This window comes from Callospermophilus lateralis, chromosome 10 (genome assembly GCF_048772815.1).
Source record: "Callospermophilus lateralis isolate mCalLat2 chromosome 10, mCalLat2.hap1, whole genome shotgun sequence".
NCBI classification, from domain to species: domain Eukaryota; kingdom Metazoa; phylum Chordata; class Mammalia; order Rodentia; family Sciuridae; genus Callospermophilus; species Callospermophilus lateralis.
In genome coordinates, this window is record NC_135314.1 from 78,613,914 (window position 1) to 78,682,670 (window position 68,757).

Here is a 68,757-nt window from a genome sequence, read left to right on the forward strand (position 1 = left end):
TAGATGGTTTTTCTACATTTCTTTGGCATCTGCATATATTCATTTTTGAAATGTTTATTGAAATCATTACCCTGTTTTGTATTTTTTTGTGTGTTTGTTTACATGTGTTTATGTTGCAAAAGATTAAACTCAGGACCTCATACATACTAGAGAAATGCTCTACCACTGAGGTAATCCCAGACCCACTTCCTATATTCTTATTAAATAATTAGAGTTATAATTACTGATTTGGAGATTTTCCCCTATACTATACATATGAATATCAGATAAATTATTTGTGAATTCTGTTTTAGGTATATTCTCATACTAAAATTTCCGAAGACTTCTACCCAGTGACATTTCTAATGATCCATCGATAAAGTACATATCAAGATATTCCTTCAAAAGTGAAGCATAAGTTGCTACATCTGACCATTCAGAAAACCAAAATATTTCCAAAATCTAATAGACATTTTGGATTTGGAGACCATTTACTCTGTTTTGTGGGTCTAATACTCTAAGCCATTTACCAAGTAACCTAAAGAGCTGCTTCTATTGAGAGTAATAATTCAAAAAGGAGTAGGCTGTGCATTTCACTTTGTTTATTCAATTAACTTCTATACTACTCTCCTCCCTCCCTTATTATGAGTTAGAGTCTACATATCAGAGAGAACATTTGGCCTTTGGTTTTGGGAGACTGGCTTATTTCACTTAGCATGATAGTCTCTCATATCCATCCATTCACTGGAAAATGTCATAAAGTCATTCTTCTTTATGGCTGGGTAATACTTCATTGTGTATATATACCACATTTTCTTTATCCATTCCTCTGTTGAAGGGCACCTAGGTTGACTCCATAGCTTAACTATAATGAAGTTACTGTTTATTAAAACAAGCAAACAAAGAACAAAAAAAATTTTCTTTATGCATGGCCTACCCAATAGCACTAATATTGCAGAGTCAACCTTGGAGTCAATGTTTCTGAGTTTGCACAGTTCTCCACATAATTTTGATGTGGGATATGGTTTCAGACTAAGTTTTAAAATAGCTCCACCCAGTACTTGCACCCTGCAAAATCCTAAACCAGATTTGTTTAGACACTTGCCAGATATTCATGTCATAAAACACTAAGATCTCTAGTCCATAATGTAGATTTTGAGAAAGGAGCAAACTTCCATTTCTGATTGATTTTACTTGCTATTCCCTAAATCTTAAATAATTTTCACTGTCCAGAATAATTTTGTCAATAATTTCCTAAATAGTCAAATATTTTACAAATTAATGAAGAAAAAAAAATATATATATATATATAGAGAGAGAGAGAGAGAAAGGAACAGTGAATTATTTAAAATATCCAAGGGAAGAAATGAATGGAACATCATAAGAAGGAGGTTTTTTTTTTCCTGCTATTTTCAGTAGACACATGACATGATTTTACTCCAACACTAGTAGTTTTCTTTATAACTGGATGAATTCACTACATGCTACACTTTATATCTAACTAACCATTAAATATAATGTGTGTATTTTCATAATTTATTTTAGGACAAAAAGAAAAACATTAAAAATCCTTGCAAAACAAGGACTCAGTAAAAATGTGCAATTTACCCTTTCCCAACATCTCACTGACATGACAAAGATGTTTTACATAAAGGAATAAATCTATAAGAGAATTGATAATGGGATTGTTTCAAAGGACTAGTGATTTTAATTAAATTCTATAGCATAAAGCAGTTTGTTTTCATTGAAATTCAAATCATAGAAGAACAATCTGTACATCTGACATGAAAAAGAGAAGTCTGAAGAGGAAGTCTGAGATTCAGAGTGGCCCTTGGTCGCTTGTTCCCTCCTCACCAAACTAAAGTTATATACCTGCCCATATATTTATACATTAACATCCAACTTCTCATCCAGGCAAAGGAGAATTTCAGTAATGGAACTTCCAAGTAGTTGAAGGAATAGAGAGTTGATTACATTATCAATTCTGCTCTTGTGTTATAGCAATGAATAATCAAGAAAAAATCTAGATAACTAACAAAGAACCATCTATTCCATGGGAGCATTATACTGAAATAAATCAACAAACTACACATATGCAACCACATGAATTCTTGGAAAGAAACAACAACAGCTTCAATGTGATTCATTCACTGCATTTCCTTGGTTTTAAGGGAACAAAAACAAAGAAAATAATGGGGCTTTAATTTTGCCAATTGAACCTCCAGAAATATAGAATAATAATATTTAGTTTAAATATATATCTACTTTTGTATCATTTAAGCCAAACAAACACTAAATAGCCCCCTGGAATTTGCCATAGTCAGTCTTAGGACTCAATCCCTGTAATAAGAACATATACACCTCAATTTAATGAAGGATAATTTCTTTATTAAAGAAATGTGAGGTAAATTGACAAGCAGCAGTCATTCCAAATTTCAAATTTGAAAAAGAGTAATGCATTCTTGCTGTGCTTTTTGCATTAGGTTTATATTGCTTTAAAACATTTTACAAATAGTTACTTATGGTCTCATATGTGTAAGCTACTGTGGTACGTATGCAAGATATACAGAGAGTAATTAGGAATTCTAAATTGTAATCTTAAAGAGCTTTTTTACCCAAAATAAGTATTATCCAAAGGTGTTTATTGTCAAGAACCCTAAATATTGCCACTGTGAGCAAATGCAGGGTGAGGGTTAAAATGTAAGTATGTGTATATTTATATATATGCATAGCCACATACATATCATATAATCTGGAAATATTCAAGAACATTAATCTAATGCAAATCTAAATACATATACCATGTGTGCATATAATCTGGTAGCAATGTAAATAGATTAAAAATTGTCAGAGAGATATACAGTTTAATCTGACACCTCTGTATAAAGAATCATCTGGTAGCTATGTTTGGAAAGGAAGAGGATATCAGCAAATGGAAGAGGTGAACAGTTAGAATTTTACAAACACTGGTGATTATAGATTTTAGGATAAGAGAATCAGTGGTATCAGTACAAATATGTATGGAGTTTCATTGCTGGGAGACAAATGTCAAAGATATACATCAATCACTAATTATATTTTAGAAGTATAGAGAATGAGGAAATACAACCTTCAAGAATTTTTCTTCCAGCTTCCTGGTGGGTTCTATGGCATCCTAGCATCTTACTTGAACTTGGTAGTAAACATTTAAGATTCCCCAAGACAAAGACACATTGAAAAAAATAACTTTGGATATTAAGAATTTTTTTTTAGCATTTTTTCCTTTTTTTAAAAAAAAAAATTTCTTTGCTGAGAAGAAGCTTTTTAATTTGAATAAATCCCAACAAAATGCTTCTTTTCACCAAAGGAAACAATCAATAAATGTGAGGAGAGAGACTACAGATTGAGATAAAATCTTTACCACATGCACCTCTGATGAAGCATTAATCTCTAGGATATAGAAAGAACTAAAAAAACTTCACACCATAAAAAGAAAGCCCAACCAATAAATGAGCTAAAAAAGAACTACACAGACATTTCACAGAGGAAGAAATATAATCAGCAAATATATGTAAAAGTGTTCAACATCTCTAGCAATTAGAGAAATGCAAATCAAAACTACAATAAGATTTCATCTCATTCCAGTCACAGGGCTATCTCAAGAACACAGGCAACAATAAATGTTGGCAAGGATGCGGGGGAAAAGGTACACAGAATACATTGCTGATGGAACTGTAAATTGGCACAGCTACTATGGAAAACAGTGTGGAGATTCTTCAGAAAACTTAGAATGGAACCACCATTCGACCCAGCTATTTCACTCCTCAGTTTATACCCAAAGAACTAAAAATCAGCATACTACAGCAATGTAACCATGCCAATGTTTATTGCAGTTCAGTTCACAATAGCTAACCTATGGAACTAACCCAGGAATTCTTCAATAAATGAATAGATAAAGAAAATGTGGAATATATATTCATTGGAATATTACTCAGCTTTAAAGAATAAAATTATGATATTTGCCAGTAAATGCATAGAGTTGGAGGATATTATGCTAAGTGAAATAAGCCAATCTCCCCCCCAAAACAAAGACTGAATGTTTTCTTTAATAAGCAGATGTTAATGCACAATAGGGGGAGCACTAGAGAAGAATAGAGTTACCTTAGATTAGGTAGAAGGAAGCGAAGGGAGCGGAGGGGAGGGGATATGGGAATAGGAAATATAGTAGAATGAAATGCACATTATTATTTTATATATATATGTTACTGCATGACCAATATGATTCAACAACATGTATACTCAGAAAAATGAGAAATTATATCCCATCTATGTATAATATATCAAAGTGCATAAACGCATTCTACTGTCATGATTAACTATTAAAACAAATTAGAAAAGAAAAAATGTGTTCAATATTTGTATTCTGTTCTGCCAACCTTTTTCCTACTCTGCCTACCCATACTTAAAATCTTTAATTTAATATATTAGCTTTTTGAATTAGTAAGGCTCTTCAGATTGCCCAATAACAAATATGCACATCTAGAAAGGGCTTCAAAATTCAAGAGAGATAATGATAAGCAATTTATATCTTCTCTTTACTCAGAGGCAAATGAGTTGAGAACAACCACTCACTCTTTATCCATGCCTTCACTGTTTTAATTGCCTTCTCATTGTATCCTGATTGCATTTCAATTTGTTTTTTCCTCATGTGATGTGTGAGTTAAATTGCTCCAAGAAGTGAAAGTCACCATTTCCTCCCAAAAACATAAAGATGTGATGACTGACTAATGTCCTGGGAATTTCTTCTATATGCTCCAACACAAACCTGCCACCACTGTGGAATAAATGACCGAGGCCCAGCCTGTCTGTATGAAGTATCATACTCAAGTCCTTTGGATGTAACTACACTAGTACTCAATGTATTTACAAAGCAAGAAAATACAAACCATAAAGTGTTTCCACTTTTTCTGCTTTAATTATTCCACCATGATGAGAATATTTAATTGAAATTTCATACATGTTTCTGAATGAGATATACAAATGGTTTAAGTATATATTTAAGTACTAAAAAATTCATTAACATTTCATAACAATTTTAACTGAAAGACCCTTTCAATAATACTAAGGACAGTACAAATAACCCCACAATTTCATGACTGTTTTAATGAAACAACAGGTATTAATGACATCTAAATATTTCTTTTCAACATTTTTGTTAGTGCATCTAAGACTTGCTTGTTTCTCAGACTATAGATAAAGGGGTTTAACACAGGAATTATGACAGTGTAAAATAGAGAAAGCATGTCTTGATCATTTGCTTGTGAAGATGCAGGATGCACATACATAAAGAGAAGAGGGCCATAGTATAAAGACACAGAAAAGAGATGGGCTCCACAGGTGGAGAAGGCTTTTCTTACACTCTTTTCAGACTTCTTTTTGAAAATTATAAAGAGAATTTGGGTATAGGAAATAAGAATGGTTCCAATGGTGAAAACTTGTATTGAACCAGAGAAAACAAAAAGCATTAGATAATTAATAGAAGGATCATTGCATGAAATTTTTAACAGGGGTATAACATCACAATAAAAGTGATGTATTATGTTGGAATTACAGAAGGTTAATCTGAGTAAAAAGCTTTCATGAAGTATGGCATGAAGAAAGCCACCTACAAATGACAAAACTAGTAGCCAAATGCATAGTCTGTTGGTCATAATCACAGGATACAGTAGAGGTTGACATATAGCTACATAGCGATCATAAGCCATTGCTGCCAAGAGGAAACACTCTGTTGTTGCACTGGTTGCAAATGAAAAAAATTGTACCATGCATTCAGCAAGAGATATGTTACTCTCTTCTAGGAAGTTGGCCAGCATCTTCGGGGTCACTGTGGATGACAACCAAGTATCCACAAATGCTAAATTCCCAAGGAAAAAGTACATGGGTATGTGAAGCTGAGGGTCATTCCAGATCAGAGAAATCAGACCAAGGTTCCCCGCCACAGTGATGAGGTACATCACCAAGAACACCAGGAACAGGGGGAGTTTCCACTGTGGTTGCTGTGTAAGTCCTGTGAGAACAAACTCTGTCAGCAAAGTTGCATTGTCCTTTTCCATGTCATCACTGGATGTCCCCTGAAATGAAATGCTGTGAATGGGGAAAAAAAAATTCAATTAGGATTTATTTTTAAAAAAAGCTGAAAAAGAGAAGTGGAGGAAAAAAAATTCAAGCTTCTCAGAATAACCTCCATTTACCATGATGATTAAAAAAAAACTAATGAAAAAGAGTCAAAAGAAGTCAACTCAATGAAAAATGAAAGAAATAACATATTTAGAGAAAATGAGTGGCTTCTAAACTTGAGATAAATTTGGGGGAAACTACTGAGGTGTTGAGATTTCTGTATTTTGAATGAGATTCAGCCCAGGGAAGAACTATTTCGATGGCCTTAATTTTAAAGTGAATTAAATTCCATCTGAAGGAAGTTAAACTTCTTTGTACTAAGATCTTTTAAGATGTGAAATGATGTGACAAATTATTTTCAAATAAAATACTTTGGTATATGCAAAGTGAACTGTAGGAAGGGATCACTGAAGTTCCCTAATCAGAAAACTTAGCATTGTCCAGGGATTCCCAAACTAGTTTTATCTCTCAATGATCTAGGGGAGCTTTTTTGTAGAGAATATAGATTATGAGGTATTAATGGAGAAACAGAATGAGTAGTTCAAGAATGAGTTAAGGATCTGTACTTTAAAAATGCTTTTCTGAACATGCCAATCTAAGTACATTGCCTCACCCATACGTGATATGACATTTGTAGTAATAAGGAGAATGAAACACGATTCAAAATGTTCAGAATTTCTGAATTATTTGAGTCATCAGGATTCAGTTAAATATTTATTATTAAAGGGTAGTCAGTGAAGGTGAAAACAGTCACTTGATGACTGGGCAGGTAGTAAGAATACAAATAAGAATTTTGCTTCATTATGAAAATTGTGTGAGGAACAATCTTTCAAATCCAGGTGGAGTATGGTTCTACTGGGCACTAATAGAAGTTACGAACTAAATGTCATTGGAACAGTTGGAGGCATAATTATGGATAACATACCCCTTCGCATATGTATACTAGGAGAGGGCAGATGAAAAATGTTGTGGAAGTTATATTAAAATATGTTATAATGTAAATAAATGTTGTTTATTAGATGACCAATCTGTCCCTTTCTAACTTCATCTTTTTGAAGGGCAAGGGTTACCCTTCACGTGAGAAGCCAAAAGTACCAGAAATTCACTTTCCCATGCCCTTGAACCTAGTGTAAGGATAATTGGTCTAGTTTTGCCCAGTGAAACTCACATATATACAGGATTTGGAATACAGAGAGAGAGACAAATATACTCTTGCAAAAAAGAAATTGGATTATAAGACAACCAAGGCGATGATATCAAGACTCCAACATCTTGCATCTACAATGATTTCATTGTTGATGTGATTGTGACATCAGAGGTCAAATCAGTAATAGAAATCTTATTGAGACCGTACTGAGACATCAGTTTTGTTACTGTTTGGGGCCTATTTTTTTTTGTCCTACTTTTTCTGCCCAGCCATCATTCTGATTCCTCTAAGGCCTTGCTTTATTATCAATTTCCATTTAATAAACCCATTTCTTATTATGTCTCAGTGCCCTGGATTGAACAATAGAGAGACATAATACAGACCAGAAAAAAAAAAAAGGTAAGCAGAGTTATCCTGGATGTATAGGGGAATCTGAAATGTTGAGTGTTATAGACATAAAAAATAAAAAATACTGAAGAAGAACAAAGAAAACAGTTCTAAGTACCATAATAAATAATCTAGTAGGACAAGAAACCAACAAGGATATTTAAGTGCAGAAATTAAGAAATCCATACTAAATTTAGCAAGAGTAGTTTCTTTTATGTGAACCAATTATGCTCAGAGAATTATTGAAAGTACATGGGAAACAAGTAGCAGCACATCAGGAAAGAGAATGGAAGCGTGCACTCTAATGCGGCGGAGTTGGCATTTTCATCCTGCCTGCAGTCAAATATAATAATTCTTCCTATAGGACCATTTTAATCAAAGTTTCATAAAAGAAAAAATAAGGAAGGAGAGGAGAACTGGGATAGAAGTAGAAAAAGAATTTGGGCAGGTGTGAAGAAAACAAGAGGTAGGAAGAAAAATACTGGGGACAAATGTGGATAAGTGCAGAAAAGTCAAAGGCGAGGGGGAGTTTCCAAGAAAGGCTGCACATGAGAGGCAGGGAAAGGCTCAGGGATGCAGGTGTTTATCTTCACTCTGGAATTCAATAAAAGTTTGTACATCAAGGGAATCCTCCCCTTTGCTTCTGTTAAAATTCAATTTTCCCATGGAGGTCAAGCACAAAAGAGAGATCTGATTTAAATTTTGTTTTAAATATTGTGGGTTTTTTTTTTTTAATAAATACACTACAATTTCATGAACATCTTTCCATATTTAAAGTTGCATTACCTTTAAATACAAGAACAACATGAAAACTGTAACTTTAATAATTAATAATACTTTATTGTATACAAGAGTGTGCCAGGAGAGTAAGTAACTGTATGAGATGGTAGAATGCAATTTACTTGACTATTTCAATATGTCATATATGACTATGTTCATATATGTAAAAACACAGTGTGGTACCATCAAATATATAGTGTAACAAATTTTAACCTCACTACCTTTGTTATTGCAGTAATTAAAATGGACTTTTTCAATTAATCTTTCTTGCTTAACTTGAAAGTACTTTCCTCACCCACTAGCATTCTAACCAGAATAATATGTAACCCAAAACAGGAACCTGAGAAAGGAGATGAGAATAACCAGTACCAACAACTACAGTTTGTATGCATTCTTATTTGGGTTGGGATTCCTTCCACACAATTCAGAATCACTTGGACCAAGTATAAAATTTTAGGACCACATTGCTGAGATAAGCTTTGTGTCAGATCTCTGTTAAAATTAAAGAATTTCATATAGATATAGATGAATTTCATATAGATATAAAAGAATTTCAGTAGATATAAATGAAGAAAAATAAAAAAATAATAATTTGCACAGAAAAAAGATTAAATGAGATAATATGCATAACATTTTGACACATTATATTTATTCACTACTAAAATTGTGTTGCATAAAATGTTTTCATTCATTTAGCTTTCATTCCTACTTTAAAACAATAATTTTTTCATAATACATTTTAAAAAGTAAATTTAGTTAGAGATTACACTATGTTTGTAGCTCTCTTTTTTTGTTTTAATTAGTTATACGTGACAGTAGAATGCACTTATATACTTTGATGTATCATACATAGATGGGATATAATTTCTCATTTTTATGTGTATACATATTGTAGAATCACATTGGTCATACTGTCACATACATACAGTAATAATGTTTGTTTAATTCTATTATTTTTCTTAATTTTTATCATAATTGTCAGAAATATTTGTTATATAGCCATAATCATGACTTGAACCATTAAACCTAATTTTAAATTGTTCACTATGTTAGATCATCAAATAAAGTCATCACTAAGTTAACAAGATAATAAACAAATCAGTAAAGAGAACAAAACATTCTTAGTGTATTTTCGCTTACCCAAATTTTAGCACAAAAGTAAAGTTGAAGATAGTGTATTGTTTTCCATATTTACCTGGCTCTTTTGGTATCTTCTGGGCCCAATCTAAAGGTTTCCATATAAACAGTAATTTGACCTTTCATATAAAATTTTTTAAAAATTATAAATCATTTATCTCTTATCCATATATTGAAAAAAATTTGGGGAGATTTTTTTAAAGTTTTAGGCCATATGAAATACAAAAATTACAGTAGCACAGCATTGATGATAACATGTCTCAATTGTTTGCCCACTTACTCATTTTGAATGCTTAATTTACTGGTCTCAAGAAAATGTTGTTTATATGAGGTCTACTTTGAACATAAAAGTCAGGCAGTGTACAACTGTGTGCTCCTTCCAGAAATGGAAAAAGTAGAGACCTAAAATTCCCCTCAGAGAACCAGAGGGTTCCCCGTGGACAAGTGAAGTAGTTCTACTGGGCACTGTGGATTTAGACATGTATGAGAAATTCAGGTAGTCCCACAAGCCTCACCAACTCTGGAATCATAAACATTGAGTCACAATTGTTCTAGTTTACAATAAAAATTGCACTTCATTTCAATATCTTCCCATAAAAAGATATTTCTAACCTATTTATGGAAGCTTCAATTTACATTAAAATGTGCAATTCTGAGTGATTTGATTAGTATGGTTCTGTTCGAGCTCATCAGCACATGATTTTACTTAGGCAAAGATCTTATTTCCTTCAGAGCCACCCTAAGTACACTTGTCTTCCTCATGCAAACTGGAGCTTAAATAGCAACCATGTGCCTAGGTGCCCCATTCTAAGCTCAAATCTGATGAGTAATATTACTAGTCAAATGTTACAGGGAATAGCTTAAGAAAACCAAGGTTCCTCAATGGGAGATGAATGTCCTAGAGATCTTGTGAAAACTTGTATTTGTTTCAGTATTTCTAGGTGGAGCTTTGGAGTCTTTACTTTATGCACTATTATACCAGTGGACACTTGCTAACTATAGGGCCTTCAAGTTTATGAGAAATCCTTAGACAAATTATTAGACAAACAAAAAATTGTAAATGTGACTGGCCTGCAAATGGAGAAGTTGGAAGGAGACAGATGGGGTCAGGAGATCAGCTTCTATTGAATTTCAAAGAGCCTGGGGAGCTTCATCAGGGATTTTAATTTTTACCCAGCTGAAAGGGAAGCAAATGATGCATTATGAATATGGTAGTAACATGTTCAGGTTTTTTTCTGAGCATAAACAAAGCAGCTTACAACTGAGTCCTCTTTCAGAAAAATTAAACCTAATTATCTTTATCTTTGATACCTGAGTACTCATGTCATCACCTCTGCAGTAAAAGGATACGAGGTTTTTTATTTGTTTGTTTTGTTGTTCTTGTTTGTTTTAGCAGTGCTAAGGTTTAAAATCAGGGGCTCATGCAGGTTAGGCTAAGCTTTTCCCCCAGCCCAGAAAATGACATTTTTAAATAAGAAGGTTAATCCATCATTTGGCTAATGACAAGAAAGAAAGGAATAAAAACAGGACATATGTTTTGGAAGACTTATCCGTCAATTATCTTGCTTTCTTATAATTTTGTTAGTGAACAAGGAAATTATAAAGGCTATAATAAGAGATAAAAAAGACATTGCTATAAAAACTGCAGAAGTGTGGAATAAACAGCCTGATGTGCACACATAGCACACAAACATGACAAAAACTCAACTTTTTTACTCTCCTCTTAACCTTTTTAGTGTCATTTCCTTTAAACTCATTTTTTTTTTTTTTGCTTGTCTTTAATTACAAATGTTGTCCTTGATGCTTCCAACATGGGTGGTATTTTCAATTTGTCATTTTAATGAGTTCTGATATAATATTGCCATTTTAATTACATTTATTGATGATTAACGTAATCCAGATTCTATTTTTATAATTACTGAACAAGTGTATATATTCATTTTTGAAGTGTCTATCAGAATCATTTCCCTATTCTTTTAATTTTTCTGTGTTACCAGGGATCAAATCCACAGACTCATGCATACTTAGGAAGTACTCTACCACTGAGCAGAGGCCAGCATTTCTTTCCAATTTTCTAATTATTAGTTTTAAAATTATTGATTTTTAGATTTGTTTCATGCATTGTATAAATAAGGCTTACCAGACCAATTATTTGTAAGTACTTTTTCAGGAATATTGCTTGCTATTTTCTTTCACATCACTACTCCATTCCAGTAGTAACATTGGGATGAGTGGATATAGTGAGCAAGAAATAGCCATCATTCTAGACTTACTGCTCAGACGGCATTATGCCAAAAACTAAAAAATATATCAGACAAAAATCCAGAAACCCTCTACCTAGGTTAAATTTGTAATCATTTAATAATAAGAGACATATCAAGATTTCTAAGGTAAAGTGTAAGTTGCTACATCTGACCATTTATAAAAAGAGGAAGTAGAAGATGCAAAAAGTTCATTAAGCATTTTGAATGTATAGGCCTTTTATTCCTTCTATGGATCTACTATTCTAACCTATTCATCAAATGATCCCAAGAGCTTCTACTTTTCAGAGGAATTCAATATAATGGAGGTTGTCAGGAGGCTATGCCCTGCCATTTGAATCATATTATTTAGCATTCAGTGGTGATTTGGAAGGCAATGGTAAGACAGGCTGAAGCCTTAGGTAGGCCTCTACAGGTGAATTTCAGGGTGGACTCCTAGAATTTTGTAGCAATGTCTTGTTCTCCTAAGCAAATATTCACTCTTTCTTTTGAGAAACATCCCTTAGCATGCCTCTGGGCTTTACTACAGAACAAATGCTTTACCGTGGGCCACCAAGTTACCATGTGACCTGAGCATCCCATCATAAAATGGATGCTGTCTGACTCAGCAAGCCATAAAGTTGGGTATGTGCAACAGCAGCCCATCATCAAATAGATGTGGTATACGCATATTTGGGTCTTAGTGGAAAATGAAGGAACAAGTTACCTGAAATGGCTCCAGTTTCCTTCATTCACACTCATGTAAAATTGCCTTCTCTTTTCTACCCTACATGTATAGCCGCAAGGGCTATTTGTATGCTGAAGTGACAGCAGAAGAAAAGACTCAGGCCTGTATTACAAAATGTTTTGCCTGATATACAGGCATCACCTGGGAGTGGAAGGTACCCTATGAGACATTCCTGATATCACCGTAAGAGACATTCTTGATAGACACTATATTTGATATTTTTGTCTTCTTTCTTCTCTTATTTGCTTTGCATGTAATATAAGATATATTAATTTTACATCATGGATATTTTTAAGTGTTGTTAAACTTTATCTGTTATTTTGGTTGTGGGATATCAAAGAGAAGCATATACATCACCTGATGGCTTAACTGCTATTCATGGGAGTCATCCTTTATAGGAGGTAGAGTTGCATGGTGTTGTATATATTTATGACTTTATTATTCTTTTTATTAAGGGATCAACTATGGTTGAAAGAGATTTGTATGGATACCAATTTGAGAAATAATATGCATCATAAAAATATGTTTTTCCTTCTGCTTGATGGGGGCTCTGGAGGCCCAGATACTGGTTTAATGCTATTTTAGAGTGTCTACAAGGGTGATTCCGGAAGATTTTATCATTTGAATTGATGAACTGTGTGAAGAAACTGACTTCCTCCAATATGCTTGGGCATAGTGATATCCATCTAGAGATTGAATATAATAAAAAAGGCAGAGGAATGTTGAACACATTCTCTTCCTGAACAAATTGGCTAGAACATTGACATTCGTTTGCCTTCTGTCCTTCTGATTCTAGGGTCTTTAGACTTGGTGTGGAATCTGTACTGCTAGATCTCCAGTTTTCAGATTTTTAAGTTCCTGAGTCACTGACTTGAAAATTGCACAAAATTGGACTTATGAACCTCCACTATCATGTGAGGGAATATCTTAGCATGAATTATATACTCTCCATCAGTCTTCTTCCCTCTCTCCCTCCTTCTTTCCAAAAATATGCATAGATACATACAGATGTAGAAATGAATGAATGAATGAGTGAATGAATGAATGAATGAATGAATAAAAATAAAGAATGAACAAAATGAAGGAAGGAAGAACAGAAAGAAGAAAGGAAGGGAGGGAGGAAGAATCTGTTTCTCTGGAGAACCCTAATACAGTTATACAATTAATCACTCATTCATTTAGTAAATTTCTTTTCTCCTCTGAAAATGATAGGGACATACTATAAAGCAGGTGTTGACTATTACCCTCAAATAAGTATCATACAGAACATAACTTTGCAGAATTGGGAAATGTCATATTATAGCAACTAGAACATATTATATACAAATTTTGAGAATGATCATTCAGATATTGATCCATTGACTATAATTTTGTCACTGATAAACAATCTCCCCCATAATTTTAATAAAATGCAGCCATAGCGATTTGATTGGCTATCATTGCTATCAATCTTCTTTCCAAAGGAAAAGCTCATAAAAGATTTCACAAGCCAGGCATGGTGGCATCTGCCTTCTAATCCCATTTCAGTAGGCCAAGGCAGAAGGATCACAAGTTCAAAGCCAGCCTCAGCAACTTAGAGAGGCCCTAAGCAACTTAGCAAGACCCTGTTTAAAAAATAAAACATAAAAAGAGCTGGAGATGTAGTTCAGTTGTTAAGTGCCCCTGAGTTCAATCCCTAGTACAAAAAGAGGAAAAGAAAACAAACAAAAAAGAAAACCTTAAAATTCTTCAACCTTGAAGCAGATGCTCATTTGAATCTCTCATCCACCTGCCAAATCAGGAAGAGGGCAGAACCTAAGAATAATTGCAAAGTGCTGATTTAGAGAATATAGGTTTTTGGAAACTACATTTGGACAAGTCCTTAATATATGTTAATATTATAAAATTTTTCTTCACTGATTATTTAAAACAATGATTCTCTAAGTGTCTAAGTGTAGTCCCACATAATACCATTAAGGTTACTGAATTGGACAGTGTGTTGATGAAGTCAATCAATCTGTTTGCATAGATCTTTACATATAATTCAAAATAAAGTTGGAGACTCAAACTTTTTGAGTTTTAAAATAGTCCCTCAACACCTCCCAAAAGTTTATATCATATTGGTTTGGACATTTGCCTAATACATACATGCATTAAAATCCTGATATAACTAATCCACAACCTAGAATTTTAAAAAATGACAATTTGATTGTTGTTTGCTTGTTTTTACTTATCTCTTAAATGTGCTTTTTTTCCCAGCATAAATTTTTTTCAATAATTTCCTAAACAGAATAATATTTTGTAAAATGATGAGAAAATTATGTACACAGAGTATAAATAGAGAGAGGAACTATAAATTCTATTAAATATCCAAAGTAAGAAATGAATAGACAAGCATAATAAAGCATTTTTTCTTATGTTATCAGCATATATTTGAGGTGATTTTAATCCACTATCAGCAGTGTTCCACAGTGTGAACTTTGTTTAATGATATCATACTTTATATCTAAATAACCATTAAGTATATACATTCATTACCATAATTTATTTTAAGACAAAAATCCAAATATTGAAAATCTTGTCAAGAATAAGGTCAAGGCAAAAATATATATTTTACTTCATCCCAAGACTCTTATTGAAATGACAAAAATGATGTAAGGAAAGGAATAAATCTATAATCAAAGTGAAAATCATATACTAGCAAAGTTTTAGTGATTTTAGTGGATTTCTGGAAGGCCTAAAGAAGTGGGATTATATTGAAGGACAAATCAGAGAAGAGCAATCTATAGACCTCACTTATATAAGTCCGCAAAGGAAACATAACCCCTATTGTTTATTCCATACGCTCCAAAACTACAGGAAAACTTGACATGCTACATACCCGTCCATGGATTCATAGTATATTATTCACCCTCTCATCCAAGGAAATAGAAATTATAGTAATAGAACTTCCTAGTGGCAGAAGAAATTATGGATTGCATTATCAATTTTGTTTTTGTGTTATAACAATGAATGGATAAGGAAAAAAACTCAATGTAATTGACAGGAAACCAATCCTACTATGGGAACATTATATAGCAATAAAAAATAAACAATTAACGCCCGTGCATTACATGGATCTGCAGGAAAAAAGAGTAATGAAAACAACTGTAATCCATTCAGTCCATTTCCTAGGGTCTGGGAGTATCTCTAAGTGAAAAACAAACAAACAAACAAACAAACAAAACAGGAAAAAGATGAAGACTAATTTTTTGAGGTGGACCTCCAGAAATACAGAATAATGGTATTTAATGTAAATACTTCTATGTTTTGTACTCTTTAAATCAACATAAAACTAAAAGAAAAACATTCCCCTGTAATTTTGTCATAGTCTATTTTAATACTCAATCTTAGTGACGAAAAAGAAAACCAACTTCATTTTAAGTGTATGATGCTTTCTGTGTTACAAAAACTGAGGGTAGGTTGACTTGCATCAGTTATTACAGGCCCAGAAATTTCCCTATAGTCATTTTAAGATTTAGAAAGAGTGAAACATTTTCCCTAAATTTTATGTATGCAAGCCTTAGGTTCATTTTGATGTATAAATAGTTAACAAATACTTATTCAGAGCTTCTTGTGAGTAAGTCACTGTGTTATGCATGTGAGAAATTAAAGATTGGAATGACTTCTCGATTGTAATCTAAAAGGCGAGTTTACACAAAATAAGTATTGCCCAGGGTGGAGTTTGGTCTATGAAGAATAAATAAACAGCTACATATTTCAAATGAGTGAAAAATCTTATTTTCTTTCAGGTAATCTGGAAATACACGATGGAAGCTTCATACTGGAGAAAGACCTTGGAAAAATCCCGTCACTGCAATTGTAATGGGGAAGAAGGCAGTTGGAGGAAGAGGGACTCTGTGTTGACAAATTTGCAGGAGCAAGATTGTTCACCTAGAAGGGAAGTATGCCCAGAAATCTTTAAGGAACTTATTTTGGCTATAGTGCAGTTTTCATTAGAAGAATTGTGAAGGAAGAGATTGAAGAGATAAATCAAATTTTTATTGATAAGATCCTAAAAAATACCACCACCAGCAAATGTAGGGTGAGGAATAAGTGTGTGTATTTATATATTAATATATTTATATATTAATATATATATATATATATATTCTATAATCAAGACACACTTATGAACAAATACACTCATGTAGATCTAGATACGTATACCTATGTGCAGATAATTTTGAGGCAATGACAATGTATTGAAAGGATATGGCTTAAATTGGGACCTAAATATGGAAAAATCATTTGGCAATGATGTTCCAGAGGAAAGAGGATACAGGCAGGATGAAAGCGGTGAGGAATCAGAGTTTTGCAACCATGCTGGTGAATAGACTCTAAGATCAGGGATTCAGTGGTATCGGTTGAAATGTGTTCTGAATGTTAGTGCTGGGAGATAGATGGCAAGGATAAACCTGTAGATGGATCACTCATTTGATGTAAAGAATATGGAGACTGAGGAAATTACAACTTTCAAGGACCTTTTCTTTCCTACACAGACACTGGGCACTATGCTATCATCTTACTATTACTAAAACTTTCATATTATGTAATTAAAGCCTCTGATGTGAAAAACACCTTTCAGTAATATTTAAATGCTACATTTTTTTTTTACCAGTTAACTTCTTAAAAAGAAGACAGAACTGAAAACATCTTCTTTCTATTCTGCCACTTTTATTTTTCTTTATGCTTCCCACACTTAATTCTTTAATTTATTGTCTTTCTGGAGTAACAAGGTTCTTCAGATTGTCAATAAGAAACAAACACAGCAGGAACAGGCCTTAGAAGGCAGAAGAGACAAAGAGTCGACTCGCCTCTTCTCTTTACTCAGAGAAGTGAGAGCTAAGAATCATTTCTTACTGTTTATCCTTGACTTTGTTGTTTTAATTCCCTTCTCATTTTGTCCTCATTGTATTCCAAATTCTATTCATTTCCCTTTGAGATGTGTGAATTGAATTGCCCAAAGAATTAAAAGATATTAATTCTCCCCAAAAAGGTGAAATGGAAGATTAGTTGATGACTGGCAGATTCCCTGGGATTTTTCTTTTACTTCCTCAATTGCAAATCTACTACCACTATGGAGAAGATGTGATGTGGGTCCCAGAGTACATAGTAGTATTATCTATATAAAGTTTCCTATTCAAGTTATTTTGAGAGGAACTACAATATTTTTCTATTCTGTATACTTACAATGCAATATCATAAAACCTACAATTTTTTTCAGTTGTTTTATGCTTCATTTATTCTAGTATGACATGAACATGTTTAAAATTCCTTACATGTTTAGGAACAATATATACAAATATTTTAAGAAATTATTAAGTCCGAAAACCTTATTAATTGACATTACAGAATATTCTAATCATGAAAAATTCCAATATTATCAAAATACCCCCCATTTTGTGAACATAGTAATAAAAGGAAAACAGATACAAATATGACATCTAAACATTTCTTTTCAAAATTTTTGTTAGTGCATCCATGACCTGCTTGTTTCTTAGACTGTATATAACGGGGTTTAACACAGGAATAATGACAGTGTAAAATAGGGAGAATATCATTTCTTGATCACTTTCTTGTGAAGATGCAGGATGCACATACATGAAGAGAAGAGGGCCATAGTATAAACACACAGAAAAGAGATGGGCTCCACAGGTGGAGAAGGCTTTTCTTACACCCTTTTCAGACTTCTTTTTTAAAATTGTAAAGAGTACCAGGGTATAAGAAATAAGAATAGTTCCGATGGTGAATACTTGTATTGAACCAGAGAAAATAAATATTAATAGATAATTAATAGAAGGATCAGTACAGGAAATCTTTAATAATGGTATAACATCACAGAAAACATGATGTATTACGTTGGAATTACAGAAGATTAATCTGAATAAGAAAACTTCATGAATTAAGGCATGAAGAAAGCCACCTATGTATGACAAAACCAGTAGCCAGAAGCATAGTCTGTTGGTCATAATCACAGGATACAGTAAAGGCTGGCAGATGGCTACATAGCGGTCATAAGCCATTGCTGCCAGGAGAAAGCATTCTGTGGTCACACTGATTCCAAAGGAAAAAAACTGTATCTTGCATTCAGTGAGAGAGATCATCTTGCTCTTGATTAACAAACTGACCAGCATATTTGGGGTCACTGTTGAAGACAGCCATGTATCCAGAATGGCTAAATTCCCAAGAAAAAAATACATGGGGATATGAAGGTGAGGGACTTTCCAGATCAGAGATATCAGACCAAGGTTTCCCACAAGGGTCATAAGGTATATCATCAAGAACACCAGGAACAGGGGGAGTTTCCACTGTGGTTGCTGTGTAAGTCCCGTGAAGATAAACTCTGTCAGCAAAGTTGCATTTGCCTGTTTCATGTTATCACTGGATGTCACCTGAAATGAAATTCATTGAATGTGAAAAAGAAAAAAAAATTGCTGTTGTTTTTAATGGGAATACTGGAGGAGAAGAGTTGAGAGAAAAATCATACAGGATCATTTGAAGGCTATCCTTTGCTATGTGGAAGAAAAGCACTAGGAGAAATTTAAAAATGGTAAAAAATTAATTGATTTAATTCAATAAATGTACCACAGTAACAGATTTAGAGAAAATGAGAGGCTTTCTGAACTTGTGATAAATTTATTGGGACCTATTGATTATGGTTGGAAATTCTGTGTCATGATCATGGTTTAGAATCTAGAGGAAATCTATTTGAATGGCCTGGATTACAAACTAAATTAAATGCCATCTCAAGGAATTTGAACTTTATTCTTCAGTCAATAGGTTTGTACTGAGATGCTTTAAGACTTGAAATGATATGATCAAATATTTTTAATTAAATATTTGGTAGTATACAAAATGGTCTAGAGAGGGAACACTGGAATTAGGGATAATAATCAGGAAACTGTTAGCATTGGCCAGGGGTTCCCAAATTAGATTCACATCCCAATGTTTTAGGGGAGCTTTTAGCACAAAAAGAGATTATGAGATACTACGAAGAAACAGAATCAGGTTTGAGAATAAGTTAAGAATCTGTGCCTTAAAAATTCTCCTCTGATGATGCAAACCTAAATGTATTGTCTAGTCCACATATGATATGACTGATGTGGTAGTTAGGAATATGAAGATAAAGGTTTAAATGAATTCAGAATTTACAGTCAGTAAGTCTCAGTTATGAATTAGGCATTAAATAGCAGAGAGCAGTGAATTGGTGACTAAGTAGGTAATCATTAAAAATAAAATAAAGAATTCTAGTCCATTGTTAAATATGTAGAAGGAGTATGCTCTCAACACCCAAGTAAGATATAATTCGGAGTATTGGTGTACCATGTGGTAATAAAAATAACGACTTAGGTATCTTTGGAGCAGTTGGAGGCACAATTCTGTATAACCTATCCATCAGAGAGTTTATACAAATGAAAGAAAAGAAAGGAAAAATATTGAGGAAGATATATTAAAGATGCTATAATGTAAGCAGATGTCACTTATTAGATGGCCACATTTGAACTTCTTTAAAACATGTGAATCTTTCTGATCAGTAGAAGCTACTAACACTTAAGAAGCCAAAAGGGCTAGAAACCCACTTTCCCATAACCCTTCAATCTAGAGTAAGGGTAATTGATCTAGATTTTCCCAGTGAAAACTACATATACAGTATTTGGAATATGGAAAGAGGGAGACAGATGTACGTGGGCAAGAAAAATTTGGTTGCAAGGGAAATCAAGGAAGGCAATGATATCTAAATTATAGTTCATCTATCCAGCATCTACAGCAAAGGCACTGAGAGTTTTGGCATCTGGGGTCCACAATACCAATACTGAGATATTCTTTAGTTATAGCGGGGACATGATTTTTGTTCTCTCCCTTTCTTCTGCTTCTGCCAATTTGCCAAGTTGATTCTTTTAACCTCTCTGTCATTTCTTGTTTTGTGTCAATTTCCATTTAATAAATTCATTTTTTCTTGCAACCCAGAACCCTAGATTGAACAAAAGAGAAGCAAAAGGAAGACCAGAAGAACATACTAAGCAGGGTGATACTAGAAGCAATGTGAAAACAAGAGAACTGAGTGTTGTGGACATAAACTAAAAACAAAAAACAACAAAAAAGAAACTTTCTCAAGAATAAAGTGAAGGATGGTGCTAACTACCATAATAAAAGATCTAGTGAGATGAGGAATCAGCAGGGGTAATTGGGTGTGGAAATTAAGAAATGTATGGGAAATTTAGTGACAGTAGTTTCTTTTATGTGAAACAATTATATTCAAAGAATTATTGAAAGTACATAGGAAACAAATAGCAAATCAGGAAAGAGAATGGAAGAGTGCACTCTAAGTAATATGGAGAAGACTCGGCATTTCATCCTGAGTGAAGTCAAATATAATAATTTTTCCCTATAGACTATTTTAAGCAAAATTTAAAAAAGAAAAGGAAAGAAAGAACAGTTATAGAAGAAGTAGACAGAGAATTTGGTGGGTATGGAAAGAAAAAGAAGAGCTGAGCCCAGTGGCACACACCTGTAAGCCCAGCATTTTGGGAGGCTGAGATAGGATTGCTAGTTCAAAGGCAGCCTCAGCACCTTAGCAAGGCCCTAAGCAATTTAGAGAGATCCTGTCTCAAAAGAAAAAAGAAAAAAATAACTGGGGATGTAGGATAGTGACTAATCACCCCAGGTAAAAACACAACAACAACAAAAATAGAGAGATAAAGAGGAGAAAGAATAAAAATATCAGAGACAAATGTAGAAAATTGTAGAAAGTCAAAGAAGTAGAAAGGAAGTTTCCAAGAAAGAGTGAACCAGAGATAAAGGGAAAGACTTAGAGATTTGAATGCAGATGTTTGTCTTAATCTTGGAATTCATTAAAATTTGTCAATCAAAGTAATCTCTTTTTCTTCTTTTCAAAATTAAGTGTTTTATTAAAGTGGGTTTTGAGTACGAAAGAGATATGATTTTAATTTTTGCTTTGAAACTTTGTTATTCATAAATATAATTGTATTTTCAAATTTAAAAGTTTCTTTATCTTTACATATGTGAACAACATGAAAACTATAATTTTATAACTAACACTTTATTATATACTAATAATATTCCCAGAGTGTAGATTTTAAGTACTCTCATCATTAACAGCAATAAAAAAGTAACTCTGTGAGATGATGGAATGTTAGTGTGTTTGGCTATATTAATCATTTCACTAAGTACTTACATATCAAACCATCATGTGGCAAAACTTGATTATATAAAATAAAAAATTTAAGTCATTGTTATTGCAATGACTGAAATGGACTATCTCTAAAAATCCTGCTTGTTTAACTTGAGAATACATTTTCCACATAACCATTTTTTTTAGCAGAATTACTTAAAACTATCTGAAACTGTAAAAGGCAATATAAATAACCAGTGCTAATAGTCACAGTTTAAATGCACTTTTATTTATAGTGGGATTCCCTCCAATTATTCCAAATCACTAGTTAATTGAAAATTATCAAAATCATTTTGTATCCCAGCCAAATATTTTCAGAGGAAGTGAAAAGATAGAGCTAATATGTAAATGATACATTAAAATGTTTAATCGGAATTATGATTTATTAAATATAAGGGCACTTTTATCAGTATTGTCAGAAATATTTATTATGTAAGAACATTTAAACTTATTTTTATAAATTGTTTAATGTTCTAGATTGCCAAATAAAGTTGTTAGATCTATATTAACAAGATAATGAAACTATCACTAAAAGGAACCAATCAGTCTTACATTAAGCACTTATGCTTATCCAGATTTTAGCACAAAATTAAATATGAAGATAGTACACTCTTTCCCATTTTCCACCTGGCATTTTTGGTATATGCAAAACTTAATCTATACTGTTGTAAATTAAACAGTATTTTACATTTCATATAAAGAATTTTAAAAATACAGGAATAATTTCTTTCTTACCCTTATGTTCAAAGACACTGCAGAGATTCTTTCAAAGTATTAGGCTTTATTGTACAGAAAAAAATACACAATAGCATAGGTTGACCAAAACAAAAGAAGCAATTCTTACCATACTCATACATTCTGGTGGTTTAATTTCTGATTCTCAAACAAGTGTTGGTTATATAAGGTTTATTTTGAACACAAGAGTTAGCCAGTTTTATAACCATTGTTTTCTCCAGAAGTGGAAGGAGTGGAGAGCTAAAATTCCCTTAAGAATTCCAGAGGGTTCCCTGTAGGATACCATGAAGTTGTTCTACTGAGCACTGTGGCTTTAGACCTAGATGTCCAGGTTGCCCTACAGGCATCGCCAATTATGGAATCATAAAGATCAGGGCATTGTAGACATTTCTGGTTTTAAAAACAGAAATTGAACTTTAATTCAATGTTTTTTTTCATACCAAGAACACTTCTGAGCTGTTTAGAGAACATCCAGTTAACATAAAAACACACCATTGTAAGCACCTTGATTGGTTCGGTTCTGTTTCAGCTCACCAACACATGATTTTAATTAGGTAAAGATCTCAGCTCCCTCCAGAAGCCAACTTCAAGTACAGCTGTCCTCCCCAGAAAAACTGCAGCTTCAACACCAACTACATGCCTAGGTGCCCCCAGTTTGAACTGAAATTTGATGAGCAATCTCAGTGGGAAAATATTAGAAGTCGTAGCTCAAGAAAAGTAAAGATATGTTCCTTAGTGGAAGATGAATTTCCTAAAGATTGTGTGAAAGTGTATATTTGTTTCAGTATCCCTGTGTTAGGACTTTGGAGTCATTATTTTAAATATGATGCCAGTGGACATTTGCTACCTGTAGGGCCTTCATCTTTGGAGTATCTATATGATGGGAGATTCTTGATCATTAGACAAACCAAGAATTGTAAACATGACTGGCCTGAAGGAGAAACTGGAAGGATCCATATGGGGCCAGAGAAGTCAACATCTGTCTATCAGATCTCAAAGGGTATGGAGGGCTAAGTCAGAGACTTTGTTCTCTAGCTAAAAGAAAAGCATTGGATTATGAATGATAGAGTCATATTCAAATTTCCTTTCAGGTATAAACCAAGCAACTTGTCATGAGTTTTCATTTGGATAATAAAAGCTAATATATATTTACATTTGATACATTTTATTTCTGTTGTAAAAGATTGGGTTGTTCGGGTTTTGTTTTTGTTAGTTTGGTTTTACAGTGCTGGGGATTGAAACCAGGGGCTCACATATGCTAGGCAAACACTCTGATTGGGCCATTTACTTAGTACATAAAAAGGCTATTTTTAAATATAAAGTTTAACCTCCGTGTGGCCCAGGACTGGATAGACAAAAAGAAAACAAAGGGCATATATTTTGAAAGACTTATTAATCATTATATTGCTTGCTTAGAATTTGGATTGTGACTCAAAAATGTAAAGAAAATAAAATAACACTGATAAAAGGTTTGCCACTCTAAAAAATATCTAAGTATAGAATAAGCAGCCTCATATGCAGATACAGCAGTTCACATAACCAAAACTTCATTTATATTGCCTGGACCCTTTAATTTTTTTATTTGTTCTTTTTAGATACACATGACAGTAGAGTATATTTTGACATATTATGTATACATGGAGTATGACTTATTCTAGTAAGGATCCCATTCTTGCAGTTGTACATGATGTGGCATTTCAGTGGTTACGTATTCATATATAAACATAGGAAAGTTATGTGTGATTAATTCTGTTGTCATTCCTATTCCCTATCCCCTACTCTTTCCTTCATCCCCTTTGTCTAATCCAATGAACTTCTATTCTTCATTTCCCCTGCCATATTATATGTTGGCATCCACATATCAGAGAGAATATTTAGAGTTTGTTTTTTTGGGATTGGCTTATTTCACTTTGCATAATTGTCTCCAGTTCCATCCATATGTCAGCAAATGCCATAATTTCATTCTTTTTTATGGCTGAATTATACATCTATCTATCTATCTCTATATATATATATCACATTTTCTTTATCCTTTCATCTGCTGAAGTGGCCCTTTTAAATTGAAATAAGTATAACTTTCTATTAACTTCTTTTGTTTCCTGTCTTTGATCACCAAAATTTTGTGTTTATGTTTTCCTTTTAATGGATAGTCTTCTCAATTTTAGTCATTTGAAATCAGAGAGATATTTTTATGTGTCTGCTTGACTCAGCTGATAGAGGCTCAGATACCTGGTTCATCTTTATATCAGAATATGTCTCCAAGGGTGACTCTAGAAGATATTCCCTTTGAATTGGTGGATTCTGTAAAGGATTAGACTGCCTCCAATATATGTGAGCATCAAACTATCCATTGAAGGAATGAATGGAACAAAAACCTAGAGGAATGTTAAACTCACTTTATTCCTGAAAGCTCTTCTGCCCTGTGTCCTCCTGTTCCTGAGGTCTTCAGGCTTGCTCTGAAATCTGTAGGCTCAGCTCTCCATATTTCAGACTTTCAATTTCCTGAGCCTCTTATTTGTAAACTGCACACAATTGGGCTTGCAAAATCCACAATCATGTGAGACAATATCTTAAAATAAATCAGTCTCCCCCCTACACTTTCCTGCTCCTTTCCTCTGAACAGAAAAATAGATAATACAAAGATAAGAGATGGTAAATGACAGATACATCCATATTTTTCTCTAGAGTGCAATAATACACTGATACAATAGTTATTATAATTTAGTTTCTTTTCTCCCTTTGAATATTAAAGGAAAATACTATGATGCAGATGTCTTCATATGATACTCACATGTATGATACCATCTCAGAATTAATAAACATCATATTATTATAAGGAGTAGAACATATTCTACACAAATTTTGAGAATGATGTTCCAAATATTGATCCATCTTGACAACTAGTATTTTGATATTTAATATAGATACCTCCCATTACTTTACTGAAATATGACAATAGTTTGGATTAACTATCACAACTGAAAGTCTTCATTGACAATAGAGTTTGCATTAACTATCACAACTGACAGTCTTCATTCCAAAGAAAACGTTATAAAATAGTTCACAATTCTTCCTTGAAAGAGAGACCTTTTGGATCCCTCATCCACCTGCCCAAAATAGGGAAGAAAAAACAAAAAAGAGAGTAAAAACAAAGACCATTGTGCTAATTAAGAGAACATAGTATGTTGGAAACAAAACTACATTTAGATATATCCTTAATATATCTTGTTATTATATTTTTTCCTTCACTGCTTCTCTTAACAATGATTCTCTAAGAATAGTCCCTTACATGGTTGAAGTGAACAGTGTGGTGATGAAGTCAATCATGTGTTTGCACAGCTCTCTTCATGAGTTTAATGCAGAATATAGTTTTGAGGTTCAGAGAGTTAAAATAGTCCCACCCAATGCCCCCCAAAAGTCCCAGACTAGATAGATTTGGACACTTACTAGACACTCATGTGTTATAAAATCTTACTACAGCTAGTCCACATCCTAGATTTAGAGAAAAAAAATCTACCACATCTGATTAATGTTTGAACCAAACCTCAAATATGATCTTCACTGTCCATCATAATTTTATCAATAGTTTTCTATAAGGTAGAAAGTTTATAAGATGATGCAAAAAGTATGTATGTAGGTTTCTATGTAGAGAGAAGCTGTGAATTCTCTTAAACTATATGGTAAGAAATTAATAGACAATAAAATAAGGACTTTTACATTATCAGTGAGTCTATGAGAAGATTTTAATACAATATCAGAAGTGTTCCAGACAACTGGGTGGGTTTTAGTAAATGATATTATACATTATATATAAATATACATTAAATATTACATTGATGCATACTAATACATTATATATTTTCACAATTTATTTTAAGGCAATAGTTAAATATTGAATGTCCTTTCAAGAATAAGAGATTGATCCAGGTATGGTAGCACATGCCTGTAATCCCAGTGGTTTGTGAGGCTGTGGCAGGAGGATTGCAAGTTCAAGGCTTCCCTCAGCAACTTAGTGTGGACCTAAGCAACTTAGTGAGATCCTGTCTCAACTTAAAAAATAAAAAGGGTTGGGATTTTGACTTGGAGGTTAAGTGCCCCGTGTTCAATTTCTGTTACCAAAAAAATTTAATAATAAAATAAAATAAAAAAGAATAAAGGCATGACAAAAGTATATATTTAACCTTATCCTCAGCAACCTAATGAAATGACAAAAATGTTGTACATAAAGAAATAAATATGTGAAAGAATTATATCACATCAAAAGACTAGTAATCTTCTTGAATTTATGAAGCATAGAGAAGTGGAACTTTTTTTCAACTCTTTTAACTCTTTTTTATTATTATTATTGGTTCTCTTTAGTTTTACATCACAGTAGAATCCACTTTGACATAATTATACAAGTATGGAATAGCTAATACTCCAGAAAGTTTTAGGTAACTAATTTTGGCACACAAGTTTCATTGGGAGAATTGGGAAGGAAATGATTGCAGATTTATATCAAGGTTTTATTGTCTAGAACTTTAAACACTGCTACTATGAGCAACATAGTGTGATCAGTAAACATTTGTGTGTGTGTGTGTGTATTGACCTTGACATATTATTAACAAAAACGTGAATGCAAATCTAGATATAATATGTTCATATAATCTTGTAATGATAATTCTTTGAAAGTTATTGAAGGGAGATATTGTTTAATATGTTACCTTGTATAGATTATTAATTTTACTTAAAGAGGATGGAAAATGAGGAAATACAATCTTTAGGAAACATTTTTTTTTTATCTTCCCAATGGGTGCTATGGCATCATACCATTCTATCATTACTTGAACTTTGACCTAGCAATCAGAGAAAGTCAAATTAAAACTACTCTAAGATACCATCTCACTCAATTAAGAATGGCAGCCATTATGAAGTCAAACAACAACAAGTGCTGGCGAGGATGTGGGGAAAACTGTACACTTATACATTGCTGGTGGGACTGCAAATTGGTGCAGCCAATCTGGAAAGCAGTATGGAGAGTCCTTGGAAAGCTGGGAATGGAACCACCATTTGACCCAGCTATTCCTCTTCTCAAACAATACTCAAAAGACCTAAAAATGGCATACTACAGGGACACAGCCACATCAATGTTTATAGCAGCACAATTCACAATAGCTAGACTGTGGAGCAAACCTCGATGTCCATCAATGGATGAATGGATTTAAAAAAATGTGGCATTTATACACAATGGAATATTACTCAGCACTAAAAAATAACAAGATCATGGCATTTGCAGGGAAATGGATAGCATTAGAGCAGATTATGCTAAGTTAGCCAATCCCAAAAAAACAAATGCCAAATGTCTTCTCTGATATAAGGGAGGTGACTCAAAATGGGGAGGAAGAGCATGAGAAGAAAATTACCTCTAGATAGGAAAGAGAGGTGGGAGGGAAAGGGAATTGCATGGAAGATGGAAGGAGACCCTCATTGTTATACAGAATACATGTATGACGATGTGAGGGAAAAAAAAAAAAGAAGTGTAGCACATTAGATTGGGTGGAAAGAAGTGAGGGGAGGGGAGAGGAGGAGGGATAGGAAGGACAGCAGAATAAAATAGACACTACTATTGCTGTATGTATAAATGTGACTGTACGAACAATGTGATTCAGCAACCTGTACACTCAGAAAAAGGAGTAATTATACCCCATTTGATTCAACTGTATGATATGTCAAAATCACTGTACTGTTGTGTTTAACTAATAAAATAAAATAAATAAATAAATAAATAAATAAATAAATGATTTCCCTCACTCTGTTGTTAGTGAACTTGGCCTCCGGGCCCCAGGGCATCCATGGAAGTTGTCTTTGACAAAACTATGTGCGGAAAAAAGTCATATCTCAATGAAAAAGGACGGAGAGTTCTGGCTTTGCAGATGGACGTCCAGAATTCCTGAGTCTGAATAGAATATTTTCAATAAAGCTCTGTTGCATTTGTCAGAAAAAAAATATGTATTTAAAGCCCACCATGTGAAAAACAGTCATAACCTTTGAATGATGGTGATGTATTTTTATGATTTTCTTAGTACATTATAGTAACACTTAAGATCAGAGCTCATTTTGATGTAATTGCACATGCAAGAAACATAATTTTCTCCATTTCAATCCACAATATCTCTACTATCCTTTTTCTTCCTATTCTGCTTCCTCTACTCAACTAGTCTTCCTTTTATTTATTTATTTTATTGTTTTTAATTGAGGCATTATAGATATACATAAAGGTGAAATTTATTGTGGTATAAACATATATGTACATAACATAATTTGGTTAATTTTATTCTGGTATTTCTCTCTTATCCCATCTCTCCTCTTTTCCCCTCAATTTTCTTACATTACTCTGTTGATGGCTCTTCTATTCAAGGGATTCTTATCCCCTTATCTAATATTGATCACGTTTCTGCATATGAGAGAAAATATTTGATCTTTGACTTTCTGAATTTGACTTTTTTACTTAGATTATGTTCTCCAGTTGAATCTATTTATCAGAAAGTGCCATAATTTTATTCTTCTTTATGGATGACTTACCTGCATTTTATATATATATATATATATATATATATATATATATATATATAAATGCTTTTCTTAACTCATGTGCTTCTTTGAGTAAAGAGAAGAGAATTGCTTCTCTCTCTCATGCCTTCTAAGGTCCTTTAAAATATATATATATATATATATATATATATATATATATATATATATATATATAATATTTATTGTATATAGTAAATATACATATGTATTTATAAATAATACAATTTACATATGCAATTACATATATAATAAATGTGTGTATATGGTAATATTTGGTAATATACCTTATAATGATTCAAAGGAACATACATCTGATTTTCTGTAGTATATTTTGAGATTTATACTTTGGTAATTTGGTATGGTGATGCTTTTAGACAGAAGCATCACTCTTATTGCTCAGGGCTGCTTTGGCTATTCTGGGTCTTTCATTATTCCAAAAGAATTTAAGAATGCTTTTTCTAGTTCTGTGAAAATGTCATTTGTATTTTGATGGTGAATTTATGGAATATGAATAACGCTTTTGATTGTATGGCCATTTAAAAATATTAATACTGCCAATTCAAGAACATAACGGTCTTTCTATCTTATCAGGTATTCTTCAATTTCTTTCTTTAGTGTTTTATAGTTTTCATTGTTAAATCTTTATACATTCTGCATATCTAATATTAGACATAGAATTTTAATAAAGTATTTATATCATACTGAAATAATTAAAAGCAGACACAAATGAAAGCATTTTATAGTTTCTGTATTCTTCAATTATAAATCATTGTGTACTAAAATAGTGTACTTCTTCTCAAAAGGACTTAGAAATAATATTTGATACAGTAATACTGCTATATAGTTTGGACTCATATCACATTTACTCCATAGTGAAAGCAGATTGTGTTTGAGAAAGTGAAAGGAAATGTCCCCTATTTTTTTAATTTATTCCTAATTGAGGTTAATATGAACTGGATATTTTTTCTTATTTCTTTTTCAGCAGATTCATTATTAGAGTAAAGGAATGTTATTGATTTATATGATGATCTTTTATTCTGCTGCTTTGCTGAATTTGTTTATCAGCTCTAAAAGTCTTATGGTTGAGTTTTTTGGGTCTTCTAGATAGAGGACATGTAATCAGTAAAGAGATAATCTGACTTCTTCTTTTCCTATTTATATCCTATTAATTATTATCCTATTCTTGCCTAATTGCTCTGTCTAGAATTTCAAGGACTATGTTGAATGGGAATTGTCCAAGTAGAAATACTTGCCTTGTTCCTGATTCTAGAGGAAATGGTTTCAAATTTTCATCATTCATTATGATATTGGCTATGGGTTTGTCATGGATAACCTTTACTATTTTGAAGTAGGTTTCTCCTAGCTCTCATTTCTCTAGTATTTTTAAAATGAATTGTTGCTAGATTTTTTTCAAATAGTTCTTCTGCATATATTGAGATAATTATGTGATTCATGTTCTTAGCTCTATTTATTTGGTGAATTACATTTATTGGTTTGAGTACTTTGAACCAACCTTCAATCCTGTGATAAAACCTATTTAATCTTGGTGTACTATCTTCTTAATGTGTTTCTGAATGCAATTCATGATATTTTATTAAATATGTTCATCAGGGACACTGGTCTGTAATTTTCACTTCTTGATGAATCTTTGGTTTTGGAAGTGTTTCTTCCTTTCAATTTAATAGAATAATTTGAGAAAGACCTGTGTTACATCTTCTTTAAAGGTCTGGTAGAACTCAGCTGAGAATCTATCCAGTCTTGGGCTACCTTTTTTTGAAAGGTTTTCAATTGCTGTTTAATTTCATTACTTGATATTGGTATATTTAATTTTTCTATATCATCCTGATTCAATTTGTGCAGGTCTTTTGTGTCTAGAAATTTGTTAATGTCATCTAGATTTTTTAGTTTCTTAGAACATAAAGTTTCAAAATAGTTTCTAATGAGTCTCTAGTTTTCAGGAGTGTCTCTGGTAATATCCTCCTTTTAGTCTCTTCTCTCTTTTGGTTATTTGGCTAAGGGTTTATCAATCATTTTTTTATGAAAGAAACAATTCTATGTTTTATTGATTTTTTGTTTTTATTCTCAATTTCATTGATTTTGGCTCAGATCTTAATTATTTCCCGTCTTTTACTGATTTTGGAGATAGTTTGTTGTTTCTTTTCTAGGGTCTTGAGGGATAAATTTGGAGTAGTTGAGATTTTTCTCTTTTTAATGTATACAATCAATGCTATAAACTTTCCTTATATAACTGCTCTCTTACTGTCCCAGAGATTTTGTTATATGCTATACCTTCTCATTTGTTTCTAAGTATTTTTAAAAGATTATTCCCTGATTTCTTCTATTATTTATTCCTCATTCAAAACTATTTTTCTTACTCTCCAGTTGTTAAAGTGGTTTGTTTTTTGCTTGCATTGATTTCTAATTTTATTCTATTATTGTCTTATAGAATGCAAAAAAATCTCTTTTTTTGTATTTACTAAAATTTGCTTTGTTCCCTAAATTATGTTCTCTTTTAGGGAACATTCTATGTGCTACTGAGAAGAAAGATAATTTGATTATTGTTAATAAATGAAATATTCTATGGATTTCTATTAGGTCCATTTTATTAATAGTATTTTTTAGTTCTGAAGAGTTTTCACTTAGTTTATATTGTGGTGACTTAATTATTTGTGAAAGCAGTATGTTGAATCACCCAATATTATTGCATCAGTGTCGATTTGATTTTTTTATTTTGAGAAGATTTTATTTTATATACTTAAATGCATAATTGCTCCCTTGATGAGGTTAATATTCAGAATATATAATAATCTAATAAAAATTATGATAAAAATAGTCCAATTAGCAAATGTGCAATGAAACTAAAACAGATACTTCTTAGATGGCCAACCAATATATGAAAAAATGTTCAACATCCTTAGGAGACAAGGATATGTAAATCAAAACCACACTAGATTTCATCTCAAGTGAATTAGAATGGAAATCATCAAGAATACAATAATAACAAATGCTGTTGAGGATATGGAGTAAATGGTACACTCAAATATTATTGGTAGGACTTCAAATTATTACATTCACTTTGGAAAGCTTTATGACAATCTCTTGAAAGCTAAGAATGGAACAACCATATAATACAACTATATTACTCCTTGAGATTTATTCATAAGGACTAAAATTGGGATACTATAGTAATATAGACATATCAGGGCTTACAGCAATGCAATTTTCAATAGCCAAGTTATGGAACCAGTCTAGGTGCCTATCAACAAATAAATGAATTTTAAAAATGTGGCATATATATACACACACGCACACACACATGCACACACATTCCTGCCTTCAATATTTTAATTCTTTTGTCATACTTTTCCTGATTATATTTCAACTTTTATTTAAATCTCTGTGTAATGTTTAAGTTGCATTGCTTCAAAAAGTGAGTCATTATTTCCCATAAAAAGAGAGATCTTTTTTTAGTGATGATATTTCCTAGGGGATGTTTCCTTTCATTTGCTCAATCACAACCTGCTATCACTATGGAGTAAATGTGATATGAATCCAAACTATATAGTAATATTACTGTATCAAATATTATTTCTAAGTCCTTTTGAGAGGAAGTACACTATTTTAGTACACAATAATTTATAATTGAAGAACACAGAAACTATAAAATGCTTTTACTTGTGTCTGCTTTAATTATTTCAGTATGATATAAATACTTTATTAAAATTCTATGTCTAATATGAGATATGGGAAGGTGTAAGGATTTAATTAGATACCAAGAACTCAATTCATTAACATCTAGAAATGATTATAATTGCACAAATCTTTCAATAGTACCAAATCATAATTCTATAATTTTATTATTGTTTTAATGAATAAGACTAGATGTTAATAAGATCTAAACACTTATTCTCAACATTTTTATCAGTACAACTGTGACTTGCTTGTTTCTCAAGCTGTTGATAATGGGATTTAATATGGAAATTATGACAGTGTAAAATAGAAAGAAGATTTTCTCCTGATCATTTGCTTGTGAAGATGCAGGATGCACATACATGAAGAGAAGGGGCCATAGTATAAAGATACAGAAAAGAGATGAGCTGGAGAAGGCTTTTCATTCTTCTTTTTAAAAATTGTAGTGAAAATGGGCCAAGGACCTGAACAGACACTTCTCAGAGGAGGACATACAATCAATCAACAAGTACATGAAAAAATGCTCACCATCTCTAGCAGTCAGAGAAATGCAAATCAAAACCACCCTAAGATACCATCTCACTCCAGTAAGATTGGCAGCCATTAGGAAGTCAAACAACAACAAATGCTGGCGAGGATGTGGGGAAAAGGGTTCACTTGTACATTGCTGGTGGGACTGCAAATTGGTGCGGCCAATTTGGAAAGCAGTATGGAGATTTCTTGGAAAGCTGGGAATGGAACCACCATTTGACCCAGCTATTCCCCTTCTCGGTCTATTCCCTAAAGACCTAAAAAGAGCATACTACAGAGACACTGCTACATCGATGTTCATAGCAGCACAATTCACAATAGCAAGACTGTGGAACCAACCTAGATATCCTTCAATAGACGAATGGATAAAAAAATGTGGCATTTATATACACTGGAGTATTACTCTGCATTAAAAAATGACAAAATCATAGAATTTGCAGGGAAATGGATGGCATTAGAGCAGATTATGCTAAGTGAAGCTAGCCAATCCCTAAAAACAAATGCCAAATGTTTTCTTTGATATAAGGAGAGTAACTAAGAACAGAGTAGGGATGAAGAGCATGAGAAGAAGATTAACATTAAACAGGGATGAGAGGTGGGAGGGAAAGGGAGAGAGAAGGGAAATTGCATGGAAATGGAAGGAGACCCTCAGGGGTATACAAAATTACATACAAAGTGAGGGGAAAGGGAAAAAAAATATAAGGGGGAGAAATGAATTACAGTAGAGGGGGTAGAGAGAGAAGAGGGGAGGGGGGGAGGGGGGATAGTAGAGCATAGGAAAGGCAGCAGAATACAACAGACACTAGTATGGCAATATGTAAATCAGTGGATGTGTAACTGATGTGATTCTGCAATCTGTATATGGGGTAAAAATGGGAGTTCATATCCCACTTGAATCAAAGTGTGAAATATGATATATCAAGAACTATGTAATGTTTTGAACAACCAACAATAAAAATTAATAAAAAAATCAAATTTAAAAGACAAAAAAAATTGTAGTGAGATCAAACTTTTAAGAAACTAGTCACAGTGCTAGCACACTCTATGGAACCAGATAAAATAAAAATTAGTAGGTAATAAATAGCAGTGTCAGTACAGAAAATCTTTAGTTATGATACAATTTCATAGTAAAAGTTATGTATTTTGAGAGAATTACAAAAGATTAATCTGAATAAAATCATTTTGGAAATAAGTCACAAAGAATATCACCTACTAATGATAAAATTACACAGTCTATTGGTCATAATCACAGGATACTCTAAAGGGTGGCCTACAGCAACATAGCAATCATAAGTCATTGCTGTCAAGAGGAAATGTTATACTTTCTGCAATGGAAAAATAATTTATCAGGTGTTCTGAAAGAAAGATCATCTTTCTCTTGTCTAGTAAATTGACCATCATCATTGGAATCATGTTTGATAACAACCAAGCATCCACAAAGACTAAATTCTCAAGAAAAAAGTACATGGGATGTGTAGGTGAGGATCCTATCAGAGGAGGGAAATCAGATGTATGTTCCTCTGAACTATGATAAAATAGATTACCAAGAACACAGGAACAGGGGGCGTTTCCTCTGTGATTGCTGTGGAAGTCCTATGAGAACAACATGTCAGCAAAATTGCATTTGCTCTTTCCAGGTCCTCACTGGAAATTTCCTAGAAAGAAGTGAAGTGAATGTAGAAGAGACATACCTTAAATACTTATGAAGTGAAAATATTAGAGTTAAAACAGAACCATACACTTAAATTGTTCCCTCCATAGTTTTTTATTATAGAATGATTTACAGAAACTGTTTGGAGAGAGTTGAAGAATGAATATTCATTCAGAAAAAAATACTACTTAGGGCATTTAGATTTAATATCTGAATGGTGGTATGTAAATACGTATATAATGACAGTTTGCTGTTTTGTTGTTATTTTAACTTGACCACTACTGGCAAGAAAGGACAAAAAGAAGGCCATGTTTTTTGGAAGCTTCATTAATCAATGAACTGGCTTAGAGTTTTGCTAGTGAAAAAGAAATGTGTAGGGGGAAAAACATATAGAAAAGCTCTATGAATACTCTGCACAAACATGGAGAAAAGAAAATGATGTGCACAGGTAGCTCTTAGTCTAAACATAATTTGGTTGAAATTAACAGTTCTCTTTAAAAATGTGTAAATAATTCTTCACTCATTTTGTTGACTATTTTTGATTAATAAAATTCTTCATTACTAATTCTAGCATGGATAATCTTTTAACTGTACTAATTTCAATATGTAAATTGTGATATATCCTTGAGGCTTGTACAATTTGCACATACAAGATGACTAATGATGTTCAGCATGTCTTTATGTCCTTATTTGACATACATATATATCTTTAGTGAGTTGTCTCTTCAAGTTTTGGCTATTTTTAATTGGGTTTTTTAACTTATTTTATATATTCTGAGAACTTTTCATGGATCCTACACATAAACAAATATTTTATCAGATAAATAATTTGAAAATATTTGGGACACGAATTGCTTTTACCTTCCAGAAGATATCACACTAGACCATTATAGGAATGCACATGTGCTGATTGATCCAGTGAATAAGAAATATCAACTATTCTTCTAGGTAAATAGAAAATACTTCATGGACAATATTCCTAGCTGTATTATAAATATCCTGTATTATATTATATCCTTGTTAGGTCATTTTGAGAGCAACAATACCATTTTCGTGGGAGTGGTAACATTTGAGGTAAACTTTAGGAAATAATAACACTTGAATTGCAAATGAATTAAGGGATGTTACAGTATCAATGAATTCTCTATGCAGACAAAACATATGCCTGAGCAAAAATATAGACCTGAGAGTAAGGTGTGGCCAGAAGGTTTTCATTAACACATTTTAGTGATAACACAGGTACCATTAGAACTTCAGAGGGGGACGATCCAGAAGCATGTTAAGGTCTTTTTGGAAAAGATCTCCTAAAATTCAGGGTGAGCAAACACTAGTGAAAGAATATTATACCATCTGTACATATATGTGGACATTTGCACACAACCATGTATGTTTATATTAACATATTTAGATCCAAAAATATATGCCACATATGTATAAAATCTGGGAGGGTGACAATTTATGAAAAGTTATTTAAGAAGAATGTGATTTTTATCAGAGGTCTGAAAAGAAAGCACCGTCTGGCAACAATGTTTGGGAAATATAACCATATAATCAGGGTGGAGGATATAAGTAAGTAGAATTTTGAATAACACATAGGTAAGTAACTTTTAGAGTGAGATTCTGATTGCTATTGGTGAAAATATAAATGAAATTTCAGTATTGAAAGGGAAGGCAGAATGGGCATAAAGTTAGTGCACTCATTATATTTAAAAATGTGAAGTCTGTGTAAAGTTAGCATGTAACAATTTTTCAGGCACAAAGTATCTAAGTGTGGTCATTTCCCCATTTTTCTTAGACAATCACTGAAAACTATGGTGTCCTCTCTTAACATTATTTTAACTTTGATAATATTCATTTAAAGCCATGGTCATATTAATTTAAACAAATATAATTTTTACATTCTAATAACTTTGAGATATTGCTGATTTCCTCTTCCTATTTCATTTTTTTTCCTGAATTTTCTTCCTATTCTGTCACTCACCTTCTTCACATTCACACCAAATCTTCAATCTCATCTATTAGTTTTTTGAATTATTGAAAATTTTTACTTTGCCTGTTCTTCATGCAAATAATGCTACAAAAGGCCTTTGAAGACATTATAGACAACGAGAGGCAAGTCACTTCCTCTCACTCATAGAAACAGACTGTGCTAAGAACATTCTCTTGGAGTTTCACTCTGCCTTCATTGTCAAAATTTTTAATAATTACATTTGATTTTTTTCCCCTATAAAATATGTTAAAATATTTTTTTTGCAATTTTTATCTGCTCATCTCTTTAGTAACACGAACTGTCAACACAATAGAGTAAACCTGCTATGAATTTCTAGTCTGAACACACTGTCAGGTGTATTATATAACCCCTCAGGTAATTTTGAAATGAATTATACTACTTTTTAGCAGTTAGTACATCAATCAAATCACAGTAAGAAGAAAAGTAATCCAGTAAAATGTCTTCATTCTTTCTTTGAATTTTTTCAAATTGAAAAGATACTAATATTTCAAGAATTTTATTAGGTATAGCACTTGAAGTCATAGAAAATGATAAAAGATTTGATTTAATAGAGTAAAATAAAAGACAGGAGAATTATAATTGCAAAAGTCTGGAGCAATTCCAAAATAAAGAAATACATAATTGGAAATATTCTATGACAGTTTTATACTAAATGGAGAAAAGATAATAATATGAGATCTAAAAATTTCTCTTTAATATTTTTGTTAGTGAATCTATGACTTGCTTATTTCTGAGGCTGTAGATAATTGGATTTAACACAGGAATTATGACTGTGTAAAACAAAGAGTCCATCATGTCTTGCTCATCTGCTTGTGGAGACGCAGGGCGCACATACATGAAGAGAAGAGTACCATAATATAAAGACACAGATAAGAGATGAGCTCCACAGGTAGAAAAGGCTTTCTTTATGCTTTTGATAGACTTCTTTTTTAAGATTGTAAGGAGAACAAATGTATAAGAGACAAGAACAACCATAATGGTGAATACTTGAATTGAACCAGAGAAAATAAAAAGCATTAAAATATTAATGGAGGGGTCAGTACATGAAATCTTAAACAATGGTATAATGTCACAATAAAAGTGATATATTATATTGGAATTACAGAAGGTTAGTCTGAACAAAAAACTTTCATGAAGTAAGGCATGAAGAAAACCACCTACAAATGACAAAGTTAAGAGCCTGATGCAGAGTCTATGGGTTATTATCACTGGATAAAGTAATGGTTTGCAGATGGCTACATAGCGATCATAAGCCATTGCTGCCAAGAGAAAACATTCTGTGGTTGCACTGATTCCAAAGGAAAAAAATTGAATCATACATTCAGAAAGAGAGATCTTGCTTTTGACTAACAAATTGGCCAGCATTTTTGGTGTAACTGTGGATGACAACCAAGCATCAACAAAAGCTAAACTTCCAAGGAAAAAGTACATGGGGATGTGAAGGTGATGGTCCTTCCATATGAGAACGATCAGACCAAGGTTGCCCACCATGGTGGTGAGGTATATCACCAGGAATACCAGGAACAGAAGGATTTTCCAGTCTTGGTGATGAGGGAGTCCTGTGAGAACAAACTCTGTCAGCAATGTGGCATTTTTCTTTTCCATGTCTTCCATGAGTATGCTCTGAAATGAAGTGCAATAAATGCAAAAAGACCATACTTTAAGTACTTTAAGGTGAAGACTATTTGGAAAGGAGTTAAAATAAAACCATTGACTTATTAGAACACTCTTATATATGTTTATTTTGGTATAATTAATGGAAAGAATTTGGGGAGAATGAAGGAATGGGAAAATGCAGTTATCTCATTTCACTGAATATTCAGAAATAAAAAAAAAATTGAGAAAAAGGGAAAGCCTGTGTATTAAAACTAATCAGCCACTATTGAGTTTTCTAAAAAAGTCCAGAACCTGATACATGGATATAGGAATAATTTTTAAAAATCTTTGTAAATATAGGAATATAAAATGACTTGAAAATGGTGTGAAATCCTTTATCTTTTGTTATCTGGCAATAGTTATGCCATGAAAAATTTAAGACACATAGTGACTTGGAAATTGTCTTTAAATAAGTGTTCTGACATGTTTTTAGTAGAAGTACAATTCCATTGTTAAAAGACATAGAAGTCCTTGGAGTAAATGAAGGTAGAGTTATGATTGTGCTGTGCATTGAAGACTGAACAAATGAAAAAGTCAGAGAGAGGAAAGAAATGTGACAAAGTTATATTAAAGAGGTTATAAATTGTGTGTGTGTGTGTGTGTGTGTGTGTGTGTGTGTGTGTGTGATTTATTAGGTGGATCAGAGCTAAATCCCTTTTCCACACATCACTACTGATTATGAATAGTGGCTCCATCCATCTACAGCTAATAGACTCACATTCCTGGCCCTACTGCACCTAGAGTGAAGATAAACCACCCAAATTTGGTCATTCAGATGAGCCCACTATACATCTGGAATTTGGAGATTAGAAAATGAAGGAAAAGAGACAGAAGAGAATTTTGGAACTTTTGCAAAGTCATGAATATTTAGCCTACACCAATGTCTTCCACACTCAACAATAGCACTGAGAGCTTGAGGTGTGATATTGGAAAGTTCTATTCTACAGCAGTGACAGCAGAGTCCATTGAGCTGGTGTTGGGAAATGATTTTGGCTATTGACTGGCTGCTTTATTTATCCTGTTCCTTTTCAATTTTTCACTTTATTTTTCCAATCTTCCTAGTCTTTTTATGTTATAACCAATATTCAATTCATTTTGTGTTGTACCTAAGAGTTCTGGCTCAAACAAAAAAGAGAAAAGAGAGATCAGAAGAAAGATATTGGGGGCGGGGGGGGAGAGAGAGAGAGAGAGAGAGAGAGAGAGAGAGAGGGAGAGAGAAACAAGAGTAAAACTGGAAAGTTGAGTGACTTAACATATACATCAAATGAGGGATGCTTAGGTGACAAAGTACAGTGCCAAAGGCCAAAGCAAATATTCTAGGAGGACACTGAGTGAACAGAAAATGCTATCAGAGTAAGTGATTTGTGAATGTTTATTAAATTTGATTAAAACCAAAAGTGAAGATATTATATTGTTATATTATATATAACATATTATATTTTAATATACAAATAAATATAAATATATATAATATATCATATATATTTTTCAATGAATTTATTTTAGGAAGTGATTGAAAGAAAATAATATTTGACACCTTAAAAGTTTTTGTAATGTTATGTAATTAAACAGCATGAACCTTCTCATCAGAATCATCAAAGATGCATATTATATAAAAAGCATTATGATGCAGAAATAATTTAAAACCTAGTTTTAAATTATTTCTGTAATTCCTCAAAATTTATCTTATAAGTCATTGTATTTAGGTTAGTAGTATAACAAAAAAAATTACCAAATGGAATAGAAGAGTCTTACACATAGGTATTTTACTTATATATACTTTCATCATGAAAATAACCTACACAGAAGAGTCATTAATAGTTTTCCATTTCCATTGTCTATTTTGTCATCTTTTAAACCTGATCATAAATTATTAAAAATTAACAAAATTTAATATTCTGTATAAAACATAATGAATATTATAGAAATAATTTTTCTCTTACCTTTGCCTTGTAAATATTTTTTTCAAGTTTTACACTTTATGAAATAGAAAAAACACTATTATAATATAAAAAAGACAAAAATATAGGAAGCAATTCTGGTCACACCAACATTTTGAGGTCATCATTTTCCAAGCTGAGAAATGTTATGCACATAAATTTGCCCTCTAAAACAGAATCAACCAATTGTACCACTATGTATTTTTTCCCAAAAGAGAAAGGAATGGGGAATTAAATTTTCTAAGAGAATCAGAGTATTCCCTTTAGGACACAGTAAAACAGTTCTACTGGGAATTATTTATTTGGACACTCTTCAAAGAAGTTCACAGTGTTCCACAGGGTATTACAGACTTTGGAGTCAAAAATCATTAAGTTGCTATCAACAGTTATAGATTTGACAATTAGTATTTTACTTTATGCCACCACTTTGTACCACAGGTGACACTTCTTACATGTTGAGTTAAATTTTAATTCCTATCTATTTTGTTTATTTTTCAGAGTGATTTGCTTATATGGCTTTGTTTGAGCTCATTAAAATATGATTTTAATAAGGCTAAAGATCTAGATTCTATTGAGGACCTTGTAAAAAATAAGAGTTTCATCATAAAAGCTATAGCTCAATTTTCAGACCTATACTTGGATCCAACAGTTTAAGCTGAAATCTAATGAGTAATTTTTCAGACTAAGGTCAGAGAGAGGATCAAAGGAAAAAGGAAAAAGACAAAGAGACTCTATGGGAGCTCTCATACAACTCTGCTTGTCAAACCTCAATGCCTAGAAACTTCACGGAGATCTTGTTAAAATACAGATTCTGTTTTAGTGGTTATGGGCTGAGGCTCAGGATTCATTTTTTTCTAACACAGTGATGCCTATGGACACTTGGCACATGCAAGTGATTCTTGCATATTGTTGTCAAGTCTAACTTACGGAAATTTTCTGAGAAATTTTTAACATGATATTCACATGTTCACATCTTCACTTTGGGTTTAATTGAATTCAATAATCATTCATTCAGAAAAGAACAATTTACTTATTGTGGCATTTAGATATGATATCTGAACAGTGGTATGCAAATACCTACACAATAATACTTTGCTGGTTTGTTGTTATTTTAGCTTAATCACCACTGGTAAGAAGGGGTAAAAAAAAAATGACATGTTTTTTGGAAGTTTAATTAGTCAATTAACTGACTTACAATTTTGCTAGTGAAAAAGAAATATGTCGGGAAAAAAGCATATATAAAAGCTCGGTGAATACTGTGCTCAAAAGTGGAGTAAACAAAATAATGGACAGAGGTAGGTATTACCCTAACCAAAATTTGGCTGTACTCTTAAAAATTATGTAATTCTTCACTCATTTTGTTGCCTATTTTTGATGACTAAAGTTCTTTATTACTAGTTCTGGTATAGATAATATTTTCAACTGTATTTATTTTGGGATGGGTACCAGGGATTGAACTCAGAGGAACTTGACCAGCGAGCCACATCCCCAGCCCTATTTTGTATTTTATTTATTTTATTTTTTATTTTTTTAAATTTTTATTATTGGTTGTTCAAAACATTACATAGTTCTAGACATATCATATTTCATACATTTGATTCAAGTGGGTTATGAACCCCCATTTTTACCCCGTATACAGATTGCAGAATCACATAGGTTACACATCCACTGTTTTACATATTGCCATACTAGTGTCTGATGTGTTCTGCTGCCTTCCCTATCCTCTACTAGGCCCCCTCCCCTCCCCTCTCCTCCCATCTTCTCTCTCTACCCCATCTACTGTAATTCATTTCTCCCCCTTGTTTTTTTCCCTTTCCCCTCACTTCCTCTTATATGTAATTTTGTATAACAATGAGGGTCTCCTTCCATTTCCATGCAACTTCCCTTCTCTCTCCCTTTCCCTCCCACCTCTCGTCCCTGTTTAATGTTAATCTTCTTCTCATGCTCTTCCTCCCTGCTCTGTTCTTAGTTGTTCTCCTTATATCAAAGAAGACATTTGGCATTTGTTTTTTAGGGATTGGCTAGCTTCACTTAGCATAATCTGCTCTAATGCCATCCATTTCCCTGCAAATTCCATGATTTTGTCATTTTTTAGTGCAGAGTAATACTTCATTGTGTATAAATGCCACATTTTTTTTTATCCATTCATCTATTGAAGGGCATCTAGGTTGGTTCCACAGTCTAGCTATTGTGAATTGTGCTGCTATGAACATCGATGTAGCAGTATCCCTGTACTATGCTCTTTTTAGGTCTTTAGGGAATAGACCGAGAAGGGGAATAGCTGGGTCAAATGGTGGTTCCATTCCCAGCTTTCCCAGGAATCTCCATACTGCTTTCCAAGTTGGCCGCACCAATTTGCAGTCCTACCAGCAATGTACAACAGTACCCTTTTCCCCACATCCTCGCCAGCACTTGTTGTTGTTTGACTTCAGAATGGCTGCTAATCTTACTGGAGTGAGATGGTATCTTAGGGTGGTTTTGATTTGCATATCTCTGACTGCTAGAGATGGTGAGCATTTTTTCATGTACTTGTTGATTGATTGTATGTCCTCCTCTGAGAAGTGTCTGTTTAGGTCCTTGGCCCATTTGTTGATTGGGTTATTTGTTTTCTTATTGTTTAATTTTTTGAGTTCTTTGTATACTCTGGATATTAGGGCTCTATCTGAAGTGTGAGGAGTAAAAATTTGTTCCCAAGATGTAGGCTCCCTATTTACCTCTCTTATTGTTTCTCTTGCTGAGAAAAAACTTTTTAGTTTGAGTAAGTCCCATTTGTTGATTCTTGTTATTAACTCTTGTGCTATGGGTGTCCTATTAAGGAATTTGGAGCCCGACCCCACAATATGTAGATCGGAGCCAACTTTTTCTTCTATCAGACGCAGAGTCTCTGATTTGATATCAAGCTCTTTGATCCATTTTGAGTTAACTTTTGTGCATGGTGAGAGAAAGGGATTCAGTTTTATTTTGTTGCATATGGATTTCCAGTTTTCCCAGCACCATTTGTTGAAGATGCTATACTTCCTCCATTGCATGCTTTTAGCCCCTTTATCAAATATAAGATAGTTGTAATTTTGTGGATTGGTCTCTGTGTCCTCTATTCTGTACCATTGGTCCACCCGCCTGTTTTGGTACCAGTACCATGCTGTTTTTGTTACTATTGCTCTGTAGTATAGTTTGAAGTCTGGTATCACTATACCACCTGATTCATCTTTCCTGCTTAGAATTGTTTTTGCTATTCTGGGTCTTTTATTTTTCCATATGAATTTCATGATTGCTTTATCTATTTCTACAAGAAATGCCATTGGGATTTTGATTGGCATTGCATTAAACCTATAGAGAACTTTTGGTATTATCGCCATTTTGATGATGTTAGTTCTGCCTATCCATGAACAGGGTATATTTTTCCATCTTCTAAGATCTTCTTCTATTTCTCTCTTTAGGGTTCTGTAGTTTTCATTGTATAAATCTTTCACCTCTTTTGTTAGGTTGATTCCCAAGTATTTTATTTTATTTTTTTTGATGATATTGTGAATGGGGTGGTTGTCCTCATTTCCATTTCAGAAGATTTTATTTGGAGACAGGGTCTCGATGAATTGTTTAGCAACTCACTTTTGCTGAAGCTGGATTTTGAATTTGCGATTCTTTTGTCTCAGCCTCCTGAGCTGATGGGATTACAGGTGTGCACCACTCCATGTGGATGTATTTATTTTAATATATAAATCTTGATATATTCTTGAGGTTTGAATTTACATGTACCAAATTACTAATGATGTCCAGCATGTCTGTATGCCCTTATTTGACATGCATATGTATCTTCAGTGAGTTGTCTCTGAGTTTTTAGCTATTTGTAATGAGGATATTACATTTCTTTTTACATATGTTTTTACATATTTTGAGAGCTTGTTGTGGATCCTATACACAATCCAATCTTTTATCAGATATTTGCAAAAATTGTGGACACTGATGGTCTTTTCCTGGTAGAAGATATCAAGCTAGACAATCATACTAACTGATTGATCATACTTCATGGCCTGAACGCTCAGCTATATAATATATTCTTCTTCAGTCATTTTGAAAGAAACAACACTATTTTCTTGGAAGTGGCAAATTGAGGTAGACCTTAAGAAAAAATACATTTCAACTGCAAACGAATTAGGTTGGTTTTGCAGTACCATGGAATTCTTTCTGGAGACAACTGTATGAACAGAAGCATAGGGTGGTAAGAGTAAAGTGTCCAGTTGGTTTAGTAGTACATTTTGGCTCTAACACAGGTTTCATAAATATTGTAGAGAAATAATTCTAGAGGTAAACGAAGTTATATTGGAAAAGACTTATCCAGGGTGAACAAACACAAGTGAAATAAGTCAGAATCAGAAAGTCAGAATTCCAATATTTATTCCCATGTGTGGAAGCAAAAGAGAACGAAGGAATAAAAAATGAAATTTTCGGGCTGGGGATGTGGCTTAAGCTGTAGCGCACTCGCCTGGCATGCGTGCAGCCCGGGTTCAATCCTCAGCACCACATACAAACAAAGATGTTGTGTCCGCCGAAAACTAAAAAATAAATATTAAGGATTCTCTCTCTCTCTCACCTCTCTCTTAAAAAAAAATGGAATTTTCTAAAAAATAGAAAAAAGATCAGTAAACTAGAGAAAATGAAGGGAAAAAAAGAGGAAGAATTAGGGAGTGAGTATGACCAAATTATGCTATGTGCATCTATGAAGATATCGCTATGCATCCCACTTATATATATATAACTTTATATAAATATAATGCATAAGTTAAAATAAATAAATAAATAAAAGAAATAACAATAAATCAGAAGAAAGGTATCAGGGAGAGGAAGGAGGAAAGGGAAAGAGGAAGTACTGGGGATTGAAAAAAGCAAACTATACATATATATCATATGTATTTATGGATATGTCAAAATTCACCCCACATAATAAAACATTTTAAAATTATTCTTCTTATGTTTTGACACCAATATATCTACATGGTTGGCAAAGATGCTGAAAAAGCTCTGCAGATAATAACTATTGGATAGCTTGATTTAACTTATCTTTGAGAAAGGGAAGTTGTTTTACTCTTTTGGTTTTCTTGAACACATTTTTAGTCTGTTAAAGCTTTTATTTATTCAGAAGTCAAGTATACTATCCCTTTAAATAAGCACAGAAGCTAAATTATAATATCACTCTGGTTAAGGTTATAAAATTATCTTCCTTCTTCCTAGTACACAGTCTAATTTCTATGTTGTTGTGCTGGAGACCTGACCCAATAAACAGATTCAGGGTTGCAGCAGGTGGAAGAAGATGATGCAGTCAGGGTAGTAGACATGCCTTATTCAGTAGTGGCCACAGCTCCAGCCTCCAGCTTTAGCTTCAGCCCTCAGCCAGTTTCATTTTGCCTCCATTTCACCCCCATGAACCCCTGAATCTTTTCCATAGCCCCTTTTTATATGCAGGTAAAACAAAGGAGGTACACTGCCAATAGATTACATAAGGGGGTAAATGCTCACAAGCTAATATTTATGAAATTTGGTGTATGTAGCTGAATCAGAGTGTTTCTGGCCTTGATTAACCATGACATAGCCAGTTCCCAGCCCTGGAACTAAAGTTGTGAAACTCCACATCATGTACAACCATTAGAATAAGATCCTAATTAGAATAATTTTACTCCATGTATGCATGTCAAACTATACTCTTCTGTCATGTATATCTAAAAGGAACAAATTTTTAAAAAGAAAAGAAAGAAACAACATATCCAGTCAGAAGTCCCAGTAAGGGAGCCTAACTACAGCCATTTGGGGCCTACCCACCATATGTTCTACTTATTCTTATGTCAATCTGTTAAGGTCATTCTCCCAAGGAGGGTAAGAGAAAGTTAAAACTTATAGGCTAGATCTTGCATTACTTTCCTATTTTAAGAATGATAGGGGGCTGGGGATGTGGCTCAAGTGGTAGCGCGCTCGCCTGGTGTGCGTGCGGCCCGGGTTGGATCCTCAGCACCACATACAAACAAAGATGTTGTGTCGGCCGAGAACTAAAAAATAAATATTAAAAAAAAAATTCTCTCTCTCTCTCTCTCTCTCTCTCTCTCTCTCTCTCTCTCTCTCCCCCTCTCTCACTCTCTCTTTAAAAAAAAAAAGAATGATAGGGATATGTTTCACTTCTAGAATGAAAGCTCATCTAATGGTTCATTTTCCACTTGATTCTCAGCCTACTGCACTTTTATATCTGTCCTCAACATCCTACTGAAGTTACATCCACCAAGACACTCATAGCCTTTCAATGATTGAGTAGCATGGAAACCTTTTACTGCTTATGTAACTTGTCTCAGTTACACTGGGGACTGTCACATATACACACATCCTTTTTTTTTTTTTTTTTTTTTGGAATCACTTTCTTCCTTTGACTTTTGTCCCTATTTCTTCCTTACCTTTGGATAACTTCAGTATCATTCCTTCTCAGCCTCCTGTCCTCAGGTTCATCCTTAAATTTGGATGGCTTTTAGTGTTCTTTAGTAGTCTTTTCTAGGTCCCTTTTTCTTTTCCTTTACCTTTTTACTTTATACATTTTCCATTTTTGTGGTTTTGTACAGGTTATGTGCCAAAGACCACCAAAACTCTCTCTTCAGCTCATATCTTATTCAAACCTCACCTGACACCTACCTAACTTCACCTTCTGCAATCCTCTTAGTACTTGCTTATCATCATGTAATCCATATTCTTATGATGACATCCTCAGCTACCCAGAGATATAAAGCAGATATTGTCAGTCTTTCCTGACATCTCATGTTTAACCAGTCTCCAAGTCTAACAGCTGCTACTTTAGAATTAAATTCTTGTTCCTGTAAATTAGCACAGGCTACAATCACAGACTTTCACCTAGATTACTGAACAAGTTTCAAATATCCTCTCTCACTCTCCAGTCTTGCTCCACAAAATATACTTTCTGACTTGAACACTGATTTGACTTTATATTGCAGGCGATATTGCTTATAAAGCCTTGTGAGACCTGGCCTTCTCTTACTACTCCAAGCTGACTCTGTGGCTCATCTGTTCTAACTCCACCAAACTTCAATGCCTGTCACTTCTTCATACTCCAAGTTGGGTTGCAATCAAACTTTCATTCTCTCTCTTTTCTGGTAATACTTCAGACACCTTGCATTCTTTTCCTCGATCCTTTCTCTTCCCTATCTCTATTAATTGGCCTAAATTTCACTAATTGAATTATCATGAAGATTAAATGAGATGATGAGAAAACAGTGCTTAGATTCATCCTCTTAACATTATTTGACCTTTGATAATATTCACTTAAAGCTATTTGTCTTTAAAGGGTATGAAAAATAACATCCCACAAGACAACCCCCAGGAAGAAAGCAGGACATTGTGGCCTGGGAGGGAGAGGGGGAAGAAGGCAAACATTTATCCCTTCCCAGTTACATTGGGTCCTGAAGGAAGGAGGCAGATACTGATCAATGGGCTCTGAACTTTCACCCTTTGCAATTGCTGATGGGTCCTGGAAGGATAAAAGCAAAAAGTGAAGCTCTGGGTAACAGTGGATCCAGGAGGAAGAATATGAGCAATGAGCGCAGGCTCTGAGTTTTCATCCTTCACCAGTAACACTAAGTTTGGGAGGGAAGGAAACAAATGGGCTCTGGGCTCTAAGTTTTTATCCCAGTGACAATGAGTTTCAAGCTCTTACAACTGTTTCCCTGAGTTAGAATGAGTTTTGAGGTTTTATAGCTGTTTTCCTGAGTTGGATTTTTAACCTGCAAGACTAGTTTTTTGACTACCCAATTCTCTAATGATTTATCACACTAAATATTCTGCTGTTATTAACTCTGACTGATAACCTATAAAAAAATACCCCTCTTGTAACCAGTTACCATTTTATCCCCTGAAAATGTGCCATTCCATTGCTGCTTAATATAAAGACAGCTTGCTGATCTGTTGAGGTCTGCTCCCATTTTGGTTATTTTTGCTTATACTAACTGCCTTTTGTTCAATTTCTAATTGGGTATTTGTTTTATAATTATTAATTTTTAGATTTCTTCACATATTTTGTATATAAAAGTTTTATCAGGGATATTGGTTGCCTTTCCTCCCATAAGATATCACACTAGTCTTTTCCATGGGTGATACTGTGCTGAGTAGATCTATTGAGAAAAACCATCAACCATTCTAGACATACTGCTTGGCCATTATTCTACCCAAATATGAGAAATAAATCAGACCAAAATTTAAAGGACTTCCACCTTAATGAAATTTCTAATAATTGGATAATATGAGACATACCAAGATAGCTCTTCCAAGATAAAGCACAAGTTGCCACATCTGGTCCTTCAAACAACCAAAAGTCTAATAATATTTTTGGATTTGGAGGCCATTAATGCCACATGGATGTATTGCATTAACCCACTTAACAAGTGACCCAAAGAACTGCTGCATTTGAGAGAAATTCAAATAAGAGAGCACTGTATAAGAGGCTGTGTTCTGTTATATACATCATATGACTTAGCATCCAGTGGTGCTTTAAAGAAAAAAGAATAAAAGAATGCTTGTTGGAGTCTTTGGCAAGCCTGTATAAGTCAACTATAGGGTGGACCCTGTTCTCCTCAGCAAATAATCACTCATCTTATGAGAAATGGCCATGAGCTTGTTACTGGGCTTTAGGAGAGGTAATATTTAATCATGGGCCATCAAGTTACCCTGGGACCTGAGCTTCCCATCACAAAATTGATGCTACCTGACCCACCAGTCCATTCAGTAAGCATAGTTATTAGCACTCCATCATCAAATGTGATGTATATATGTTTGAGATTAAAATAGGCGGAAGGGAAAACAAAATTACTTGAATTGAACAAATTCCCACAGTCCCACTGTTCTAATACTGCCTTCTCTCACCCAGCTTGCACATGTAGCTGCAAGTGTGGTCACTTGACAGAGAAAAAAATACACAGGCCTATTTTACAGATGTTTCTGCCTGATTTGTGCATAAGTGACCTCAAAGTGCAAGGCTATAGAACTGCCAACAGAGTATGGGACTTTTTTGCAAGATATTTTAAGAAAAATTCTCCTGGCAAGCCAAAGCTAAAGCAAGATTTTCAGTTGTTAAATTTACTTAGAAGACAAATGGCCATAATGCAATTATATACCAATTCACAAGCTATAACAAATGGTTTAATTGGAATGTTAGGGATTTGAATGGAACCTGAATAAAAAAATGGTGATGAGAAAATTTTGAGAAAAGTATTTGGATAGGCCTAGATTCATGTGCAAAATGAGGAAAAATGTGTTCCATGTAGATTGTCACAAAAGGTTGATACAACAGAAAAGCTGAATCTGTTTTTTTAAGCTTTTAATTTCTTTTAATTAGTTACACATGACAGTAGAATACATTTATGTACTTTGATATATCATACATAGATGGGATATAATTTCTCATTTTTCTGAGTGTACATGTTGTAGAATCATATTGGTTATGCAGTCACATATATACATAAAGAAATAATGTCTGTTTTGTTCTACCATCTTTCCTATCCCCACATCACCTCCCCTTCCCTTCCTTCACTTTTTTCTACCTAATCTAAGGTAACTCCATTCTTCTCTAGTACTCTGCTTGTCTTAATGTGAATTAGCATCAGCATATCAGAGAAAACATTCAGCATTTGGTTTTTGAGATTGGCTTATTTTGTATAGGACAATATTTTCCAACTCCATCCATTATTGGCAAATGTCATAATTTCATTATTCTTTATAGCTGACTAATATTCCATTGCATATATATACCACATTTTCTTTATCCATTCATCTGTTGAAAAACACTTAGGTTGACTCCATCATTTAGCTATTGTGAATTGAGCTGCTATAAAAATCGATGTGTCTGCATTTCATGTCCCTTGGGTATAAACCAAGGAGTGGGATAGCTGTGTTGAATGGTGGTTCCATTCCAAGTTTTCTGAGGAATCTCCATACTGCTTTCCATAGTGGTTGTACCAATTTGTAGTCCCACCAGAAATGTATGAGTGTAAATTTTCCTCCACATTCTCACCAACATTTATTGTTGCCTGTATTCTTGATGATTCCCATTCTGAATGGACTGTGATGAAATCTTTGTGTAGTTTTGATTTGTTTTTTTTTTAATTGCTAGAGATGTTGAACACTTTTTCATATATTTGTTGATCAATTGTATTTCTTCTTCTGTGAGGTGTCTGTTCACTTCCTTAGCCCAGTTATTAATTGGGTTATTTGTTTTTCTGGTGTTATAGTTTTTGTGTTCTTTATATATCCTATAGATTAATGGTTTATCAGAGGTGCATGTAGTAAAGATTTTCTTCCAAACTGTAGGCTCTCTTCTCAAATTGTTGATTGTTTACTTTCCTTAGAAGAAGCTTTTTTTAATTTAAATTCATCCAATTTATTGATACTTTATTTTACTTCTTGTTCTTCAGTGGTTTTGTTAAGGAAGTCAGATCCTAGGCCTACATGGTAAAGATTAGGGCTCATTTTCTTCTCTTAAGTGCAAGGTCTCTGTTCTAGTGCCTAAGTCTTTGATCCACTTTGAGTTGATTTTTGTGCAGGATGAGAGATAGAGGTTTAATTTCATTTTGCTACATATGAATTTCCAGTTTTCCCAGCACAATTTGTTGAATAGGCTATCTCTTCTCCAGTGAATGTTTTTGGCACCTTTGTTTAGTATGAGACAACCATATTTATGTGTGTTTGTCTCTATTCTGTAACATTGTTCCACAAGTCTATTTTTGTGCCAATACCATGCCATTTTGTTAGTATAGCTCTGTAGTATAGTTTAAAGTCTGATATTATGATACTTCCTGCTTCATTTCTTTTGCTAAGGCTATTCTGGTCCTCTTATTTTTTTAAAATAATTTTGATAAATGCTTTTTTCATTTCTATGAAGAATTGGGATTTTAATAGGAATTGTATTAAATCTGTATAATGCTTTTGGTAGTATGACCATTACAACAATATTAATTCTGCCTATTCAGGAGCATGGGAGGTCTTTCCATCTTCTGCAGTTGTCTTCAATTTCTTTCTTTAGTTTCTTGTAGTTTTCATTGTAGACGTCTTTCACCTCTTTTATTAGATTGATTCCCAGGTATTTTATTTTATTTGAGGCTATTGTGAATAGGATATTTTTCCAAATTTCTCTTTCAGTGGATTTATCACTGATATATAGGAATACATTTGATTTATAGGTAGTTGATTTTATATCCTGCTACTTTACTGTATTCATTTATTAGTTCTAGAAGTTTTCTAGTGGAATTTTTTGGATCTTCAAGATATGGAATCATGTCATCAGCAAACAGTGATTATTTGAGTTCTTATCTATTTGTACTTCCTTAATTTCTTTCTTCTCTCTAGTTGTTCTTGCTAGAGTTTCAAGGATGATGTTTAATAGAAGTGGTGAAAGAGAATATCCTTGTCTTCTCCAGTTTTTAGAGTGAATGCTTTCAATTTTTCTCTGTTTAGAATGATTCTGGCCTTGGGTTTAGTATATATAGCTTTTATAATATTGAGGTGCATTTCTACTATCCTTAGTTTTTCTAGTGTTTTGAACATGAAGTTGTGCTGTATTTTGTTAAATGCTTTTTTTGCATCTATTGAGATGATCATATGATTTTTCATTTTAAGTAAAATAATATGATGAATTATGTTTATTGATTTCCATATGTTGAATCAACCCTGCATTCCTGGAATAAAACCCACTTGATTGTGGTGCACTATCATTTTAATAAGCAATTTGCTGCTGTTTGAATCTACAAGCTGTGTGGAGACTCGTGATTTGTGCCCAGCCAGAGACTGCGGCATTTGGTGGCTCGTACGCGGAACGTCTGAAACTTGGAGGTAAGTGAAATTGCTCGCCCCTGAGGAAAGGCAAGAGAATGGGTGACCATTTCAAAAAACAATGTGTTCTCCTTTTGATTTATTTTGTTTTTGTTTCAAGCTGCCTATCCCTAGAAATTTCTCAGGCAAACTGGAAAAAATGGTTGACTAAAGGCTTGAAGTTTGTCGGCCCTGAGGAAGAGAAAATTGATACAACGATTTTTTATTCCGTTTTTGCTTCATTCAATTTCAGTTTTGTTTTGTGTTATCTTATTGGGTTGTGTTATCTTTATAGTAGATTAAAACAAACTGAAAAGATGTTAAGTAAATTGTTAGAAGTTCAGAACATGGAGAAAGACATTTTAGATCAAGCAAAAGAGAAGGTCTCTCGAGCTAGTCAGACAGAGGAAGAAAATTTAAAGGAAAAGGGGTTGTTAGGAAAAAGGCCACAACAGGAGGCTGTTACTAACTCCGTTTTATCACAAGAGGGTGTAATTCAACCAACAGCCCCACCGATAGAGACAGCTGAGTGGCCCTCAAACCCCATAGTTGATAAATGGGATCCTGAGACAGGACCTCAAAGATTAGCATGCCCTGTACTTGAACAGGTAGGAGGGCAGCGAATTCACCGTGCTTTAGATTTTAAAACAGTGAAGCAGTTAAAGGAGGCTGTAACAACCTATGGTCCCCAAGCTCCCTTCACGGTGAGCATGGTCGAGTCCATTACTAACTTGGACATGACGCCAGCAGATTGGGCTAGCATGTGTAAATCTGTGCTAAATGGAGGACAATATTTGTTATGGAAGGTTGCCAATGAGGAATTTTGTGCAGAGACAGCTAGGAGAAATGCAGCAGCCGGTTACCCTCAAAGAAATTTAGAAATGTTGCTAGGAAAAGGACCTTATGAGGGTCAGCGGCAACAAATTGAATATGATCCTGCTATATATGCACAGATTGCTGCAGACGCAGTTAGGGCATGGAAGACTTTACAAGGACATGGAGATTTACAAGGTCAGCTATCTAAGGTAATACAGAGAGCTAATGAACCTTACGCTGACTTTGTTGATAGGCTAATTCAAACGGCTGCCAAAATATTTGGGGATACGGAACAAGCAATGCCATTAATAAAACAACTGGCTTATGACCAAGCAAATCGTTGCTGCAGAGAGGTTATTAGACCATGGAGACATGAAGATTTAAACACATATATTAAATTATGTAGAGATATTAATGAACAAGGGCAAGTCTTGGCAGCTGCAGTACAACAGGCTTTAGATGCCAGGCCAAAAACATGCTATGATTGTGAACAAACAGGACATTTTAAAAGGAGTTGCCCCATAGGAGGAGGATTTAACAAAACTAGGTATCAAAGAAATAGAATACCGGGTATTTGCCCACGATGCCGTAGAGGGAGACATTGGGCTAATGAATGCCATTCTCAAACTACCATAGAGGGTACTCCCTTATCGAAAAATGGACAAGGACCAGGTATTTACCCACGATATCGTGGAGAAAGGCATCAGGCTCCATTGCCAAAAAACGGACAGCCGGGCCCAATGCTCCGGGGCCCACAACCACAAATATACGGGGCAGTGGAGGAACCCAGCAACACCATCAGAGTAGTGCCCAGGACACATTGTCCATTAAATCCCTCATCAGACAAACCCGAGGGAGCGCAGGGTTGGACATCTGCGCCTCTGCCAGAGCAGTACTAACTCCAGAGATGGGAGTTCAAATCATTCCCACAGGAATAAAAGGACCTCTTCCCCAAGGGACAGTAGGCTTATTATTGGGACGTAGTTCATCTACATTAAAAGGACTTATGATAAGTCCTGGGATAATTGATCCCGATTATGTAGGTGAAATAAAAATTATAGCTAGTTCTCCAAGAGGTATATCAGTAATTTCACCTGGAGATAGAATAGCACAGTTGTTAATAATACCCAGCCTACATAATAAATTTCCTAGTCATAGTGTAAAAAGAGGTTCCAGGGGATTAGGCTCCACAGGTGTAGATTGGGCTATGTTGTCTTTAAATTTAGATTCTCGCCCAATGTTAAAACTAAATATTCAAGGACACGACTTTAATGGGCTACTGGACACAGGTGCAGACCTTAGCATCATATCTAGTAAGGAATGGCCAAAACATTGGCCATTACAACAAGCCACTCAAACGCTTCGAGGCCTAGGAGTGGCGACTAATCCCCATAGAAGTGCAATGATATTAGATTGGAAGGATCCTGAAGGTTGTGAGGGAACTATACAGCCCTATGTATTGGATCATCTTCCTATAAATTTATGGGGACGAGATGTCCTAGATCAATTAGGTTTGACGTTAACAAATAACATCAATCCTAATGCGCCCACTACTAGGGCTAGACAAGGTTTTAGGAAAGAAAAAAGATTAGGAAAACAAGGACAAGGTATAGCAGCACCAATTCAAATAGATCAAGGAACAGACAGACATGGGTTGGATTTTATTGAGAATTTTTGCATTATGTTCATCAGGGATATTGGTCTGAAGTTTTCTTTCCTTGATGTGTCTTTGTCTGGTTTTGGTATCAGGGTGATATTAGCCTCATAGAATAAGTTTGGAAGGATTCCCCTTTTTTGTAATTTATGGAATACTGGTGCTAATTCTTTTTTTTTTTTGGTTTTGTCAAATGTTTTATTGAGTGTAGACATCTGGAGTACTGTAAAACATGCATTATCTGTAGATTCAAAAAGGAGCAAGCCACATTGTCCTCACTGTCAAATGTGTCAGGCTTGGCATACATGATGGAGATTAATGAAGTATCATGAGAGTAATATGGTTCCTGAAAAGCTTCTACAATTTGGAGTAGGGTCTTAATCACGTGAAAAGGAAAGCTGTTCACATTTAGTAACTTGCATTTCATTGGAGGTACACAGTATTTTATAATTTTAAAACAAATAAAAATAATTTGTTTGTAGAAGATTCCCATCCCCCCAACTTTATTTATCTCTTTAGTTTTCAGAAATTAAAAACAAAACAAAACAAAACAAAACTATGTCTTTTGGAATTTGTGTTTATCTGAGCAATAGCTAAAATTTATTTCTTTTTCGGTTGCTGTGGTGTATTAAATTTGAAGAAGATAATATCTCCATCTTCAACAATATAATTTCTGCCTTGTTGTCTGTACTTTCCAGCAGCCTTGACTGCATTTTCAGACCCTTCCTCTTTAAAATCTTCGTATTTCATTACTTCAGCCATAATGAATCCCTTTTCAAAATCTGTGTGAATCTTTCCTGCAGCTTGAGGAGCCTTCGTCCCTTTCCTGATGGTCCATGCACGCACTTCATCTGGGCCTGCAGTGAAAAAGTATTCTAACTGGAGTGCTGCAAACCCAGCCTTAATGATCTTTGGCAAAGCACTTTGTGTCATGTTCGCTTCCAGATACTTCTGTCTCTCCTCAGCACTCAATTCTTGCAACTTGAGTTCCAAGGCCCCACTAAAAGGAATGACCAAGGCACCTGGGTCATACTTGTCCACCCACTCTTCAATTTTTATCAACCATTTGTTTTTCTTTCTAATGTAGTCTTTTTCAGAGAGATTAACCAAGTAGACCATTGGTTTTGAAGTCAAAAATAAGTGTTTATTCAACACTTCAATCTCTTTGTCATTCCAATTATGATAGAAGTGAACAGGTTTCTTTTGATCCATAACCCAGGATTTGACTTTGCACATTATGTCATATTCAGGTTTTAGTTTTTTATCTCCTCCTCTCACAGCCACCTTTTCTAGTTTATCTATAATGGGCCCAATCATTTCCTCATCTTTAAGCTGAAGCTCTTCATGTATTATTTCTATATCTCGAATGGGATCTACACTTCCTTCAACATGTGTGATATCATCATCTTCAAAAGCACGTGTTAGATGAAAGATCCCATCACAGGCACTAATATGAGATAAAAAGGCATTTCCCAGGCCCTGCCCATTGTGAGCTCCTTTCAAAAGGCCAGCAATATCTACTACATTTAGAAAGGCAGGAATTTTGCTTGCTGGTTTGTGATACTGGCAAAGAAAGTCAAACCTTTCGTCTGGCACAGGTACTCTGCTCTCATTAGGATCGATAGTGCAGAATGGGAAGTTTTCTGCTGAAGCCTGACTATTGGTTAATACATTAAAGAAGGTAGATTTCCCAACATTGGGCAATCCAACAATACCAATTTTCAGTGAGGTTCCAAATCTTCCAATGATTGGAGGTGGTTTAATTCCATCACCTCCCTTTTTGGGGGGCATCGTGCTCGGGAACGACGGTGACACCTGGTCCCAGGCAGCAGGAGACTGGTCTTGCCGGCAGCTGGAGGCGGGGAGGAAGGCGGAGAGAGCGCAGGCCCGGCCCCTCCGCCCAGCGGCAGGCACGACATCGGCGGCGGCAGCGGGGGAGCTCCCTAATTCTTTTTTAAAAGTCCTGTAGAACTCAGATGGGAAATTTTCTGGTTGTGGGTTTTTCTTGGTTTGTAGGCTTTTGATGGCATCTTATATTTCATTACTTGCAATTGATCTGTTTACATTGTGTATGGCCTCCTCATTCAGTTTGGGTAGATCATATGTCTCTAGGAATTTGTTTATGTCTTCTATATTTTCTATTTTATTAGAGTATGAATTTTCAAAATTGTGTCTAATTATCTTCTGTATCTCAGACATTTCCTTTGTTATATTTCCTTTTTCATCTTGTATTTTAGTAATTTGAGTTTTCCCTGTTTTTCTCTTCATTAGCATGGCCAGGAGTTTATCTATTTCATTTATTTCTCCAAAGAACCAACTTTTTGTTTTGTCAATTTTTTCAATTGTTTTTTTTTTCTTGCAATTTCATCGACTTAAGTTCTGATTTTAATTATTTTCTGTCTTCTGCTTTTGGTGTTGATTATTTTTTCTTTTTCTAGGGCTTTGAAATGTAGTGTTAGGTCATTTAGTTGTTGATTTTTTATTCTTTTAATGAATACTCTCAATGCAATAAACTTTCCTCTTAGTACTGCCTTCATAGTGTTCCAAAGATTTTGATATGTTGTATCAGTGTTCTTATTTACCTCTCAAAATTTTTTTATTTCATCCCTGATTTTTTCTACTATCCATTCATCATTCAATAGTGTATTATTTTGTCTCCATTTCTTAGAGTCACTTCTATTTTTCACTTTATCATTGATTTCTAATTTAATCCATTATTATCTGATTGAATGCAGGGTATTATCTCTCTTTTTTGTATTTACTAAGAGTTGTTTTATGGCATAAGATATGATCTATTTTAGAGTAGGATCCATGTGCTGCTAAGAAGAAAGTATATTCACTAGTTGATGGATGAAATATTCTACACATGTCTGTTAAGTCTAAATTATTGATTGTAGTATTTAGTTCTTACAGTTTCTTTATTCAGTTTTTGTTTGGAAGATCTATCCAGTAGTGAGATAAGTGTGTTAAAGTCATTCAGCATTACTGTGTTGTGGTCTTTTTGATTATTGAAATTGAGAAGGGTTTGTTTGATGTATATAGATGCTCCATTGTTTGGGGCACAAATATTTATAATTGTTATGTCCTTTTGGTATATACTTCCAGTAAGAAGTATAAAATGTCCTTCTTTGTCTCTTTTGATTAACTTTGGTTTGAAGTCTACTTTATCCGAGATGAGGATGGAAACCCCTGCTTGTTTACACAATCCATATTAGTCATATGTTTTTTCCTATCCTTTCACCTTCAGCCCATGTATGTCTTTGCCCATAAATAAATTGGATGGATTTAAATTAAAAAGCTTCTTCTAAGGAAACAACTTGAACTATCACTATTTGCTGATAACATGATTCTTACTTAGAAAATTCACAAAATTCCAACAGAAAACTTCTAGAACTCATACAAAAATTCAGCAAAGTAGCAGGAGATAAAATTAACATGCATAAATAAAATGCACTCCAACATATCAATGACAAATCCACTGAAAGAGAAATTAGGAAAACTACCCCATTCTTAGTAGCCTCAGAAACAAATACTTGGAAATCAATCTAACAAAAGAGGTGAAAGACCTCTACGATAAATACTACAGGACACTAAAGAAAGAAATTGAAGAAGAACTTAGAAAATGGAAAATTCTCCCATGTTCTTGGATAGGCAGAATTAATACTGTCAAAATGGCCATACAACCAAAAGTGTTATAAAGATTTAATGCAATTATTATTAAAATCCCAAATGACATTCTTCATAGAACTAGAAAAAGCAATCATGAAATTTATTTGGAAAAATAAGAGACCCAGAATAGCCAAAGCAATCCTTAGCAAGAAGAGTGAAGCAGAAGGACTCACAATACCAGACAGTAAACTATACAACAGGGCCATAGTTAAAAAGATGACAGTATTGGAACTGAAATAGACATGTAGACCAATGATACAGAATAAAAGACATAGAGATAAACCCACATGAATACAGTTATCTCATACTAGACAAAAGCACCAAAAATATTCATAGGAGAAAAGATAGCCTCTTCAACAAATGGTGCTGGGAAAACTGGAAATCCATATGTAGCAAATGAAATGAAACCTCTATCTCTCACCATGCACAAAAATCAAATCAAAGTGGATCAAAGACTTAGGCACTAGAACAGAGACCCTGTACCTAATATAAGAAAAAATAGGCCCAAATCTTTACCTTGGTTACTTAAGAACTGAATTCTTGGAAAAGTCTCCTAAAGCACAAAAAGTAAAATCAAGGATCAATAAATGAGATGGTTTCAAATTAAAAATCTTCTTCTCAGCAAAGGTAACAATTTAAAAAGTGAAAAGAAAGCCTACAGAATGGGGGAAAATTTTTACCACTGGCACCTCAGATAGATAGAGCATTAATCTCCAGAATATATAAAGAGCCCAAAAAGCTTAATACAAAAATAAATATATAACCCAATCAATAAATGGGCTGTGGAACTGAGTAGACAATTCACAGAAGAAGAAATACAATTGATCAACAAATATATGAGATAATGTCCAATATCTCTAGCAATTAGATTAGTGCAAATTAAAACTAAAATTTCATCTCATTGTAGTGAATGACAGTTATCAACAATACAAGCGATAATAAGAGTTGGCGAGGATGTGGGGGCGGGAGGTACACTCATAGATTGCTGATGGGACTGCAAATTGGTACAACCATTATGGAAAGCAGTATGGACATTCCTAAGAAAACTTAAAAAGGAACCACCGTTTGACCCAGCTATTCTACTCCTCTGTTTATACCCAAAGGACTTAAAATCAGCATATTACATTAATGCAGACACATCAATATTTATACCAGCTCAACTCACAGTAGCTAAACTATTGAACCAAACTAGATGCCTTACAACAGATGAATGAATAAGGAAAATATGGTTTATATACATAATGGAATATTAGTCAGCCTTAAAGATGAATGAAATTATGACATTTGCCAGTAAATGGATGGACCTAGAGAATATCATACTAAGAGAAATAAGCCAATCCCCCTAAACCAAAAACCAAATGTTTTATGTGATATGCAGATGTCAATTCACAGTAAGGGATAAGGGGCTAGGGAAGAATAGAAGTACTTTGTATTAGGCAAAAAGGAGCGAAGAGAGGGGAGGATTTATGGGGTAAGAAGATAACAGAATGAATTGGACATTAATAGTTTAGGTGCGTATGTGTCTACAGGACCAGTGAGAGCCTACATCATGTACAATCAGAAGAATAAGAAGCTATACTCCACTCATGGATGCTGTGTCAAAATTTATTCTACTGCCACGTGTAACTAATTAGAACAAATAAAATTTAAAAAGAAAGAAAATTCAGAAAACCTCAATGTTAGTAAACTGAAGCCAAAAAAACATGTCTTTTATGTAATCTAAATTTCATGGGATGATTTTAATACAGCATATGTAGTATTAGAAATAATTGAGTAAAGTTAGCTAAATAACAACATCCTCTAAATCTAAACATTCATTAAACTATATATGCATATTCATAATTTATTGAAAAGCAAATCACCAAATGTTGAATATCTTGTCAATAATAATGGCTTCGCAAAAGTTTTGATTTTACCTCTTTTCAGACTCCCTCAGAAATAAGAAGAATGATGTATATAAAGGAAAAAATTTATAATGTAAATGAGAATGGTTTGACATCACCATGCTACTGCTGTGAATTCTTTGAGTGTAAAGTAGTGGAATTTTACTAAAGAAGAGAGGAAATGTAAACCTGTCTTGAACAAGAAGGGTCTGCAGAAAAAATCCAAATTTCTGAGAAGCTCCTAATTGCTTATTCCAGACTCACTAGAGCTAAAGCAAGACTCCAAGGGTTGCATACCATATATTCACCTTCATTTCAACCTTCTCATAGACAGTCATAACAGTGGATGAAATAGTTGATTATGTTTATTAGTTTTTTTGTATGTTATAATAATGAATAAGTGACCAAATATCTAGATAAGACACCATGAGTACAATGAAAAAAGTACTCAGCAATAAAATCAGCAAACAATTTATATACAACAACGTGGGTTCTATGGGAAGAAAGTTGGACAATTGCTTGAATTGGTCCTTTCCTTCGATTTCCTGGGATTTGATGGCATTCCTCAAGGAAACAAAAATGGGGAAAGTGATAGCTTTTAATCTTGTGATATGGATTTCCAGAAATGAAAGTAAAACTCATTTTGTTAAAATACTGCTATTGTTCATGTCCTTTAGAACAAACATGTTGCTAGATATTTTATCCCTGGAATTTTGTCACATTTTTATCTCAGGACTTACTCCTAGTAAGAAGAAAACACATAAGTCATTTTTAGTGTAGAGTGTTTTAGTGTTAAAGAACTTTAAGGTATGGGGCTGGAGCTGGAGCTCAGTGGTAGAATGCTTGCCTAGCACATTTGAGGCACTGAGTTCAATCCTCAGCACCACATAAAAATAAATAAAGTATTGTGTCCATCTACAACTAAAAATATTTTTTTTAAAAAAAGAAACTTAAGGTAGATTGACATGCAACAGTCATTCTAGGCCTAGAAATTTACTTGGAATCATTTTATAATTGAAAAAAAGGGGTGCCTCCTTCCTGAATTCATGCATTTGTGCATTAGGTTCACTGTGATTTTAAAAATATTTCACAAATACTTATGTAAGCCTTCACGTATGTAAGCCACTATGCTGTGCATGCAATAATGTAAAGAATTGTAGGAATTACTGATTTTAATCTATAAAGAAATTTTGGAGTCCAAATAAGTATTATCCACGGATGAGTCTGCTTAAGAATAATAAATAAACTCTAAATGTTTTAAGTGTGTAAGTAATTGTATCCTCTTTTAAATAATCTGAAAATACATCATGAAAGTTTCTCATGACAGATAGTATTAGAGGAAGGCATATCATCACAATTGTAAAATAGAAAGGGGTAGTTGGGGGAGGAGGAATTCTGTGCTGACAGTCCTATAAGAAAAAAGCAGTAGCTCAGAGGGAAGTATAAACAGAAAATTTTCAGTAAATCATTTTAGTTATAATATAGGTTTCATTTGGAGAATTGTGTAGGAAGCCATTGCAGAAGTAAACCAAAGTTACATTCATAAGAAACTTAAATAATGCTAGCTTCCATGAGCAAACTAGGGTATGGAGTAAACCTATATGTTTATTTATATTTATATAAGCACATCTACATGTCTATCATATAATCTGTACATACTCACGAAGAAAAAAAAAACCTCAGCAGATCCAAGTACCTATAACACACACATGCATATAATCTGGTAGCAATGACAATCCTCTAAAAAAAAGACATGATTTAATCTGAGCCTTGGGTATAAGGAGGAAAGAGAGTTGATCAGCAGGATGAAAGAGATGAGAAACTATAGAGTTTGGAAACACAGGAGAGTATTTTTTAGGAAGAGGGACTCAGTTGTATCAGTAGAAAATGCATGGAATTTCAATGTGGAGAGGTAAATGGCAAGGATAGAACTGTAGATGAACCACTCATTATATTTAAATAATATGCAGAGTGAGTACAGACAACATCCAAGGATTTTTTTCTTTCCCAGCCACACCCTGGGCACTATTGGTCACATAATTTTACCATTGCTTGAAACTTTTGCAAAATGCATCTAAAGTTGCTTTATGTGAACAACACATTTCAATAATCTTTAAATGCTATTATTTTTTTCTTTTATTTCTCTTATTTTTTCTTTTTTTCTTTAGGAAGTTTCAAAACTTTTCCCTTCTAGTCTGCCAGTTTTTTTTTCTATAGCCACCCACACTTAATTCTTTAATCTATTAAATTTCTATATTGGTAAGGGTCTTTGGATTGTCGAAAAGAAACAAACACAGCTACAAAGGGACTTAGAAAGCAAGAGAGACAAAGAGAAGCAACTCACCTCTTCTCTTTACTCAGAGAAGCACACTGAGATAAGAACATTCTCTTTTGGTTTATCACTGTACTCACTACTTTAATTTCTTTCTAATTATATACAATTTTTTTTTTTTTGGTGTGATGTGGGAGTCCAGTTTTTCCAAGAAGGCTAAGTCACTATTTCTCAAAAATAGAAAAAAGAAAAAAGAAAAGCCCTTTTCGTGACTGGTAGATTTCCTGGGGTTTTTCTTTTGCTCACTCAAACACAAACCTGCAACCACTCTAGAGCAAATATGGTATGATCCCCTATCTATATAGCACTATTATCTATAAAGAATCATACTTGGGTTCTTTTGAGAGGACGTACACTATATTAATAATCTCTGTAAATATATAAATCTAAATAAATAATAACAATATAAATATCAGTATAAAATAAAAGAACATAAAACTATCTAAAATATTTTCACTTTTTTTGCCTTACTCTAGTATGACATGAACACTTGGATTGATATTTATTGTTTGTCTATGAATAATATAAACAAATATTTAAGAAGTTAATAATGTCTCCAAAATTAACTCATTAATTTTTGAAAACAATAATAATTACAAACCTATTTAGTACTATTGAAAACATCCACAATTTGCCTCCACAATTTGGTGACTGTTTTAATAAAAGGAGAATAAATATTAATAAGAGATCTAAATATTTCTTTTCAGCATTTTTTTCAGGGAATCTATGACCTGTTTGTTTCTCAGGCTGTATATCATGGGGTTTAACACAGGAATTATGACAGTGTAAAACAGAGAAAAGATCATGTCTTGGTCATCTGCTTGTGAAGATGCAGGATGCACATACATGAAGAGAAGGGGGACGTAATATAAAGTCACAGAAAAGAGATGGGCTCCACAGGTAGAGAAGGCTTTCCTCATGCCTTTTTCAGACTTCTTTCTTAAAATTGTAAAGAGAACTAGTGAATAAGAAATAAGAATAGTCACAATGCTAAATACTTGTATTGAGCCAGAGAAAATAAAAATTATTAGATAATTAAGAGAAGGATCAGTACAGGAAATCTTTAACAATGGTATAACATCACAATAAAAGTGATGTACTATGTTGGAATTACAGAAGGTTAATCTGAATAAAAAGCTTTGGTGAATTATAGCATGAAGCAATCCACCTACAAATGATAAAACCAGTAGCCGGAAGCATAGTATATTGGTCATAATCACAGGATACAGTAAAGGCTGACAAATGGCTACATAGCGGTCATAAGCCATTGCTGCCAGGAGAAAGCATTCTGTGGTCACACTAATTGCAAAGGAAAAAAATTGTATCATGCACTGAGGGAGAGAGATCATCTTGCTCTTGTCTAAGAAGTTCATCAGCATCTTTGGGGTCACTGTTGATGACAACCAAGTATCTACAAATGCTAAATTCCCAAGGAAAAGGTACATGGGGATGTGAAGCTGAGGGTCATTCCAGATCAGAGAAATCAGACCAAGGTTTCCCACAAGGGTCATAAGGTATATCACCAAGAAGAGTAGGAACAGGGGGAGTTTCCACTGTGGTTGTTGTGTCAGTCCTCTGAGAACAAACTCTGTCAGCAAAGTTGCATTGTCCTTTTCCATGTCCTCACTGAATGTCACCTGAAATGAAATGAAGTGAATGTAAAAATGTACATGGGAAAGAGAGAATAAAAATTGCAAAAGCATCCTGTGGCAATGATATCAACTTTACAGCAAATGCATCCTCCATCTGCCCCAGTGGCATAGTCGGTGAATGTTTGGGGTCTACAGTAGTAAAAGTGACATATTATTTATGCTCTTTGCCACTAATTGGATCTTTGCATTTGTCTGTCCCTGTCCAGCTCATTCCTTCAACTTCTCTAGCATTTCTTGCTTTGAGCTAATTTCCATTTAATTCAAAATTATTTCTTATCACAATCTTAGAGCCCCCAATAGAAGGGATAAAAGAGAAACCAGAAAATAAAATACTGATCAGAGTGATCCCAAAAGGAAAGGTAAAAATGGAAAAGGAATTTTGTGGACAGAAACCGAAACAACATGAAAAATGAAGAATGGTGCTAAATACAACAGTGAATGATCTAGTGGGATGAGAATTAACAGAGATAATGGAGTGCAGAAATTAAGAAAGTTTCAGTAAGTTTAGACAAAGCAGTTTTTGTTAGGCAATAGAATTAAGTTCAGAGAGTTATTGAAAGTGCATAGAAAACAAGCATCACAACAGTGAAGAAATGGTAAGAGTGCACCCTGAGCTGTGCGCAGAACAGTTGGTGTTTTCATCTGGCATGCCACCAAATATAAAATTTATTTACTGCATAGCACTTCAATTAAAATTTCAAATGAGTCATCAAATGAGACAAGTAGAGAAGAAAAAGGCAGAGGAGAATTATAATAGAAGTGGAAAAAGAATTTGGGGGCCCTGCGGTTGTGGCTCAGGGAAGTGAAGCAATCACTTCACATGTGAGAGGCCCTGCGTTCGATCCTCAGAACCACATAAAAATAAATAAATAAAATAAAGGTATTAAAAAAAAGTTTGGGGTGAGTGAAAAGAAAACAAGAGAGAGGAAGAAAAATGGGTAGAAAATAACAGACACACATGAATAAGCATAAAATGTGAGATTAAAAAAAGGTTCAGCTATCTGGATACAGATGTTTGTCTTAAGCCTGAATTATTCATTAATAGTTGTCAACCAAAGGAATCTTATCCTTTTATTTCTATTCAAAGTTTATTTTTTTCCCTTATGGAATTTTTGTTAAAAATAGAAGATTTAAAATCTTGCTTTAAAACTATTTAAAAGTAATTTTGCTAGTATTACCAAATTTTAAAGTTGCTTTATATTTAAGTATAAGCATAATACTTAAGGTACAGTTTTAATGATTAATAATATTTCATTACATACTCGTAATATGACCAAAGAGTAGGTTTTAGGTAATGTCACCACAAATAGCAACAAAAAAGTAATTCTATGACATAATGGGATGACCATCTGCTTGAATATAGCAATCAATTCTCTACATGAATGTGTACAAAAATATCATGTGATAAAACTAAAATATACATGATAAGACTTTTTAAGTTTCATTATCTTTGTTAGTAGAGTAACTGAAATGAACTTCCTCTAGAAATTCTACTTGTTTAACTTGAGAGTACTTTCCTCCCCCAACAGCCCTTTTAGCAGAATAACATGTAACCAGTTATGGGAACCTAAAAAAGGAATATAAATAAACAGTGGCAATGGTGATAGTTGAGTATACTTTATTTAGAGAGGGATATTCCAGTCAGTTCCTAATCACTAGATAATCAAAAGCAATCACATTCAATTTGTGAAGACTTCTTAAATCATAGGTTCTATAAAGAGCAGTGTAAGAACATTTTTATCTTATTTCTTACCATATGCACAGAAATGATCCAAAATATACTTCAGAAGGTGTGACAGTAGAAAAACTAGTAGAATCTGACATAATTTTCTTATGTACATATATGAAAACAACCCAGGGAAACCCATCTTCATGTATATTCGTCAGAATAAGATCATAACTGGGATAATATGCATTCCATACTTGTACAACTATATCAAAATTGATTCTGTTGTCATACATAACTAACAAGAACTAATAAATTAAAAAATTAATCAGAATATATGGCTCATTAAACACAATGGGTCTTTTTATCAGAATCATCAGAAATATTTTTCATGTAAAAATAAGTACAAATTGAATATTTTAACCTATTTAGAATTATTTAACATCCTAGATGATCAAATAAAGCTATTATAGTTAGATTAACAAGATAATAGGCACATCACTAAAGGAAATTAATAAGTCTTACAGCATTTTTGCTTATTCAGATTTTAGCATAGAAGTGAGTATGAAGATAGTGTACCATTTTCCATTTTACCTGGCTCTTACAAACCCAACCTAAAGTGTTATAAGATAAATGACAATTTCTAATAAAAAAAAGAAAAAGATAACTTTAAAATTCAGAATTTATTTCTATCTTACCAATAAATTGAAAAGAGATTGTGTAAATTCTTTAAAATTATTAGGCTTTATAAAAGAGAAAGAAAATATAGTAGTATAGGATTGATAACAACAAAAGTAACAATTCTTTGCAAACTCACTCATTTCAGGTGTTTAATTTCCCAGTCTCAAGAAAATGCTTATATAAGATTTACTTTGAACAGAGTCAACTAGTTGTATAACTGCGTGCTTTCTTCAAATTGGTATGAATAAAGTTCTGCAATTCCCGAGAGTGCCATTGGGTTCCCTGTAGGACAAGTGAAGTTGTTCTACTGGACACTGTGGATTTGGACAAGTATTAGAACTCTGAGTTGTCCCACTGGTATCACCAACTCTGGAATCGTAAATATCAAGTCACTGTCAACAGTTTTAGTTTTAACAAAAAACAAAAACAAAACAACAACAACAAAAAAAAAAAAAAAAAAAAAAAAACTGGTTGCCTGGCATGTACAGGAGCCTTGGTTTAATCCCCAGAACTACAAAAGAAAAACATTGTACTTTATTACAGTATTGCTATTCCTCACAAAAGGCACTCATGACATGTTTACGGAAACTTCCATTTATACACTATTCCCAGTGTTTTTATTAGTATGTTTCTCAGCTCATTCAAACATGAATTTAAGTGGGTCATCACCTTTTATGAATTCAGAATTCAATCCCAAATAAGTGTTGTTCATGCAAAATGCAATTTAAAACTCCAAACTATTCCTAGCCTCCCTACTTTATGCTGAAACTTGAGGAGAAATCTTATTAGGCAGTTGTTAGTAGTAGCAGCTAAAGAAGACTTTTCAGATACATAATTTGTGAATATTTTCTCAGGGATAGCAATCAGTTTCTCATTCCATAAGACACCAAACTAGTTCTTTCCACTGGTGATATTGTGCTGATTAACCTAATGGGAAAGAAACAGTAATAACCCTAGACTTACCACTTAGACATTATTATGACAAATAGTGGGAAATAAATCAGATAAAATTCTAGAGTCCTTCTATCTCAATGAATTTTCTCATGATTTAGTGATATAAGATACATCAATATATTCCTTCTCAGGTGAAGCATAAGTTATTGCATCTGGCTCCTAAATGAACAACCAAAAATATTCAAAAATTCTAATGAGAAATTTGGATTTTAACGTCATTAATTCCATTTGGGTGTATCACTCTGACCCACTTACAAAGAGATCCAAATGATTGCTACATTTAAGAGGAATTCAAACAGAAGAAGGCTGTGTTCAATCACTTGGGTCATATGATTTGGAGTCCAGTGGTGTTTCAATTGACAATGGCACTTAGGAAAATTTATTGAGCCTGTGGCAAGCCAATTTAGGTGAATAACAATTTAGGATGTTGAAGCAAACCCTGTTTCAGCAAATATTCACTCTCCTTATGAGAAACAGTCATTAGCATGTGATTGAACTTTAGTAAAGGAAATGATTAATCTTGAACTACCAAAAGTTACCTGTGACCTGAGATTCTTATCATGAAATGGATGCTATGTTACCCACCAAATCATATGTTGGGCATGCCATCATCAAACGAAAGTGGCACATATATGTTTGGAACTAATTACAAACTGAAGGGACTATGAAGTTACTTGAGAATATCTAATTTCCACAGTTCCACTTTTGTAATACTGACTTCTCTCTTCCACCTTGAATGTATGGTCAGTTGAAGAGTGTTCTTAGTTGAAGAGTGTTCTTAGTCAGTGTTCTTAGTTGTTCACTTGGTTTTTCAAGGGCACATGGCCTTGAAAATTATATACCAATTATATACCAATGAATTGAGTTATCACTAATGGATTGTCTCAAATGGGGCCTGAATGGAACCTGATTGGAAAATTGCTGATGAGAAAATTTCAGGCAATGTGTGGGCTCACTTGGTCCAGCTGAAGCCCACCAAATAGCTAAGAAGGTTGTGATGATGGAGTTGAAAAGAGACCTCCGGAGACCAATTTCAG

General features: G+C 33.7%; 4 protein-coding genes and 2 pseudogenes across 5 annotated transcripts; all 6 read right to left on the minus strand.

Moving 5' to 3' along the window:
- Positions 1–5,147: 5,147 nt before the first annotated feature.
- LOC143408283 (olfactory receptor 5H17-like) lies at positions 5,148–6,089 on the minus strand. Its single transcript, XM_076867840.2, has one exon. It carries the CDS (start codon positions 6,069–6,071, stop codon positions 5,148–5,150), a length of 924 nt encoding a protein of 307 aa, XP_076723955.2. The 5' UTR covers positions 6,072–6,089.
- An 11,950-nt stretch (positions 6,090–18,039) lies between these two features.
- LOC143408316 (olfactory receptor 5H17-like) lies at positions 18,040–18,975 on the minus strand. The gene has a single exon (XM_076867905.2). The coding sequence runs from the start codon at positions 18,967–18,969 to the stop codon at positions 18,040–18,042; it is 930 nt and encodes a 309-aa protein (XP_076724020.1). The 5' UTR covers positions 18,970–18,975.
- A 15,343-nt stretch (positions 18,976–34,318) lies between these two features.
- Positions 34,319–36,980, minus strand: LOC143407884 (olfactory receptor 5H2-like; annotated as a pseudogene).
- Positions 36,981–37,654: 674 nt separating this feature from the next.
- Positions 37,655–38,581, minus strand: LOC143408257 (olfactory receptor 5H8-like). The gene has a single exon (XM_076867775.1). The coding sequence runs from the start codon at positions 38,579–38,581 to the stop codon at positions 37,655–37,657; it is 927 nt and encodes a 308-aa protein (XP_076723890.1).
- Positions 38,582–55,062: 16,481 nt separating this feature from the next.
- On the minus strand, positions 55,063–56,753 carry LOC143408341 (obg-like ATPase 1 pseudogene; annotated as a pseudogene).
- A 6,703-nt stretch (positions 56,754–63,456) lies between these two features.
- LOC143408358 (olfactory receptor 5H17-like) lies at positions 63,457–67,740 on the minus strand. 2 transcript variants are annotated; one of them, XM_076868010.1, is made up of 2 exons: positions 67,733–67,740; positions 63,457–64,393 (listed from the first exon to the last, which is right to left on the minus strand). In XM_076868010.1, the coding sequence occupies exons 1-2, from the start codon at positions 67,738–67,740 to the stop codon at positions 63,457–63,459; spliced, it is 945 nt and encodes a 314-aa protein (XP_076724125.1). The 2 variants fall into 2 exon arrangements, with proteins under 2 accessions (XP_076724125.1, XP_076724126.1); XM_076868011.1 differs by lacking the exon at positions 67,733–67,740 and having other exon boundaries at positions 63,457–64,431.
- Positions 67,741–68,757: the final 1,017 nt, after the last annotated feature.

Coding starts and splice junctions, on each gene's coding strand:
- LOC143408283 (XM_076867840.2), bottom strand. CDS start 6,071: ATGGAAAAGGACAATGCAACTTTGCTGACAGAGTTTGTTCTCACAGGA.
- LOC143408316 (XM_076867905.2), bottom strand. CDS start 18,969: ATGAAACAGGCAAATGCAACTTTGCTGACAGAGTTTATCTTCACGGGA.
- LOC143408257 (XM_076867775.1), bottom strand. CDS start 38,581: ATGGAAAAGAAAAATGCCACATTGCTGACAGAGTTTGTTCTCACAGGA.